Genomic DNA, 57,290 nt, shown 5'->3' on the forward strand with positions numbered 1-57,290 from the left:
CAGTCAGTCCCATTTGGTGGTTATAATGAATCAATTAGTCCTTCCAGAGTTAGTTATGGGATTCCACAAGGTTTTTAAATGGGAACACCTCTGTTTTATGAAACATATTCCTCCCGTGCAGCATAATCAGAAAAAGTGATATTGATTTTCAATTCTTCGCAGATAATATTCTGTTTTACATGTTCATCAGATGTAAAGAAACCATCAAACTGCAAAGATTGTAGTCATGCTTAGAAGATATAAGTGCAAAACTGATGAAAACCATTCTTCTCTTGAACTAAAACAAGAGAGAAGTTCTCATTACTGGTCCTAAAAATATCAAGAATTCTCTGGCTCTATGGAGTTCCATTAGTGACAATTTGAATAAGATTACATTGACTCTTATTCAACCGTAAAATACACTTTTGACCAAAAAATATACTCTAATTAACACGATAACCAGCTCTCTCAAGTAGTCAACTGTCCCCTCCATAATTTTTCAAAAACAGAAAGGATGCTGTTGCTGAGTGATGTTAAGAAACAAATGCAGGTGGCAGCTGCACCTCAAATGTATTGCCGTCCTAGCAGATCAATAAAACTAAAAAAATACTTTTTAGTTTTCAAGAAGACTTCACAATTTTCCCCATATTGACCTATCCTCATCGATAAATTGATATCTTGGAGTTAATTAGGTCATAAAGTCCAATAAAGTCCCAAAACCTGATCATTCTCTATCAACACAAGTCTCACACATTCTCCTCCTGTAACAAAGGTTTACTTGATTTTCTCAGGATTTCTTGGAAACTGGAGCTACCAGGCTAGAAAAAAAGTATAATACATTGCTGTGTTTTACTATTTTATTTGAAATGTAACATTTTGGTGATGCACCTACATATATTTTGTTTGCTGTTTTGCTGTTTCAAGCAAAACAGCAAACACATTTTGGACACTGATAATTTACATGGATAGACTTAACTTTTCCTGCTTCCTCTGCAAGTTTACTTCAGTTTTAGTTTAGACAACACAACATAAGTCTAAATGTTGAGGTGTTTAAAGTTATACCTTTTATTTGGCTGAGGAATAGGATTTGATATTATTAAAAAAATCAACTTTGCAGAATAAATACAGCGCATACTGTAGTTATGTGTATGATTTGACCATCTTCAAATATCTGGGTAATATTGAAACTTTACAGCTCTGATGCGGCCTCAGCTGCTGTGTGTTAAATCTGTCACATGCAGACTGCATTGAGAATTACATTTCTAGAGCTTAGCCCAAAGAGAGAATCACAATATGGGGGATTTCAGTCAAACAAAAGCCAGAACCAAAAAGCTGGAGGCTATCCAAAAACAAGCTGTTGACACGCTGACAACCAAAGTGAATCACAATCTGTGAATTGTTTACTGTTATAAAAAGCCAATGGAGGACGTCTGTTGCACAGAACCATGGCAGGTGTGGAAGTGCTCCCACAGTTTTAGAGTTGTGTTAAAAATGATGCTTCTGAAATGTTAAAATACATCCAATGAATGCACAGCAGATCTAACAAATGCTAGAAAGAATATGTGTGTTACTGTATCCTCTAGAAAGAGAGATCCTAAAACATGAGCAGAATTAAACATGCATGCAAAATGTTGGTAAAAGAAACGTTAAAAATAAAAAAAAGTGGGATTTTTTTAAAATTAGTTTTTTAAATTTTTTTTATTTGCATCTCTTCAGTTCAACCCATTCGTATGCTTGGAAGATCACTCCAAGTTTCATGAGCGCCCGCTCGTCAAACAAATGCAGGTGGCAGCTGCACCTCAAAGCAAACAGCTGAAGTGCATTGTGGGGTACAGTGTTTAAAAAAAGCTGACAGGTCCAATCATTGTTATGAATCACAATGCTGCAGGTCATTTGTGGGTTATAAATGCAGCCGGGAGCCCACGACTGCTGCTACAGCGTGAACAAAATTAGCCAACACAATGGTGAAGGTATGGCTCCTCGTTTTGTTTGGTGTCTTTTTTATTTTTTATGTTTCTGTAAATTACTTCACCGAACTCAGAAAAGTGGAGGCAGATCTTTGCCATTTGTGCCTAACTTGATCCGACGCTTCTTGCATTCCTGACAGATCATTTTCTACGAGGACAGAAACTTTCAGGGCCGCTCCTATGAGTGCAGCAGCGAGTGCTCGGACCTGCACTCCCACTTCAGCCGCTGCAACTCCATCAGGGTGGACAGTGGAGCTTGGATGGTCTACGAGAAAAACAACTACATGGGCTACCAGTACTTTCTGACAAAGGGCGACTATCCAGACTACCAGCGCTGGATGGGATTCAATGACTGCGTTCGATCCTGCCGCGTGATTACCATGGTAAGACCCCCTCCAGGTACAATCCAAATTTCACAGCAGAAGCAACTGATAAGTGCAATCTCTCCTGCAGCACCAAGGGTCTCATAAGATGATGATCTACGAGCGCCCAGACTTCGGACGGACGATGATGGAGCTGACTGATGACTGCCCCTCTCTCTACGAACGCTTCCATTTTAACGATGTGCACTCCTGCAACGCGACGGATGGCCACTGGCTCTTCTACGAGCATCCTCACTACCGGGGGCGCCAGTACCTGCTGCTCCAGGGTCAGTACAGGAGGTTTCATGAGTGGGGAAGCTTGAGCCCCAGGGTGGGATCAATCAGACGTATCACAATGTGAGAATATGCAAAGTGTTTTGTATGTAAGATACTACAAATAAAGTCAATTAAACCATTCGAATGCTTTCTGATTACTTGAAGAGACTCCCCAAGGATGACATTTGGGTACAATGACCTTTACACACAGTTTAAGCCAAGCATGTTTATTAGGAACAGATGGAAGAACAAGGATCTTAGTTAAAGTCGGTGATTCGCCTGAGAGAGCCGATCCTTGGGCTGGCGCCACCCCAGTCGCTGTACCTGCGGTACTCGCCGGGTCTCAGATAGTAGGTCCTCCCCCTGTAGTTGGGTTGGTCGTACAGCAGCCAGTGGCCGTCGACCACGTTGCACGAGTTAATGTCGGACATCCGTAGACGGTCCTGGACGTTGGGGCAGTCGTCGCTGATCTCCTGCATCTGGCCGCCCATGTCCGGACGCTCGTACAGCCTGATCTTGTAGGAGCCACGGTGCTGCAACGGGAGGATTTATGAGTCTTATGCAGGTTACAGGGGTGGATCTTAAGCCTTTTTTCCACTTATTTCTTACCGTGGGGATCATGCGGCAAGAGCGGATGCAGTCATTGATGCCAATCAGGCGCTGGTTGTCGGAGTACTCCCCCCTACGCAGGAAGTACTGGTGGCCCAGGTAGTGGGGTCTGTCGTACACCATGAAGCAGCCACTCTCCACTCGGATGGAGTTGCAACGGTTGAAGTAAGGGTGCAGGTCGGCACAGTCGCTCATGCACTCATGATGGCGACCCTGGAAATTCCTGTCCTCGTAGAATATGATCTGCAAAAGTCATATTTCTCTAAATATACATAAATAAACCAAAGAAAGATTTTATTTTTTTTTAGCAGCACGTAATAAACTTACCTTTCCCATTGCTGTTTTAGTGGAGGCCAGACTGATGCTCAATAGATGTTCTCTGCGCCGTTGTCCTTTTATATAAAGTAGCCGTGTGATGGCACAGCATAAAGTATTGTCATCCAAATCGGTTTTTACAACACAAATCTGGTTATGTATAGCGATGAACGGCGGCGCGATGATGGCTTATTGTTGTTCACTTTCCACATGTTCATCACTATTGATAGACGGTTATCCGAAGGCCACCACTCCCAGTATCAGCAGAATAAAAAACAGCACAGTGATTTACATTCTTGTTTTTCCTGTAGCTTCACACTTGCACAGATCCTAAAATCCATATAAAGAACGACAAATATCAGGTTTTGGTCTTTTTGGGAAGATGCATTGTTCTAATTAGGTTAAGGATACTTTTTATATGACAACTTTACTGTTCATTGCCTTTAAAAAAAGTGATTTTAGTTTGATTTTAGAAAGCTTAACCCTGCTGATTGTTGACCAACTCCAATTAATCCTTGTTAATAAGAGATGCATAATGACTCTGACATCACAGTGTCTCTCTGGATGAAAACAAAAATGTTTAGAAAGCAGATTAAAGAAGGACTGAAATCGCATTTGGCAAACGTAAAATGACGTCCAACATTTGGATTAGCATGTTTGGGTATCTGTTGCAGACACTTGGCGCAACACTAGTTAAGTGTTAACGATCCATTTCTGAATTTCGTTAGATTTTTGTGTGGCAAGTTAGAGCAGATGCTCCATGTACAGATTTTATAGTCCTCGACACAATTACATGGACATAAGTAAATATTCTGAACAGCTGACTGGAATAAAATGTCTCCATTGTAAAGGCCCTAACCAGAATATTTTGATCGGATTCAGCTTGACTGGAATGAAACTGTAATCTGAATGACAAGGATGGTTCATGCCGATTGACAGGCAAGAAAACACTTGTTCTAGTCATGTGATGATTGTGGGCATGATTGTAGCCTCTGCGGCATTTTTCCACCTTCAGCGGCCAGGTGATATGGTGGGAAGCAAACCTGGTGTGTTGAAGATGCAACCTTTTTATTAGAAATATTAAGAGAGCTGAAAACGTGTCAACCGAAATGTTTAGTAATGTTTTTGTACAAAGCAGCGTAAAAGATTCCCAGAAAAAGCCCAGCTGTTTTATAAACCTCCAACTAATGTCACGAGACTTGGCCTTTTTGTTATTGTAATTTGCAGGCAGGAGGTGTTTTTGCCCTGGTGCCAAGGTCTTTTATCCATTCATTCAGATAAAACCCTGATTCATCAGGGCCGGCGGCCCTACTGGCAGATTACCGACCCCGCTATCACACACTCAAACACCTCCACTCCAATGGTTGGAGCTCTTCATTTCAATCGGTCCGAGTATTCAGTCGAGATCACCAAGTCACAGAACACGCCTGGACTTCGTGGAACATAAAGCAAAAATGTTTATTTGCATTGGAAACTACAAACGCATTGAACCACAACAATGTTACAACAACTTGTCTGATAATATAGGGCATTACAAAGCAAAGTACGTAGATCTCAAATATACGCTGTACATCACCTTTACAATATTAAAACTATATATTTATCAACTGGATTGTTGTTTAGGAGGTTTACAATGTGCTTTTTGACTAAATAGAAAACATTGGGTTTCACCCATAAAGCATATAGGAAAGTACAATAAGATACAAAGCAATGCAATGAAAGCAATTGGCACACACTAGTTGCAGTACCCACTAATCACACCTGAAGTGGATTTAAAGTTAAATTCTCTCAATACAGGAATTGTTTTTTTGGTTGAGTCCTCTGAGAAGAAGTGACTTTTTACAGCATTTTGAACTTCAAAATAAGGGGAAAAAAAATATATATATTTTTTTTTAAAAGTCTGAAAGTAAAAAAATAAAAAATAAACACTACCAGGGGAAAAACAAGGCACATTTACAAAAGCACCTCCTTCGTCTTTAACAATGCTAAAACTATCGTGACAAAGAAATGAAGCTTCAATCAGTTTCTAAAACGACCCGTCTGCATGCTGAGCTCCGATCCGCTCCAAACATGGAATTTCTCATTTCTCTTTTTAAAATGTGTCAGCTGGGATTTCTTCGCAGGACAAATCCAGGAGGCTCCACACGTGACAAACCAGAACCTGCACCAAGCTGCTCAGTGGAAAAGCACTGATCAGTTCCTGTGTGCTGCAAAGTGGTTCTCGGCACAATTCGTCCACTGAAACGTTAAAAGCATACAATGCGGGAGCAACTGTAGTGCTTTTGTGGACAAACTGTGCAACGACAACCTGCTAAATATCTACTTCAACATGCATCAGTCGGCCATGGTACAAAATAAGCCCGTTGCCTTTATGACTGGACTCAATAATCGACATCTGTCAAAGGGGAAAGTGCAATAAAAGCCAGGCAGACGGACGCAGTGCCTTCAACAGGGTTCCTACATGTTCTAGGACGATTTTCTATCATTTTCAAGGCTCTAGTAGAGTTATCAGTACATGATGGATGGATGTGTGGTCAGACTGATACATGGATAGATAATTGAACAAACTAACAGGTGGATGGATAAATGAACAGACTAACAAATGGTTGGAGGAACGCACAACAGATATTGTTTTGGACAAACTGATGGGAGAAATTGGATAATGGATGAATGAATCTATCACTTCTTTGTCCCTCTTTATTTTAAAGCTATCAGACAAACCAAAGTGGTTGATTGAAGCACCTTTTTTTTTTTTTTTTTCAGAAATCCAAATATTTATAATGCAGCAATTGGGACTGGTAGTTCTAGTTCTGGAAAACAGTTCCATCAAATTCTTTGTAAGACTATGTGGGAACCCTGCTTAAAGAACCAGTAGGTGAGGCAGTCCCTGAAAGGGTCAAAGCTGACAAAACGCCCTAATATTGCAGCTCCGAGACCCTCAAACACAACCACTACACGGCAAACAGCAACGGTGAAGCATTTAGCCTCTATATTCAGGCACAGATCCAAGAGAAAAAACTTTAACTGTGGATTTTAACATAGATGTTTCCGCTCTGACGCGAAACAGAAAGGCACCATGATGACACACTGCCGCAGCAGCTTTTTTCACATGAAATATCATTAGATCCGTCCACCAGTAACATGAATTGTGTAAATGTGACATCGAAGATAGCTGCGCTGTTTGCAAAAATCGTTAAGAGAACCCATTTTGAGACCCCAGCAGGTTCTCAAAGCCTTGCTGTGAACTATGTGCTTCAGCGCAAAGATGTTAAAATTGTAATCCTAATGCGTAAATTAAAAGCAAGTGTCGCAGAGTTTCACTGCGTTGCTGTGGAGCAGATATGACCGTGTGCTAATTCATGGAGAAGTAGTAGGAACTGTCGGCGGAGAGTGTGGCACGTTCTGCTTGGGGAGACGTCGGCCGGTTAGCCTACACGAGGGGCGTGGAAGGGAAACGCGGCGGCGTCCGGCGACTCTGTGGGCTCGGGCAGATGGTAGTAGTCCTTGGGGTGCGTGTAGCGGCGGTGCCTCGGCTTCAGATGGACACGCGAACGGGGGAACAGCTGACTCTACGGAGGGACAAGAAAGCAGAAAATGCCTCAGTAAGACAAACGCCACCAAGCTCCTGGGTGGACGGACGCTAAATCCACCAACTGTAAGGTGAGATTTGATTCTGTTTATCCCAACAGAATGACTGATTTACTGGTACCCTTGGTAAAAGGCGACAATAAATTCATCTTCTACTACAGGCACTTTATGTCACACTGAAACATTGATCAAAATCCAACTAGGGCTGCAAATTATTAGGGGAAGATAAAACTATGCTACTACAGGAGTTTTTGGGTAGAAGATATTTACAAAAAATATATGTTTTTTGTACAGTTTTGACTTAATGACTGCTCTAATTATGTAGTTTTTTCAGCAAATAGCCTTTTCTGAGTCTGTAAACTCCTGTTAATTAATCGATTACTAAATTAGTTGACGATCATTTCAATGATTGATTCATCACAATTAATTCGATTAATAGTCTCAGTTCGAAATCCAACCAGTGGGGAGAATTTTACCTCTCTGGGGTCATGCTGCAGAGCAATCGGTGTCATTCCTGAGTAAAAATGTGGCGCCGTCGACTCTAAAAACTGCAAACAAAGAGACACATATTTATTATATAATCTGAATCTACATTAACTGATTGTAATCTTGTCATTTCTTCGTGAATTTTAGGTACCTCTGGGGTATTGCCTTCCATGGCGGGCCCAGGAGGCAGGTAAGAGCTTCCATCCAGGGCCTGGTAGGGATATTCTGGCTGCTGTGAGTACATCGCTGCGCTGAAATGGGTTGGCACCTGGACACAAACAACACAGGGTTGATAAGTGGGGGAATTTACCTAAACAGCCGAGCGATGATTTGTTTCACAAACCTGAGCGATGTTCCATTGATACTGGTTTGCGATGTCCTGTGAAAAGACAGACAATATAAAATAGCTGCTATCTTGACGAATTCATTGACTCTGAAGGTAAAAGTGCTCTTGCTACCTGGTAGTGAGGATACACAGGTGGCTGCTGGGGGTGAACAGGCTGATGGGACTGAGGAATCATCAGCTGAGGGTGAGGCTGCAAGAAACCAGTTCCCATGAACTTCTCCACACTTTACGCTGCATTCGGCGGGATTTCAGGTGAAATGGTCGGATCCTTACCGACCAGTGGTGAGCCAAAGGGTTCATGCTGGGGCAGTGAAAGTAGGCCACGCCCTTGTGGTAGGTGTACGGATGTCCTGTGGATGTGGTCAGATAAAACGTCCCGCAGGACATCTGAGGGTCAAGGTTGGCCATGCGGGCGTTCTTAGCTGAGAAAAAAACCCCCACAACAACGACGAAAAAAGAAAGAAAGAAAAAAAAAAAAAAAAAAAAAAAAAAGAAAGAAAATCCATCTAAACGGAAAGTTTGAAAAGAAAACCAGCTGGCTGAAATTCAGCTTACCTTTTCCTGAAGAGTGGTTCTTTTTAACGGCCTGGCCAATGCAGAGCTTCTTCTCCTTAAAGGAGATTTCAGTCGCCTTTTGATTTAAGACAACGAGGTTAAACCCGGATGGATGAGACGGATGCAGATGCGTCATGACACTTACATTACTGAGGATTCTCAACACGTCGTCTTGGTTTTCAAACGTAACAAACCCGTATCTGTTCAAACAAACAAGAGATTTATAAGGCATGTTTAAAACGGTAGGGAGTAGAGAGGAAAAGGGAAGAAAGGACAGAAGTAACCTTTTTGAGATTCCTGAGCGGTCTATTATTATCTTCACGTCTTTCACTGCGCCGTATTGCGAGAAGATCTGATGCAGGTCGCCTTCGTTGACCTCAAAACAAACAGGTACATTTATTTTAACAGGACTGGACTGATCTCCGCCCCACAGCGGTGCGCTTCTAAAGAAATCTCACCCTGTGGTCGATTCCCCCAACGAAAATCCGGTTGGGAATGATGGTGCCAGGAATTGGGGGGTGGTGGGTAAGGCTCTCCAGAGGGTTCTCTTGATTTAAGACATCAGAAGACGAAGAGCTGCTGTCATTAAGCGACGAAGGGCAGGATGTGAGCTTTAAGAAGCAAAGCAATGTTAGAGAAGCAACAGAATTCCAAAGTGTATCATCATGCTCAATGAATTTCACAAAATAAACAGTGATGAGGGGGAAAAAAATGGGAGATCTCAACAACTTAGAACTAGGCTTGTCGCAATAAACGATAAATCAATTAATCACACGATAAATTAAACCTATCGACCTCATTTTAATTATCGGCTTTATCATCTCTTTCTGTCTTTTTTTCTTTCTGTTGATGACACTGAATGAAAAAAGGCTCAACTCCGGTGCTCTTCCTTAGTGTAATGTCCAGCGCACACTCCACGAGTTGTTGGCGGACTGTCGGCCCATTTTCAAAACCTGACAGAAATCCTAGGTACAAGGGTTCGATTGGGTTCGTCATGCCGTGTGGTGTCCAGCCACAAGGGCACAAAATAATGGCTACAAGTCCAGTTAACTAATTTTAAAACCAGGCATTAATCAATGCTTTACTAGAATCTACCTGTGATGCATGTGGCTAGAGTCAGCGTAAAGTCCTGACTGAATGAAAATCATTAGAACCTATTTATGTCACTTTAATGAAGAACAGCTGAAAACCTAACGGGCTGCTGTAGCAATTTGGCTCCAGTTCCTCCCCTTGTCATTTCTATATTCTTTGAACGAAATGCTGAATAAATATTAATGTTGTCCTAAGGGAAAAATAGGGGCAAAAAAATCGTGTAGTATGAACTACTGCATTAGGTAGTCGGATGTGCCCATCTTCTCTTATTTAAATCTCGTGATTACTGAGGGGCAATATAGTATACAGACTTCATATCTGCACTCTTTTGGTTGAATGCAGTATTTATTTCCACTTTGGCTTTATGTTGTTTAGTTTTTATTCAAGTACGTTTTTTGTTAATAGAGACTGAGAATCCATTTTATTTTTGTTTTTTGTTGTTTTGTTTATTTAGTTTATTAGTTCCAGTGTTATGTGCTCTTTTGAAAATAAAGTGTATATCTATGGCAGGAAATAGCATGCATTATTACATCATTTCCATTAAATCAGTGTCAAAAGGTCTCGAAACAATATTATCGTGTATCGCAAAATTTTTTTAGACAAGTAATCACTCGGCAAAATTTGTTATCGTGACAGGCCTACTTAGAACAGCATTTTTAAATAAACTTTTTACACTTTAAGATGAAAATATCAACAGCTTTCATCATATTCAGCTTTTGATGCAGGGTAAACAACACTGAAGTTAACATCTGATTTGAAGCTGGGGTTTTAATTTAGGCTGATTTCACAATTTTTAGACATAAATCTAAATGAATCCATTACTAGTAGTTCTAATGTCATTAGTTATTAAAAGCCATTGTGGAAAGTCCAAAGACCCACATGCGGCTCCGGGGCCAGAGGTTGGAGACCCCTGTTCTATTTCTATTAACAATTATTTAAAAGACAGTTGGTTGTTTGTAAATGTTTTATTACGAAACATTTTTCACTGCAATTTTACCACAAAAATACATTTTACATTTTGCCAGCTGCGAACATGGCCGTTCTTAAGCATAAATTCATTATCTTTATAATATATTTTCCATTTCCTCTGTTTAATTTGCACCGTCGCACCCGAGCTTGGTCAAGAGACCATACTTCAAAAGCCTACAATTTATTTAATTTGGTGAAAAATGTATCCAACTATGTCTTGTACTCTAATGTTATGGCGATACCGTATTGACAGCAAAGTTAAAACAGAAGAAAGTCCCTATTGAAAATAGTCAACGTCAAAAACGTTAGAACTGTTAGCATCGCCGGCTAGCTGAACGACTAGCAACGTCGTAAAGACAGTTTTACTCACCGTGTTTTGATTCTCCACCTCCATAGCCACATTCATCCGAATAATTTTTGCCTCTTAAAGATGTATTCGGACTATAATCCGAGTTTAAACATGGCCCGCAAAAGTTCTGCAGCTCTGCTTCTTTGGTCACCTCCAACGGTGTGAGTCAGCCGGAGACCCCCGAGCAAACCTCAGTCGGACTGTGATCATGGAACTTTAAGGTAACCAAGGAGACGAAACTTTATTATTATCATTGGCCAAGTCGTTGTTAACGTTTCCTGAAAACACAAAACTGCAAAGTCTCCGTGTTGAAACGAACAATAAGAGCAAGTCCAAAGAAAGTTCAAGAGGTTCTCGTCAATGTTCTAGATAATATTTAAAGAACTTCGAAGGAACCTTCCATGAAGTTGGTTTACTAAAGTGTATAGTAAAATGTATAAGGTACCACCAGGGAACATTTGTAGAATATTTCCTTTCAGTTTTCAACACAAACTAACTAACCTTAAGAGAAAAGTTTCCTAAGAGTCATTATTAAGACTATATTGCAAAAGTTGCAGTTGAACTCCAGCTTAGCCGAACATTTAGGGGTTATTTTTCAGATAATTTGGCGCTCTACGAGCCTGACTCAGAGTCTAAGATACCTATACACAGGTTATGCATAATGTCATCACATTTTAGTCCAGATGATAGGGTGGAAATGTAAGTAGCCTAAACAGCTAAAAATAAAGATAATGCCCCAATTCTGAAAATAAAATAAAAATACAATGACTAATTAAACTGCATGTTTTCAAACGTAATGCAGTTTTTCATTATTCCCACACGGGGGCGGCATTTCCACAATAATTTAAACTTCTTTGTTTCCTTGTGTTTTCCAATAAATATCTGACCCTCTGTCCTTTAGAAAAGACCTGGTAATGATTATAGTTGTATTTTATAAAAGTAATAGTTTAACAAATGTTTTCTGATCTTGAAATAATCATCCTGGATGTGATAAACTTGTCAGTGATTTCTGACGCCTCCACCTTTCCCTTCTCCTCCCTCAGCCACAACAAAGTGACTATACAAAGACATCAAAGTGTCTTCATCTGAAAGGAAATTACATTATTTTACTGAGTAGTAGCAGTCATTAATTAACCACAAGCAGAAGGAACACATTCCTTCCAATAAACCTGCACGTTTTATGTCTTTGTTTCTTCTTTTATTGAGTTTGGAGCATTTTCCAGCTTTACAGTAGCATTTCCCACCACTGCCGCCCCCGTCTGACTAATTTGGGCCCCACCTCTGCTTGTCAGTCATCTCCAGTTTTTCTTTTCTTCCTAATGCACAGTGAATGTGTTGGAGCAAAACGAGAAGGGTGTGTTTGATAATTGCATCCATTTACGCCCTTTTGTCTTTCTCGAGGATCATGAGGTCCAAGTGCGGCTCGCACGCTGATCGGCGCAGAAAACGGAGGGGTCAGCAATCAGCTCAGATGTTCGTGTCCCTTTGAGAAAATGTCCAATTCGCCTCGGTTGGTCAGTCAGTCAGACAGTCATGGAGACAGAGGTTGATGAAAAATGAACCATAACAGAAGGGTTCAACTCCAGCTCTGTAATTAGTCTACAAATCTCTGATTTCCCCTCCTTCATCTACAGGCTATTTATAGCCGCTGCATTCCTTATGGAGAATGAAATGATCTCTTTGAGACAGTACAATGCCAGAAATAACAGGTTTGGACAAACATTTGCTGAGGCGTGGTGGGCCTGGCTGACCATTGCTGAGTTCCACTGTGGTTTGAGTCTACTGTTTTTTCCCCCTCATCCATTTATTCATCTGTTATTCCAAACGGCAGTGGGTTTGCTGGAGGAGGTGCAGGGGGCCGGTGGCGAGTAATGTTATGGTTCAACAAAGGAGCTCGACTGAAATGGCTTTGGAGCGCGGCGCGTGCCTCGCAAGGCAGGCGGAAAATAAAAAGGCTCACCTTCAAGCCAACTCTCAGGTAGCTAGATGCAAGGCCCCGAAGTCGCTCTGTGTGCTTTTTTTTTTTTTTTTTTTGTTTTGTTTTGTTGTGTTTTGTTTGTGTTACAATCACACGGCCCCGCTGGGAAATGTGATCGGCTAAGACATGTGGCTTCGAGTGTGAATGCGTGCAGTCGCACTCGAATCACTGTACGCGCGCATCTTTGCATGCCTGTGTTTAGACTATCAGGAAAGGAAGGATTTACTGTCAACAGTGTTGTCAAATTTAGTGCGTCGGGCAAAAACAAGGTCCATAAGTTACGTGTTTCGGATCCAAAATGTTCTCATTTGGGAAACAAATAAATGGGAAGCAGCGATTTAGTGTTTAATTACTCATATTTTCCCGTTCGTGGAAACACTTTGCAGGTTTTTACATTCGCGTTTGTTTCGATTTTCAGTAATCCACCTCACAACAGCCATAAATGGGTTTGTTTCACTTATCATCTGGAAGGCTTCTTTAGTCTTATCTTAAAGAATTCGTCAAAAAGGATCAGCTGTCTTCTCGCTATGAACTTGGTAATGCTTGTGTGACGTACAGGCATAAATTCAAACATCTCACAGTTCAGGTTAGCTTGCACTGAGTGATGTTCACTCTGTAAACCCCCAACATAATCATGAAATCAATATTTTGTATCAGAATCAGCTTCCCCCCCCCCCCCCTCTAGGTTTGTGGTCATAAACAAGGAGTTTGTCTTCAAAATGTGAATATATGCAAAAGGACAAAATATACACAATTTTTTTTTCTTTTTAGTGAATGTGTTGATATACTGTGTTTATGCAAAAGGAGGAAGACAAAGTGCATCGTATCGATCTACATTCTTCTGTGGTTGCCCCGCTGATGAGGATCAGAGGACATTTAATCATGAATAAAAGTGGAAATCTTCCAAACGTCGACCCCTTTCTGCTGGAAAATGGAAATAAAATGGTGTTTTTAGTTTCACACACCCCTAAATTCAATAATTTCCTTCAAAATTCCATAATTGATAAGGTGTGTTACAGCCAATAAAGACATATTATGTACAGCTTGAATGACGTGGAGTAAACTGTACTTTACTTAGGGTCTAAAAGTCTAACAACTTTTATCAGTGAGCCTACTAAACTGTAAAGATGCATAACTCATTCTTTAGGCCTCTGTTAATCATAAAGGTATACGAGTTCTCACATACCAAATTCTGAACAATTTGAAGATAAAACAAGTGTTAAAGCAAAAAAAAAAAATCATAATAGACTTTATAATCACTCCATAAAGTGCCCTAAATACACATGTTTTCCTGACACTGAATCACATTAGCACAAGGAAAACGTCCCTTTTATGGCTTTCTCCAGTGGTTGTTTGTTCTTTTGTGAAAATGCCTCACCACAATGGTGTTGCATTCCACAGCAACACCCGATGATTTCTCTAAATGTAGACATATTATTTAGGGTTTTATATGCCGGGGCCCCGGCTATAGTTAGTGGGTGTGCACACACTGACCTATAATAAAGTAAACATAGTCGACTGAAGTTCTGGCCGGTGAATTCTCAGCAAAGACACGGTTTTGTGTTCTTACTCTTAATGCCTTTATTGGAGGTAAAACTTGTTCTGATTTAGGGAAGAAAAATATTAATTTAAGTTTTAGGGGGGGAAAAACAAAGACTGCAATCTCTCTAACCCTGGTTGTTAGGGGTTATTTACTGAAGAAGGGACTGAGAAAGTGAAAGTTTTATGTTCAAAATGAGATATTCCTTAAAATATAAGGAAATTATGTTTGATAAGGATAGTTCTGTTCTGGAGACTATTCTAAAACTTCTGGAGATTATTATGCAAAGGAGTCTCTGTAAAAGAAAAGATATTACGGACATCTCTCAGTCTTTGTCAGACTCCTACACAACTTCACCTTCAATCAGAGGATTCCTCAGGTACGATGTAACACAGACCGCTACAGGAGGTCATTTCTGTTGACAGGAATGACAACAACTCTTTGAAGAAACTTACAACTTTTATTTTTTTACCTCAACGGAATTTTTTAAAAGGGAATTTATCAGTCAGGCACTTCACAAATCCGGCCTTTGACGAAAGCGAGCCGTAGGATGTGCTGCTTGCAATTTCTCGCGTATGGACGAAGGCTCCCTCTTCATCAGATGAATTAAGGGTTGAGGTTCGGTGGTGGTAGCGTGATGCTATGTGGACACGATTTGCTCAGCAGGGACGGTGAAGATGGCTGGAGCTGAACATAGAGCGATCCTGGAAGAAAAGCTGATGGAGGCTGCAAGTTTTGAGGCTCAAACCAATGAAAGTCCAATAAATAATAAAGTTACAGTCATACTTTTGCAGGGCATTGTCTGTTGCAATTGCAACCCTGCGGACTTTATGCTTTCTTTGTGTTTGTGAAAAGACAGAAACTTGAGTTTTTATATGAGCAAAGTAATACTCAAGCCAGTATTTCATTTTTTTTTTTCAATCTCATTGCTAAACTCTGGCCCAAAAAGCAATCTAGGATCAAATCAGACAATTGCCAATTGCAGCCGTGCTTATTTACCAGATTCTGCTCCATGTTTGGTTTTAAATAAAACATGGTTCATCGGGGAGTGTGACAAAGACAGAGGGGATGACAAGTTGAGTCATTCCGCAGTCTTTTGGATGCGGGGCTCATGAATTATTCGGCAGGAAGGTAACACTAATTTTGCATTAGATTCACGGCCCAGTGCACCTGCAGATTTTCAACCCCAACACACACACACACACACACACACACACACACGCATACACACACGCAGGTCTGCCTCTCCTGACACCCTGTTGTTTTGTGTATAGTGAATGTAGGTCAGGAATGCGTGTGTTAGCGCGCTTGTGTGTATTTACTGTAAGGAATGCAGCAGACACACATTGTTCCACGAGAATCCCCCCGACACGTCTCCCAATATAAACCCGCACAAACACACTACAGCGGTAGGTCAGTTTAATATTTCATTTGGCTGATGGACGGCTACCACTGGCTCCGTGAGCCAAACATCATTACGACACACTAAGTGACTTAACTCTAATTAGAGCTGAAAATCACATTAAATCTGCTCTGTGATACAGAAAGCAGCATTTTTATTCCCGCTACCGATGCAAAGCCTCCTTACATCCGTTTCGCCGGAGCAAAAAATAATTAGAGAACAAGAAGGAACTGAATGTGGAAAGCAAACAAGCAGCACAGATGAACCGGACAATCTTATGCTCAAATGAATCACTAAAACGGTCTTTAAAGTTCAGATGGGCAGTTGCCCAGGGCGGTTTTAGAAAGGGGGCGGTACAGGAGCAGCATGTACAACTGTAATTTATTATTCTAATATATGGGTTTAATTTATAAATATTGAGAGCTCTGATTTCTTTGAAAAAAAATTTATTTGCAGCATTTCTGGGAAAAAATAAACATTTTGTCATTATACATACCAATTTAAGATACAAATATCCAGAGCTTCTCATATTATTATTTTCTATTACATTTTTAAGATGCTGAAAATGGCAAAAGCAAAAAAAATTAAGCACTGATTCTTGGAAACATAAATAATAAAAGTGTATTTACAAAGATTTACATCGTCACTAACTTCCCTTCCCCCCCGTTCGCCTGCACAGTACCGTGCTTCACCTGTGGTGGGAGTCAGAGATGTCCTTGTTTTCTCCTCCCTCCGTCTCTTCACCCCTCGCTGTGTTCGAGCTGAACAGATGCCAGTGCTGGGTAAAGTCTTCTCCAGAGGGACTGCCAGCAGCATATTGGTTTATAATTAATGAAATTAGGGCTGCTGTCTGTTGAGGAGGCTCCGGTCCCAGCGTAGGACAGGCTGCTGCTGCTGCTGCTGCCTACCAGGAAGAGAGGCAACTTTAGAGAGAGAAACTTGGATTTCACACACATTAATCCACGGGAAGAACATTGGATTTTATGAAATACAGTCAGGATCTCATTGAAAACTGGGCTTTATTCTCTATGTGGTAGAATTCTGGTCTTTGTGTTTTCTTTGGAAATCTTTAATCTAGTCTTCATGTTTACCTTTTGGAGAAAAGTTTCATTGCACTATTTGCAGCCTGCTTTTGATGAACTTTGATGTCAAGACTATTAAATGCCAACTATAGACCCCATGATGACATGTTAGGTTTTTTAGAGTTGTAGGCCCGACTATAACCACCATCTATGAGATTGCCTTTCTATCCACATCAAACACGGATGCTTTGAATAAACAATTTGGTTCATTTTGGGTGAACTATTTCACCGTTTTACATACATTAAATGGCATTAATCAGCAGTTTGCGGATTGTGAAAGCGCCGTTATAAACAGACACGTATGTGAAACACGCTTGGGAAAATCTGAAGAATTTTGAAGTATTTTCACTGTTATTAATTTTACACTTTAGGTTTAATTATCAAACAGGTCAGACGGACTCTCTTGGTGCAGCAACGGAGCCTTAAAGCATCCACTAACCTCGTAATGCCACGATTTCTGTTGTTTTGTTTTTTAATACAGGGGGTTTCTGCTTACACAAAAGGGTGACGCATAACCCCGTGTGAGGTGACTGTGTGAAATAAATGTTCCCACAAAACAGACACACACACACACACACACACACTCCCCTAATCAGGACCCACTAACCTTGTTTTGTTCACGTTAAGGCTCTTTTGCTAATCGAATTAAAGCTGCTCAATAAAACCCCTCCTGCTGTGTCCTGATGGAGTCGAACCGTCGGTTCTTCTGAACCTGAATAATGCAGCTTCAGCTTTATGTGAACCGAGGGTTTGGATTCTTTGTATTTCCGCGGTTCCTTTGTTTGCGTTTATAGCTTTCTTTTTGCCAATCTTTATCATCGGATGTTTTTGCAGTTTTTCACCTTTTATCCCTTGTGTTTACAAATGGGGTCCAACCGACTCCACACCCATATCACTGGTATCAGTTGCCTCAGTCCTCACACGCACAAGGGTTAAGGTGCGACAAGATGCTTTATTAAACTGACAGGTGACGATTGCCAACAGGAACCCTGATTGCTAACAGGGTGCAGCTGGGAGGGAAGGGCAGACAGGCACACTGAGGGAAAGTTACAAATGAAAACCGGCAGCTGATCTGCAGTTCAAAGAAATGGCAAATAAGGGAAAGGAGCAATCAAACAGAACAAAATCCAATATGCAAAAAGAACAAAATGCAAAAGAACAAGAATGCATACCATTCTTTATTAGAAACATGGACAAATTTTTACATTTAAATCACAGTTGTCATCTCTGTGTTTTCGGTCCTGCTGAGACTCTGTGTTTTAGATTATTTAGTCGATTTATTTCAGACTACAGCATCAGAGTGAGACATTATTACCATTTCTGTTTAACCTGCAGAAAACGAAGATTTCCTCCTTCTCTTAAAGACTTGATTCCAGGCCTCCTTTTCTCCCCTCCTCTGGACTTTGGACATCCAGTTGGTAGTGCATCTTGTTTGTCTCAAAACTCCACTGTTATGACATTTGTGCTCCATCATATTATAAACAGGCAGAGTGGGTGCTGGCAATGCCAAACCACTAATGGTTGTAATTGTTAGCAGTTGTTTAGGCAGCTTGGGCTAAACACTATGCGTGTATTTCTATGAATATGCTCCTAAGTATATCTTTGTGTTCGCTCTCATTTACGGAGACATAAAGCTCCTTTCTGTGAGGTTTTAACTTTTAAAGCAAGTTTTTGTAGCTCCTTTTTTTTTTTGTTGCATATTTAAGTATTTAAGATCAGTCAGATTTTAATCTTCAGCAAAAAAGACAACAGAGAAAAAATAAAAACGGTTTATGAATGTTTATGTTAATTACCAAAAAAATGAAAAATCAAATCCAAACAAATCTGGTTCTGTGTGGAAACATAATCCCGAATCAGCCGTGATTTAACAACAGAATCTGAATATCCTGAAGGAAAACATCCAAGCATCAGTTTGTGACATTAAGCTGAGGCACATTTAGGGCATCCAAAGGCAGAGTTGGGTAGAAAAGTTACATTTTACTTGAGTAACTTTTTAAAAAAAAAAAAAAAACAACCTTTTATACTTTTAGGAGTAGCTTTACCATGCCATACTTTATGCTACTACTACTTGAGTAAACTTTCTGGATACTCTACCCACTGTGAGTAACTTCGTTAAGGAAGAACAAACATGTTTTAAGCAAAAATGCATGCAAACTTTAATATTGCTCAAGTTATATTAAAGTTTGTATAATGATCTGAAACATTTAAATGCAATACCAGGAGGAATTTATTATTTAAAGAAAAAGAAAATATGGTAAAATCTAGGTAGAGTGTGACAAAAGGCCATTCTGGAGAGTCATTTAACCAAAAAGGTAAAACTTAGGTCAATTAATGTGCATCGTATTACAATACAAAGTAGGAATGACATCAGCATGTATCTAGGAAATCCTTGCTGCCATGAAGAGAGGTCAGTTTAAGTTTTTATTTGAGAAAATTGGACGGGTTCAGGTGCAGGAAACCGGGCAGCTGAAGGGAATAAACAGAACTTTATAAACAATCCCTAATATGCTGCACATGCAGGAAGTCCAGGTAATGCAAAACAGAGTTGTGAGTGATAAACAGAAAAAAAAAAAATGCAACCTGGAGGCTTCAGACAAGGATACGAAACATGGCGTAAAATCTGCAAACCCTAAAAGGGGAGCAAAGTTATTAAAATCAAAGCAGACAAAAATAGAGAAACCATTCAGAAGGTGAAAGTTGTCTGAGGAAAATCGATGTACTTATATTTTTCCCTGACTGGATTTTCTTCCCATCCATTCGAGATCTTCAGTCTGCCAGAATCGACGCTTCTTGAGGAGGAAACAAAAAAAAAAATAAATAAAAAAGGATGCATTTTTCCACTTTTAAGCAAAAAGAGCAGCACACACACAGAGAGCACAGGGGGGGTAGGAGGGAAGTACAAGTTTTCCTGGAAGCTACTTTCTACCCTCCTCAAGTGCGTCGAAATAAACTTCAAACACTCTCGGCTGCTTGTTGTGTTCGGTGTGAGGGAAGACATGCAGTAAAGCATGCTAATCTGTCGGCCCGTGTGGCGCTGTGGGGTAACAGCCGGTGCCAATCCAACCCAGTAACGGTCCAGCAGGCCGCAGTGGGAGCCAGCGGAGAAGGAGGGGAGGAGCGTGAAATCCCAAACACCTGGTAGCTTTTTCTGTACAAGAATCCGCAGCTGGTGCCGGGAGCCCGCAACCATTTGCCCAGCTGTGGTTCTTCGACAACTAGACTGGTTTACAATGAGGCAACACCAGTACTTACTCCGTCTGAGTTTGTTTAGAGGACCAAAAAAAAAAAAAAAAAAATCAGCTGAGGTCCAATCAGTGTCAATAACAGGCTAAATTATGTGAAACTGAACGAATAAATGTAACACAACTGGCTTTTGTTCGACTTCATGCGGTGAGAAAAACATGTCAAGTTATCAGCTGCAATGATTTTGAAGTCAGCCAAGTTGGCAGCTAGCATGTCTGTAAACTTGGCCATTTGCAATTTGCCACAAATATCAAAGATGTGGAAGAAGATGCTGAGCTTTTTGCCCTGTGTGCGAAAAGGTGCCATTTTACATTAAGTGTTTATCTACTGGAGGGAAGATAATGACTACTCATAACTCAACCGACTGACTGACATGGGTCTTCCTTAAAAAAAAAATGTTTTCTAAAGTCTTTTAAACTCCACAATATTCAGCTTTCAAGATAAGTTCACTTAGCAATAAATTTCATCAATATTTGGCTGATGACAAAGAGCTTTGTTCCTGCACCCGTTTCCTGTTTTCCAACCAACTGTGACAATAGTATTAATCAGCAGTCGTATAAAGCAGTTTGTTTTACTCCTTTTCTGTATTTTTTTATTTTATTCTATTTTTTTCGGAATGTGTTGGAGTTAAAAGGGAATTTTGCTGCTTAGAAACCACAACAGACGAACCACTTCTGAAGATTATCATCAACACCCTTTAAGATTTAAAGGAGAGGGTTACTGAAGAAAAGAGAAAAAAAAAGCCACTTCGTAGAGCTTGTGAACATATATTTGGATGTCTGAGCTTAAAAATGAAAAGAAAAAAACAACACCCCGTAACCATGTCGTTTTGTTTTTCTGTCCTCCCAGGATGGAAAGCATTTCTGTGACTGAGCATAAATTTGTTCCTCAGTGAAGAGCAAAGAATGGCATTTTATTTCATTCCAGCTTTTTAACCTCAAATCTTGACATTTTTCTGACCTCGTGGGGAGGAATTTCAAACTTTTGTCCCTTCCTTTTCTTATTTTAACCCACTTTAGACAAAATGAGTTAATACTGACAGGTAATTTGCAGCACCCTAAACACCTATTTACTGCGAAATCCTGAAAATCTTTCATTTGAATATATCAAATCAATACAGGGGGAGTCACTGATTTTCCAGAATCACTGTGCTAAAATTAATAACAGTACTGTTGGTATAAACGTTTTGTATAACGGATCCTTGTACGGAGCTAAATTGAGAGCATAAAGTTTGTTCAAAAGGGGAAAAAATTTTAACTGAAAAATTATTTTGAAACTGAAAAAGAAACCTTGAATCTGAAAAGTAGTTTTGAAATTTTTTTAAGTTTCAAAATTTTATTTTCCCTATTTCAAATTTTTATTTTCAGCTTCAGTTTATTTTTTCAGTTTCAAATATTTTTTTTTTTAGTTTCAAAATAATTTTTCAGTTACAAGTTTTTTGTTCAGTTTCACTTTTTTTCCCCCCTTTTGAACAAACTTTAAAAACTTTAAAAACACAGAATATACTGTAATATGCATTAATACAACAGCGAGCTGCAAACTACAGCAGAAGCTAATGTATAAAATGTACAATGTTCCTTTTCGCGGCTTCCAGGGGATCAACCAATCAACGCCGAGGAAAATAAATGGTGCTCCAGAATTGGCTGTTTTGTGAACACCTGCTAAAACGTATTTCAAATGTATTTCAGCTTCCCAAGCTGCATTTTCTTTCAAATATTTTAGAATATTGTACAATATGTACAAAAAAACATCAGCAAATTTTCCACAAATAATTCAGAGTCACATTTCACAGGAAAATTCTCAGTCTGCCTTGTTTAACATAAAATGTATCAATAGCTCTGATTGTCCTGAACACACACGTCTCACTTGGGTGCCATGTTCTCTTGTACCTTTAAAATTTCGAGGCGCGACAAAAAGAAACGACAGGCTGAGTCATGTTATATATATTTTTTTTTCATTTCTGTCCAATCTGATCAAATTGAAAAAGTCCATGAGAAAATAATAATAAAAAAGTCCTCACAACGGTTTATTTTAAAGTCATTGTCAAGATTACAGGCGCAGGATTAACCAACAGCTATAAAAGATTTATTCATCTTTGTGCTTTTCCTTTTAATGCTCACATTTTTCCCAGGCGTGTAAATAAATGAGGGTGATGCATTTCCTCACCAAACCATCCAGCAGGAACCTTCTCAGCGAACTCAAATCAATACTAGGTGGATTTAACATGTTAAATGTTCTCTTGGCTGCTGCAAACAAGATCATTTCTATGAAAACTTGCCGATTAGTTTTAGAGAAAACCCAGACGTAACCAAAAATGAGTCCATTTGTTGTACTGAAATGAGGAGCTAGCTCCATAATTTGACGTGAAATCCATTTGGTGGCAAGTTTTTGTGTTTTCCACAAATGTAGCCTTTTATTACTCGAAATGGGACATTAAATTATCCGATTCCAGACTGTTAGAAGCTAAAGCCGTATTAATTTGGAATTTTCTTTTTCATTTTCCCCTTAAAGGGATTTGCTTTGAGTGTCTTTTTGTGGGTGTAAAAATGTTACTGGCTCAAAGTAACGCTATTTAGTGGCGCACATCAAAACCCGCCGCTCTGCCAATAATGCGGCAGAGCTGCTATAATTAAATGTTTGTTTTTCAAGGAGATGTGATGTGGTTGTTTGCTGACTCGTTTCATCTTTGGTTGTTTTCAGGGTGTGTTTTACCATCTGTGTGTGTGTGTGTGTGTGTGTGTGTGTGTGTGTGTGTGTGTGTCAAAGTTGTCAGGGCTTTGTGTTGCCATGTTCGGCCGATGGCAGAGAGAACAAGTCAGTGCTGTTCAGCCTCACTTTGCCTCCAAACGCTCTCTAAAATTTCCTGAAAAAGTCATTGCCGTTTCCAAATTTGTTCTTTCCCTGCTGAAACCTTTCAGGTCAAACAAATAAACAAAAAAAAAAAAAAAAACAATAATACTACACAGTCTCAACTGTCTTTGAATTTCTTTAGCTCAGGAAAAGATGTACCACTTGAAAACTTTAACCTCAAGTGATTTTTTCCCCCCATTCCAAGGGTCTGGGATTAATCAGGACTCATAAAACTGAACAAAACAAATTTTGGTTATCAGTTAATTCATGACTCAAGAAAGAAGTATGGAGAGTAGTGAGACCTCTGAGAAGGTCCATAATGCACCTCTGCATCGATTTTATCAGACAATAGATGCACACATGCATCTCTTTGGACTGTGAGACAAAGATTTACATGTCTGGTAAATCTATTTCTGTGGTGGCATGGCTGTAAATCATTGTTTTTAAACCCAACACAACAATTGGACTTGTTCTATTTGGTTCTTTTTCAGAACATTCAATCCAGGAAGTGCTTTTATTTTGAAGAACCTACAGCATTTTCTAACCTAACAGTGAGAGGTTTGGGTCATTGAGTCAGATTCACTCATTATTAGACCCTAAACAGAATTTATTCTGAAGTTCATTAAAACAAATGACTGCATCTACATCTTAACATTTCCGTCTCATTTTTTGCAACGTTTCCTTTGTTTCGTTTCGAGTCTTATTTAAGGGGTTTCTTGAGCTTTGCTGAGCTTCAGCGGCCACAACCACATGTTAACATGTCTGTTATGGTCGTGCATCACAGTAAATGTCGCAAATTTGCCACAATCCAGTGGAAATAATCCCTAAAAGCGCGTCACCCAGAGCCGCGTGAACACGTTTTTAATAGGGTTGTCGCAGAAAAACGGCTGAAAAATCTCGAGCGAAAGCCAAGAAACAACAATTTGCCGAGCTGTTGCCCCGTAAAGACTCACTATACCTGCTCACTGTGTTCAGTCGACGCGAGATTAACTCAGAAAACCTCCTCAAACATCACGCGCGAGCACTCCGAGCCATGTGTTGCGTTCAATGGTGTGTAAAGTGCTGCCACTGCGAGTATTAGCCTGTTTATCAGAGTGTATATTAACGTGCTGCAGTGCAGGAGCTGAGGGAACTGTGTGTGTGTGTGTGTGTGTGAACACTTTAGCAGGGGATCACAGGTGTGGCTGCGAGCTCCACGGAGAGCCTCCTTTCCCATATAACCTGAACACCCCCCAACTAGGGCATTCTGGGTGATATCAGCCCATAGAGCACCTGCGTCCCTGTCCCACAGCTCTCTCTCTCTCTCTCACACACACACACACACACCTCTAATGGCCATGTATCAGCTCGCCATACGGCTCTAATAGCCAGCTGTGTGAGCAGGAAAGCGGTGGAGCGTACCGGCACTCACTGATGAGTTAACTGATCTCAGATTAGTTTTCATCACACTAAAAAACAGCCGATGAACACAAGGAAAAAAACGACATGAAAGCACAAATATTTCACGCGACGTTTACATGACACGGAGCTCATGGACTTTTACCCTTTAAAACTCCCCATTTACTGTTCTCATTTCCTTCCCACATGATTTAAAAAGAAAAATCTTAAAAGTATACAACACATTTGTATTTTAAATCCAATATCACTGGAAGTCTGTGCATAAAAGTCGAAGTGGTGTGAAGGCTATAGCTAATCTATTGTTCCTTAATCTGCTCTGAAGACAGAGCTACAGATTACAGAGGACCTCACACACCAACCTCCTGGCTCTCCAGCACCAGTGTGAAGAAGTAAAGCAGCATGTTCAAATTGTTAGCAGGTGTTCTGGCAAGTCAAGAAGACAAGAAGCTGCACACAGTTAGCAGGACTCATAAATTAATCCCTTCCTAATGATTCCCAGATCCGATAATTCAGCACAGACATCCACATAGCTGAAGATTTACTCCTGTTGTGATTCACAGGTATGATAGAGAGATAAAGTAGAAGTTAAATTAATCTCACTTATTGGTCATAGTACAACCTTTAAATAAAAAAAAAAAAGAAATGGAACCTTTTGATACTCCGTTTTATGCAAAAAAAAAAATATATATATATAGGTTATGGGAGATTAAACATGGCTGAAAAATCCACCCAATGGCAGTGAACACTTTAGTGTAGATTTGGTTTGTGTGCGGTCAGAGACCACACATTCTTCAGATTTACTAGTCATTTTACAGTTTGTGAGCCTTAAGTTATGGTTTGCAACACGATCAAGAGCAGAATGAACATTTATATGCAGAACTATTATTTAAAAAAAAAACATTTAAATGATCAGATACTAAAATTCTATTGAGGAAAAAAAGCTCAAATTATGGGTTCTACATGAACATTTAATATTAAGTTTAAACCATTTGGCTTTTTAATGGTGAAATTTAATTGAAAAAAAGGAAACCAAAACTTGTCTTAGAGTGATGTTGTGAAACTGTTTTATTATCAACAGAGGCTTATGTGACAGTTTCACAAACAGATCAGTCAAAGTGTCTTTGTACAATAAAGGAACATCTCAGTGGATATCATCGTTGAAAATATCAGAGTTTTGCACTCTAAAAATGAACATATTTCAAGTGATTTTTTTTTTCTTTTGTTAATTTTGATGATTATGGTTTGCAACTGATGAAAACCCAATATTCAGTTCTTTGAAAAACGTGACCAATCAGAAAACATTTTAATGCATAAAGAATACTTGCCAACCTGCCACAAATAGCCAAAAAAAAAAAAACAAAAAACAAAAAAAAACAAAACAGGTTCCGTCATCTTTTGCAGCCAACCCTGAGAGCTGTACCCAAAGCTATTAAGTTAAGTGGAAGAAAAAAAAATTAGGGATAATTTTGAATCACTTCATTCTTTCCTTTTTAAACAACTGGCAGCTTGGATAGGCACATGATGGTTGACTTTCTATGGCTCTTTTTAAAAGAAAGAAAAGAAAGAAATTTAAAAAAAGGACCAATATGCAGCGTACCATCAATGCTACGCCGCATTGATGCAGTTGTTCATGCAAAAGTAGTCCTGACCAAGAACTGCATGGACGTTCTGGTCAGTATGTTCATATTTCTGTATTTAAATCATTTGGCAGTTTTATGCAGAACTCACATTTTGGGTTTTCACTCACTTTCAACCACTCAAAATTAAATGAAATAAATGCTTAAAATATAAATCACCCTGTGTGTGAAGATTCTGGAATGCAATTTGCAATTAAATTACTGAAATAAATTAACTGAGGATATTTAATCTTATTGAGATGCACCCGTACAAAGGACATGGGTTATGGAATGATTCAAATTATATATATATCTGACTTTTTATATATATTTAAAAAGTCAGCTGAAGTTTGGGGCTGACGTTTTTCCCTGCTTACTGATACAAAACATTAAACTGAAAAGTTGTCAGATTTACTAGTCCAACATAACCTGAGTAAGTGGTAGAAATGATGTGAAATCATGCATACAACAACATATATGCATCATTTTATATTAATCTATAAATTACTGGATTAAAAATGGGTGGTGACAGAAACTAAATAGTTAGAAATGCAAAATAAATGGTAGAAAGGATTTACTTTGGCTGGTTTAGCAGCAGTTTAGACAACTGTTGGAGCAAATTGGCTGAAAACAATGGCGTTTCATATTTAGATATCTAACTAAAACATCAAACTTAATGAGTCAATGCCTTCCATAAGAACTTTCTGGTATTTCAATTACATTTTTGATGATTTTCAATTAACTTGGGGTAAAGAAAAAAGTGAAAATCCTCTGCAGGCCACGTCCAACCTCAAAAGTTCTCATAATACCTTCAGGTCACGTTTCAATTAGTCCTTGGATAAATATTTGTCCACAGTTGTTCAGATATTAACGAGCTCTGATCAGCAGCTCTGGTAAAGGTGATAGTGATGATGATGATGATAGTGATGATGGGTGGTTCTTCACAGGCTCTTGGGGCTCGATGGCGTCCTTTGCTGCCGTTATCTCTGCTGCTCGGCAGAGTGGGGGCTGTCCACGCTGCTGTAGGGAGACAGAGAGGAAGTTGGTGGTCCTGAGGTTTTCTCATCGTCCCCCTCTTCCTTCTCCGCCTCCATCTCCGCCTCGCCGTCGTTCACGTCCCGCTCTGTTCTGAACATCTCCACTGAAGCCCTGCCGTCCTCACTGAGCTCCTCAGAAGGAGACAGGGCCTCCTCCTCTCTGCTCTCGGCAGCGCAGATGCCTCCTTCACTCGGGCTGGAGCTCTCCCGGTCGTCCTCGCCGGAGACGGGCTCTCGGGTCTGGCTGTGATGTTTCACGTTGTAGCGCTGGTTCTGGAAGAACTTGACGATGGTGTGCTTGGGCAGGTCTAGCTGGGCTGACAGGGTGTGAATGGCCTCCTGGTCCGGGTAGAGACCCACGTCGCCGATGAAACTCTGCAGGATCCCCAAGGCCTCCAAGGAGATCTTCGTCCGAGATCTGGACTTCTTCGCTCCGCCTCCCAGGCCAGGACTCAAACCTCGCTGCGGCATGTCCTCTGGGCCCTGCAACGATGGCATCAGGGCGACGGGCTGAGGCTCTTCATGGACAGGCGATGGAGTGGTTAGAGGAGGAAGAGGATGTCTGTGGAAAGGCTGCAGAAGAGAGAAATAAGAACTAGCTGTCAAAGAAACACGTTTTTTTGGATAAAACGTTTTCCTGTTAGGTTGAGGAACCACGATAAATCGAAATGGATTTACTTTGCAAAACTGAAACACTTCACGGGTTACATGATTGACAACCTAATGTCACAACCAGCAAAGACGATGAAGACAGGAAGTAGTACAAGGATTTTTTTTTTTTTTTTTCCAGACAACATGCAGCTGGTTCCACCAGAACTCGCAGCATGGCTCAGTTCATAAAAAGTTGTGTCATTTGAATATGTCTATTTGGCTTTTCTGTAAACCCTGAAACCACCATATTGAAATTCGAGCATTTCAGAATTTCAAACAACTTTATGAACCCACGGCTCCTCAGTCTGCAGTCAGGTTCTCCAGAGTCCTGCTCATAACCCGACCATTTGAATCAGGTGTGTTGAAGCAGAGACTCATGTCGAAGTTGAAGGACATCGGCCCCTGAGGATTTAGGGAAAGTGATCTCCCTTTGTCTTCAAGATGCTGCTTGATTATGTTCAGATTAAATTACACAGAGGTGGACTCGATTTACTGAAGATGTTATCTGGTCCATTGGATAAAAACCTCAATAATATCAAAATTTGCTGTTTCTACTCTGACTCCTGATACATCTCTTTTCAGTTGTTCTCATGGAATCTTTTTAAAGATTTATCATCCAGTGAAGCTTAATAAGCTCAAACTTTTCCTCCGCTAATAAATGAGCAGCTTGAGTTGTCTGCCTCTGCTGAGTCAAAGGAAACAAAAACAAGAGGAAGTGTGATTGACCAGCCTCCATCAACCTCTGACATGCACACTAAGCTCCCAAATTCACAAACAGGCAGACTACTACAGCCTATTAACAGGGTGGGGTGGCCTGCACACCCAAACACAGGAATCCAACACCATAAATCTGTGGTCCATCAAAATTAAAGGACCTAAATAAAGATAATGGCAATTCCTTTTTTCTCAGCTTCAATAATTACAGGCTGTGTTCTGAATAATATTGAGGTTAGAGCCAGACTGGAGAGCGTTTTGGTTTCGGGGAGAGGGTGGGATGGAGGAGTGTTTAGCAGGAAATGTGTGGGCCGGTCATTTACCACTTCTATTTTCAATGAGTTATGGGACAAACATGACAGAGAGGAGGGTGGCAGAGAGAAGCAGGTGGTGGGATCAGGCAGACATGTTTTCTGTACAGAACCGACTGATTTTAACAGTGAAGCTATTTTTTTATTTATTTATTTTTAAAGTTTGCACAACCGAAAGCATTTTTCTGGCTTGTATTAGTCAAACTGAATCCGGTTTACCTGCTGATCAGGGATGTGCAGGACGGTGTGGAGTCTGTCGCTGTGCTGCTGCCTGGACTCTTCCTCGTAGACCTGGTCTCTGTCGACCTGCGGTAAGGCCAAGAACCGTCGGATAGTGCACAGGTTCTCCCACAGAGTGCGGTTCTCGGGGCTCGGACTCTCCTTCCACCTGAGCAGCTCACACAGCCAACCCTAGAACAAGCAGAAAGAGGAGAATCTATTCATTTAACCTTGGAATATAAAAAAAATTAATAAATCGCCGCTCGCTTTCTGAGGCTGCTAGGTAACGGTGCTGTGCTTGTCAGATGCGACTTGTTGGGAAGTTTTTGAAGCAATTCATTTTCTAGACACCAAAAACAGAAACAGAAGCATTTTCGTGACAGCTTAATATTACAAAACCAAATAAAATTGTTGCTTGCCAAGTTTTTCTGTAAAGCATCTAAAATCAGCAGCTCCTCTGAGTTTATGGGCTTTTTCACACTTTAATAAATCATAGGTTAGTGTCAAGCTGCCAACCATGTTTGTGCTTCCTCACATTACACTCCTGAAATATCAGATATTAAAACAAAACCCACTTGCTTTTTAATTAATATAATTTTCCTTTTGTTCTGAAATGGCATATTTATGAAGTGAGCTGGACCTGCAGAGATGAAACGTTTGTGAAACCTCTAACTGCTTTGGTACTAAAAGTTGTGGCGAGTTCTGGTGGCAGTTAAATTTGGTCCTGACCACAAATTGAGACAAAAATTAATATTTTTTTATAGTTTCTAATTGGGTAATTTACCACTATAGTCCTAAAAAACAAAAATAGATTTCTAAGCTCCTCCGAGCGACTGATACTGTTCTCTCCAACTAATCAGAATGAATACAAAGAGTGGCTAAAAAGAGCAAAATTAAAGTGAATAATGGATGTATTTTTTGTAGTCATTAATTTTTTATGAAGAACACATAGAATCTTTTTAGTTAGATCGAAGTGTTGTGGAGCCAAATATCCCTAAAACACAAAACATGAAATGGATAAAAGACATTTAAAGAGATAAAAACACAGTTAAAGTTTACACGAGGAATACATTTTGCATTTTTCCAGGTTAAATAAGGACAAGGACTCTCTGGCCTGCAGCAGCCATAAGACGATCTCCTTGGACTTCAGGTGTTTGGATCGTCCAGTCAGCTATAGCTTAGTAAGCAGTGAGTTCCTATTGGCAACAGGTCTGATAACAAGTACCTCTGATATCATCAGATTTACTTAGGAACTTCTTATTCTGAGGTTGAGAGTCAGAGCAGATGTGTAAACATGATGGACGTGAGTCACCTGAAATGTCTCCATCATCAGATCTGAGGCACAGAAACAGAAGGAAGTGGATAAAATTGTTTTCAGCTCATTTTGGCGCGCTGGTGCTAAAATATTTAACTCCAAAAGAACGTCATGTTTTATGTCCAGTGGTTTCTATGGTAGTGAGACTCACAATGCCTCACAGTTAGGAAGAAATTCTCTTTTTCAATGCTTTAGCTTTGCCAGATAGGTTGTGTTTTTGGACACGCTTTGAGCGTCAGGCGTGTGGTTTACATTCAAAGTCTATGAGGAGGCGCGTCGAGGGCCCGTTGCGGTTCGTTTCAAGCGTCTAGTGTGGCGTGATTTGAACTGTATGGAGTGTGTTGAGCATTTAACATGTCGAGTGCATCAGACGGTCCTAACCAGACATGCCTGATGTTCAAAACGCGATTGGTGTAAACGTACACGCATCAAACTTGACGCGACAGACGCGTTTTTGACTCGCGTAATGCGTTTGGTGTGAACGCACCATCAGACTCAGCAGTAAGTGCTTCTGTAAGTTCCATAGTGCATAGTGACATTTTAGCATTTTTGGAAACCTCTTTTAGCATCTTACTGCCTGGTTTCAGGATAAACCTGCTTCAGACTTCCTCCATTTGTAGGCAACTTTCTGTACCAAGACAGAAAAGCCGTTAACACACCCATAAGCTGCTTCCTGAAGACCTCAGACATATTTTGGATATTATAATGTTCATTTTCACTTCAGTCAGGAGAATCTGGAGAGAATCTAAACACTATTAGAGACCAAGCTAGAATGAATGTACGGGTGTTCCGATTAATTCCTTACGAGAAAAAATATTAAATTGTATACACCATTTTTTATTCTGTATTGCTTCGTGACATGAGGTAATTTCAGTTCAACAAAACTTGTGGTCCATGTCAGCTTGTTAGCACTCTCCCAACACCTTACAAGACAACGGCAAATGCTATTCCCAAGGTAAAGGTTAGAAGAGAAGCAGAATCCGAGTCGAGTGTTGAGAATGTGCGAAGATTGCTTCCTCTGACCCAGAATCTGTCACCAACTGTATAACAAGCAGCTTTCATCCTATGAATTAATGCTACTAAACCAATCATCCATCCGTGTCTTGCTTCCTTTACGGCCTCATCCTTCAACTCTCAGGCATTTTTTTTTTTAGATGTTTTGTTCAGATTCTTTCTGCAGCTATGAAAATATGTCTGTTCCGCACAGAGAATCGGCAGAGATTTGTTATTTTCACTCTGAACCCTCCTGATGTTGTCTCCGTCTCCAGTGCAAGACTGCGCTTTGATCTTGATCGCCCGCATTGTTTATCGGAGGATGCAGTCATGATGGTATGCCACAGCGGGTAATCAGATACCCCACACGCCCACACACACACCTCATCAGCTCCTTCAAACATGATCAACTCAGCTAGTGTTTCTGTGTGTCTGTGTACAGGATTGTATAACAGAAGTTTAATGTGTGTAAACATGTTTAAGTTGAATCAGAGAAGCCTCGGATTTTTTAAGCTTTGAATATTTTTGGGTTCATGTTTTGTTGTTTTTTTTGTTTTTATCTGGAGATTCTGTGGCAGCAGGAAACCATTCATACAGGTTTAGACTTGAGTTTTTGTAGATAGTCTGGTGTTTGTGCGTGTTTGGATTATCACAGTAACATCAAGGGGTGTGGAGGCGTCTTTTGTTGGAACTGACCTGACTCTTATTAGCAGCGACCTTAGCGAACAGAGCCTGGGAGACCTTCGCCCGCTTCATCTCCTGCTGGATCTCCTCGTAGATCCCTGATGTGATGTTGGCGAGCGAGTCGAGCTTCAGCTGCAGCTCCGGACCAGAGATGGTGCATTTAGTCTGGGAAGGAATAGAAAATTTAAAAAAAGATAAAAATAAATAAATAAATAAAGCCACGTAAAAAGAGTCGTACACGTACAGTTTTAAATGATTAAAATATGATCATATTTTGTCAAATTTGTATGTTTTAAACTTAATATTGATGAAAAAATTAATAGTTATATTTGAAATAATTTGCCAGTGGAAAAAAACCATCTTAACTTATAATATTTGAAAAAATATCTTCTACTGGTTGATTATTTTACTTATAACTAGTACATTTTCAACAGTGTTAAGGAATTTACTTAAAACAAGCTCCTATTTTTTGCTCCCAAATAACTTCTAAGTTAGTTTTTGGTCTAACTTACACATAGACCAAAACCTACCAAGTTAGTTTTGAAATAAGACAAAGCTAACTTACAAGTTATTCAATATTTTAAAATATTAAAATTTGCTGTTGCAATGTAATATAATGTGATACATGTTGAGTTAACGTAACTTTAGCTAGAAGAAAAAAAATTCTTCACAGACTTTAGTGTGTGTGCGTGTGTGTGTGTACCTGTGTGTGTCTGATTGTGCTGCTGCTGCTGCTGCTGCTGCTGGAGATGTGGGTGGTGGCGTGGTTGGTGCTGGTGCTCCGCTCTCTCTCCTCCTGGTAGATGCGGTCTCGCTCGGCCTCTGGCAGGTTGAGGAAGTTTTGCATGGCCTTGAGGTTGACAAGCAGAGACTGCGAGGCCGAGCGAGGGTCCTCCTCCTTCCGAAGGATCTCCGACAGCAACCCCTGCAGGAGGATCCAGCTTCATTTTATAAAATTGTTTTCCTTGCGACAGATTTAAATCTAGAACAGCAACTCTTACCTGCGTGCGGTTGAAAGCAACGCGGGCAAACACGGCTTGAGAAACGCTCGCTCTTTTCAGTTCGTTCCTGACTTGCTGATAGATGTCAGAGGAGACTTCAGCACCCGAGCAGCTCAGGCCGGGGTCAGCAGCGGGCCCAGACACCTTACAGGTCCGCGAGATGGGCGGGTGGTTGAGGAACTGCTGGTTGACTCCCTGAGGGTGCTGGTGGGCGAGCAGGCGGCTGACCGCCAGCTGCTGATTGATGAGGTGAGCCATGGCGAGCTGCTGGCGAACGAGCTGTGGGGAGAGCTGGGGGGACAGGAGTCCGCCGTGACCCAGCAGAGTTGAGGCCTGCGGACGGAGGGGGGGTCTCGGGTGGTTCGGGCCGGCAGGATGAGGCAGACTGTGAGGCTGAGGGGGGGAATGAGCGTCACCCAGCGAGCTCTTGATGGGAAGGGCTCCCGGAGCGCCCAGCGTGGCCAAATGACCGGGAGACGGCAGCAGAGGTGGAGGACGGTGGTTGAGGATGCTCAGGTCCAAATCCCTCTCCACTGTAGAAACACACAGTAAAAATCACACTCCATTCCAAAGAAGGAAAAAAAAAATGGTTGAACTTGTGAATACTGAATATGGACAAAGTACGTACAAATACCTTTTATGTCCGACTTTTCCAGTGATGGCCACATCTTCTCGTTGTATTCACCTGGGGGGCCATGACAGAACAGCAAATCTTTAAATCAAATCCACAACAACTGCTCTCAACCAGATTGATTGATTTTCTAAGTTGCAGCAGCTGAGAAACATGCAATGAACCCAATTTAAAAAAAAAGTGTCACATTCTACAGATTTTTATTCAAATACTTGCACATTTTAATACAGCTTTACAAATGCACGAAAAGATACAAGTAATTCAATTCCTTTTTTTAAATAAGAGAAATATATTATTGCCTAAAATGCTAAAATTTAGTAAATCTGAAATAAAGCTAAAGCTACACATTAGCCAAAATTTAGGTTACAGACAAGGAGATTTTTATGTTAAATGTGAAATGTACATATTGTTTGTACAGTTTTGACTTTTTATATACATTTATATTTTAAATGGTCATTTTCTGCATTTATTGTCACATTTTCTATAATTTGGCAACTTAAAAACTTGATACATCTTGGCAGGGCATCAGATTTTCCCTTTATGTGTGTGACTCTTGGTGTTTGCTGGTTTAGAGAGACTGCGTGTGTGTGTTTGGGGGGGGAGGCACTGCTGTTTTCCATTAGGAGTTAAGAGCATTTAGTTTTGTCATGTGTATTAAGGGTGACGTTAATGTGAACCATGTGTGACAGTTCCTTCCTAATGAGAGCCGTCGCTGACGGACGTCTCATGCAGCACAGCCGGCACGTAAAGGCCGAGGTAAATATTCATATGCATACAGGGGGTGGACAGGGGAGTGTGAAAACATCAGGAGAATGAAGGCACTTGGGCAGGTGAGTTATTAGCTTAAGACATGACAAGCGGTAAGTGTCGGTTTTAGAGTGTCTGAGTGTCTTTAGGAGGTTTCATTAAGTAAAAAAAAGCTGTATAAACACTGCTGGTGGCTGAGGTGCAGGGGAGGCAGACTGTCAAAGTTTCTAACGTGACGGTAGGGAGACAGCTTTTGAGGGAACAAACACGACAAATGAGAGAACAAACATATTAAAAAAAAAAAAACACACACACAAAAGAAACTAGTGCCAAAATAAAGGATTAATCTGGTGTGGAGTTGTTTGGCGTTAACGTTTGAAGCCGTTTTGTGGATTTGGATTTAGAGCATTTTGTAATCATTTAAGTAGAAGTTTGACTATCTTTGCAAATCGCTTAAGGAATGTCATTATTATCAAAGATAGTGAATCTGCCAATCAAGATAGTATACAGGCATGCTGAAGATGACTTGCTGGAACTCAAACTGAGCCGCAGAATGAGGTGGAAAATGGATTTTGAATGCTTGTCGATGGAAGACGGGGTGGTCTGAGCATGTCAACGCTGATGATTTACTGGGATTTTCACATTCAGCCGTTTTCCTGCTTTCCTGAGAATGGACTCAGTTTGGGGCAGCAGCGTGGAGAACAACATCTTGTTGATGTCAGAGCACACCACATGTGGCTGTCAAGAAGATCAGGAGCTAAAAGGTCAAGAAAAGTCCTCAAAATCTGATATTATGGTTCAGACTTTTGACTAAAACTTTTGTATAAACCAAATAGATCTATACCAAACGTATATAGGGTCATCTTGCTTAAATTCATAGGTTTATTTAAATAAAAAATAAAATAAAAAAATTTAAGCTCACCCAATTGGAAAAAAAACGTTTTATAGAAGAACTCTTACAATTAGTTGTGCACTACATGAGGTCATCTGCAACATCGGGTAACCATAAACAATTTAGTTTTACTGAAACTGATGAAACATAAAAGAACCATTTTCTCTTGAGACAGCTTTTAGTAAAAAACATCTTACAACTGTAATTGAGACAGGAATTCAAATGGCATTAAGCACTGCAGCTAATTACTAACTGATCTGGTAAATCTTTGCATGCTGTTGACTGTGACAGATGCCAAACATTTCCAACATCGTTGTGTGGTGATGAAAAATGGGGATTTGCCTCATAGGGAGCAGAAACCTCAGAGGCTAACGTAGTGCTTTAAAGCCCAAAGGAAACCTGCTTCTGACATTCGTCTGCCTCCTGAAAGTGATGAAATTTATTTTATTAACCATGTAAAGTCAGAGTATGGGTTTAAAGTTACCTTTGAAGCGTTTGTATCTCTTGTACCAGCGCCCAAACTCGTGGCATTTGGAGGTGGAGACGGTTGCGTAGTAGGAACTGTTCACAATCGCTGAGATCATACTCTTAGGGGAAAAAAATAAACAAACCAACAGGAAAACACATTAGCTTGAGGTCATTGGTTAATGAAGCTGACTGCAGTGCTTTGTGTTCAGATAATTTCAGCCATTCTGTCAAGTTGCATCCAGAAACGTCAAGGTATGAAGTTGAGACAAGCGAACAAAAAGTAAAGCATAAAATTTTGCAAATAAAAACATGAAGTGTGCGCTATGCATTTGCATTCAACCTTAATAAAATGTTGTTGACAAAATTAACTTACAAATGCATTTTAAGCAAGCTACAGGAGTTTGTTTTAAGTAAATAATTCATTAATATTGACTTCTTGTTTATTTCAAGTGTACAAGCTTTGAATGTTTTACAGTCTTGCTCCATCCATCATCTGAAATGGAAAGATTACGGCACAAATGTGGAGCTTCGACTAAACTGAGAGACCAGACAAGAAGAGCACAAGTCATGACAAACAGTTGTCTTTCATGAAAGAGGGGCAAAAAGAAAGCAATAAAAAGTGCCTTTTGCCACAAACCACGTACGGGGCACGGCAAATGCATGGAAGAAAATCCTCGGTCTGAAATTTTACTTTCTGGCCTATGAGCACATCATACTCGACACACCTTTCCAAAACTAAAACATGGCGGTGTCAGCATCATGCTTTGGGGGCGACTGCTTTCATTAGCAGGCAAGCTATCAGAGTTGGCTTCGAGACGAATGGAGAAGAACATAGAGCGACCCTGGAGGAAAACCTGACAGAGGCTGCAAAACATTCAGGGTTTTCTGCAGGACAACTAATCGTACTGGTTTAGATCAGATTCATCTGTTAGAATGGACCAGTCAAAGTTTTAAGCCAGGGGTGTCCAAAGTGCATCCCAGAGGGCCATTTGCGGCAACACAAAGTATTTGTCTTTTTACGAGTAAGCTTTTTTGCCTCGTCTTTAATTTCATAGTAAATAGGACCACATTTATCCAGAGACTTTTACTCAAGAAAGAAAAAGACTTTGATGCACCCAAATCTGCATTTAATTAGGTTAACTTTGTTTGAAAACAATTGCTGTATTTAACAAAGAGCAACCAAAACCCTGTTATTTCTGAGAATAGACTGTTCCTGTTTTTGTTTCCTTAAAAAAAAAAAAAAAATAGAGCCCTCCAAAAAAATGTGCAAACTGGATATTTTCCTTCGAAGGTAAACGTCAAAAAAACCTTTAGGTTTCGGTTCTACCTGATGTATCCGTCCCTTTTCCACCAAAAACAGGCAAATTAAACAGCTCATTGATGAGAATGTAAAAAAATCTTTTCTTTGGCCCTTAAATAGTTTTGACTTGACGATTTTGTCCCACATGACAAAAGTTTTGGATACCACCATCTTAAATTGAAGCCAACTAAGGATGAGTGATTAATCTTAAAAAAAAAAATCTGGTGTTCAACGATGTTCTCCATCCAGTCCGAGTGAGTTTGATCAATTTTGCACCTTTCAGTTTCTCCATCTGCAAACCTGACGGAGTCGTATCTTTAAAGTACCGCCTCAGCAGGGCAGAATATGAATTAAACTCTTGGACCATTTTCTTTCCTCTTTACAATCAAGCAACAATTGTTTGCACTTCTGTCACACGAAATCGCTGCAAACAATCAAGTTTGCGGTTGTAAAGGGACAAAACGTGAATACATTCCCACGAAAGCGAATCTGTTTTACAGTTCTTTACAGGACGTCACTCTGCAGTGCTCCAAAACTCATCTTTGCCACCACTTCACCTGCGTATTTCTGCTGGGAGTGATGGTATTTTGGGACTCGCTGCTGATTTATTAACACTGAACTGCCCTCCCTTCCTAATATAACCTGTGGTCACCTCCGCAGAGCAGCGGACGCACAAACTCAACATGGGAAATGCCGAAGATGAAAACTCACATGAGTCAGGCTGCGAATGTACACCACCCACACGCTTCCCCTAATCACTAATTACATCATGACTAAGTCTTGTGTATAAATCACAAGTCAAAATGACACACTGGAGGCTAATGACTGCAGGGTGTGTGTGAGCAGCAGGATAATTGAGGTGTGCGTGCTTGCATCCTTTCCCATGGGATGGTATCGATATTTTGCGCGTGTGACTGAGTCAGATTACATACTGCACTAAGTGTGTGGTGAACTGATGATGAAACATGTGTTTAGAGAAAATACTTAGCAGCGTCTTGGCTATCTCTGCTCGCACATTTGTGCGAATCGAAACCTAACTCCACTGCCTCGGAATGCAATATCCGAACTGATTTTTTTTTATTTGTTTCTTGCACCCGTCTAGAGTGTAGTGTGGTCTTGCAGCAGATACCTGGGAGAGGGGACACTCCTTAGCCAAAATACTCTGGTTGGTTTCTCTGAGGAGCTCTTTGAGCGCGTTTCTCACTGTGGCGTGAGTCCACTGCTCCGATGGCAGCTCCTCCAGCCGAGAAAAGCTGCAACGAAAATATTCATTTGGAGCTGACGCGGAAAAAATATTTCACATTCACACAGTTCCTAAATTAGTAAAAAAGGCTGGAGACTTAATTGGTGAATCACAAAATGGGGCTCAGGATATTTGTGTTGAAGTAACTGGGAGAGATCTTGTTCCTAAATTTTACTTTTTATTCATAAAACCAAATTAAAACTTGTCCTATTCTCGACCAAGAATTTAGACAAGTACCACAAATTACTATAATGATTGAGTTCATCTTCGTTTTGGTCAAGTTTTAAAAGTTATGGCAAAACCGTCTCACCTTTTCTAATATGTTTAGGAATTGAACATACAGTCAACATAACGTTTTAAAATTATTTAAACTTTTCCTATTTTTAGGTTGGTATAAGTCAAATATGAAATTATTTTTTAAAAGATTTGAGAGGACTTTATTATTAAAATTATTTTCTCCAATCCAAACTAGGTGGAAATTCAACATTAAGGCATACAACTATAGATGTTTACCTTAACTAATATTTTTAGTTTGAAATTGCAGAGAAACTTCACACTTTACAGTCGACAACAAGCTTCTAGATTTCTGTTTGATTTTTAAAGGGCTAAGGGCCAGGGAAACCTAGCCCAATGTTGCCTACTGATCCACATATCATTAACATGTTTCAATCATGTAAATCATGTATTTTCCACTTTGGTCATTCCTGATCTTTAAAATAACTCCTTTCCTTTTGGGAGAAACAATTTAGGCTGTTTGTGTGGAGGCACCATCAGTCTGAGGGGCCGTTTTTTTCCCTGATAGCTGAAGTTGAAACTTTAACCCAGTTTCCCTGCAGTGAGCTGACCTGTGCAGGAGAATCCGCAGCGTAACCATGTGGTAAACATCCAGCAACATGTCCGCCACTGTTGCTTCTGGAGCGTCCGTCAGGTAGTGGATGGGCATCGGCTTCCATCGTCCCACTTTAATAATGCCTACAAGAAAACACAAGTGGAGCTCAAGTCTCAAAAAAAATCTCCTTTAGTCGGAACGTGCTTGTCCTGGCCTGGCGTCGTCCAAACGCTTACCTGGCCTCAGACCGACCCTCGACTGGAAGTGCAAATGTAAACAAACCTAATCACATTAGGATCTCCAGAAATCAAACACAGACTGCGTAGCCTTGTATGGCCTTGTTTGCGTGTGCATGGATGCTTCTTTTAATTGCAAGGAGGAAAACAGAAACAAAAATACTGTCTATTTGGACTCTAGTTGATTAATCAGAGGAGAAATATGAAATCAGCACAAAGATCAAGGGGTGAATCAAACCTGGAATGTGAGCAGGTTTCATCTGTCTGCACCATATCTGCTTCTCATTACTGGCAATGAGAAGCGCCTGGAAATCCGTCTTTGTGCAGGCAAGGTGCAGCAACAGGTAGGGGAAGGGCAGTGTTGGATTGTACTACGCTCAAACCCAAGGGTGGGCGATTTGGATTTATCACAATTTTATCACAATATTTTGTGGTATAATTGCGAGACCAATAAAAGTGACAAGAATGATTTGTTAAGACTATTTTTGGTAACTGTATGACCAAATACAGCAAATAAATACTGCTCTTTAAAAATAAACATTTGTAATACTCTCCTTTAGGACAAGTCAAATAAAATGCAATTCATCACCAACTTGCATTTAATCAAATACATATTTTGATTTGATATTTTTTAATACTTTCCTTGAAAAAAAAAGTAATAAAACGAACAATCCTGACAATACGGGTAGCTTTAATTTTTAAACATTAACAGGAATTTATCGTGACAATGATGAATGGACATCTTCAGGTAGTTTTGGTTTCTCTTGGAGCTGCTCATTCAGCGGCTCACTGAGCCTCCAGTGGGAATGTTGGGCAGCTTTACGTAAAAGTTCAGGACAAATAGTTTCCTTTGTGGTCATTACTCATTAGAAATAAGGGTCTTAAGTGAGATTTATTTTGGTTTTATTACCTTTATTTGTCACCTCAGCTTATATAAAAACCAGAAGCGGCTATAAATCCCCTTATGACCCCCCCAAAAAAGAAATGGCTTCTTTTGTGCAGCTACAGGAAAATCCCAGTGAGAATCTGTTAGGAGTTTAAAAATAATCATCCAGTCAGAACCCTGCAAGATGCGATTCAATCACAGAAGAAAATAGAAGAGACTCTGTATAATTTTGGTTGCAACCACACTGGGGGAAAAAATGCGAGACTCCAGCCAAAAATTATTTATTTGAAAAGAAAAGGCTTATTTTTCAGAACAAAACCTAGCTATTTAGGAGAGGTGAAGGACAGTGGGGGAGGGGGGATGGGTCGCAGGGCGTTGGCCACTTGGTTAGAGTGGCCTGTGTTTACGGGACACCAGGAATGTCAAACTGCTGTATTTTATGTGTGTGTGCCCTGTGCACGTGTCTGTAGGCTTTTCCTTATCACAAATTGAACACCATCAGGTTGGATCTCAGACTGATTGGGGGAGAAATAAATAATAAAAAAAAATTTAAAAAAGTGGTGTTTGTCTGACATAAGGTTATTGTTGGGGTTAGCCATTATGATGCCGAGTGGGCAGACCCGACTGAATTGCTAGAGGAGATAAGCAAAGAGAAAGCAGACAGGTTTTATCTATAAAATACCTTCCCTGCATGTTTCATGTCGTCTGATAAAGCCAGCACATCTGGGAAACAGTCGCATTTTAACTCAGCCGCTTTCGTTAATAATTACTCATCAGCAACAACACAGTGGTAGGAAAAACTGTTTTCCTTTCAAGTGGATAAACTGAGCAGACGGCCACTTAATGTCTGGCATGTTGGTGGTAAAACTTCATATGCTGCCAAAGTACAGGCAGCTAAAAACAGTAGGGCCAAACTTATAAGGGAGAAAAGCTGTAATTTTTTAAAATAAAGCATCATGATGGCTGGACACTCCTGCTACATTTAATTTAAGTGAGGATGACTGAAAACATCAGTAAAATTTTATTTTTCATTATTTGTTACTTTGTAAAAAGCCAGAAATGACCTGCAATGGAGTTTATTTAAACTTTGGGGTTGCTTTCTTAAGAAAAAAAAAACTCATAACATTTTATTGGAACAGGTGCTAAAAATGGTCCTAATGACTAGTTTTAGTACATCTTTTAGTACAAGCTTTAAAAAAATTTTTTAAAAAAATAAAAAATTAAAACCATTTGTAACTTCTATTGACTTACCTCGAGCCTGCGCCGCTGAGTTGTGCGAGTATCCGAGGGCAACGAGAGCCGTTTCCACCAGCTGTGTGAAGAGCACATCTTTACGGATCAGCACAAACTCGGCGTGACGATCGCTGCGGCTGTCGCAGTCGCCGGCTGTGTCTGCGTGCTCCACCACGCAGTAGATGGGGATCATCAAACCTGCCGTGAGAAGAGGCAGGTGAACACACCTTTCACAAATAGGAAATTAACACGTTTTAAAGGAAATATTGCATTTTCTCCCACATTCTAAGTCTTTAATTCAAACGTTTAAAGAGCCAAATGTAAGATTCCAGGGACACAAATTGACCTGAATTTCTCCTTTGTGGGACAATAAAGCCATTTCTATTCTAGTGTTTGCAGCAGACTTGAAAAAGGTAAGATAAAACACTTTGTCCTGCCTTAAATCCTCAGATTTGATCACGTTGCAAGCACAGATTTCAATTTTCAGTGACAGATTCATAGAAAGAAAAAGTGTTTAAAAATAATTTTCCAACAAAGAAAAATCTGAAACGTTCAGATCCATAATACCAGAAAGCCTCATCAAAAGAAGTTCAAGCCAGAATAGATCAAATTTAAGCTTTTTTTTTTTGCCAACGGACAAAACGCTGAGGGGTTGGAAAACCAACACTGCACATCACCCTGAACACACCATCTCTACAATGAAACATGGTAGTGGCAGAATCATGCTTTTTATGGACACTTTCTTATTCTGTAATTTAGCCCTGACTGTACTTTGTTTTTTTTTTTGCTTTTGTGAATCTAGTAATTTTACTGCTGACTCACCTGAATTGACCCGTTGAGGGACAATAAAGGTTATTTCTATTCTGTGAAATTCCTGCGAAGCCGGTCAGAGAAGATGGGTTGACCTTTAAACAGGACAAACAAAACTAAACCCACAACCACAGGGGGTTAGAGCAAGGCATCTTCATGAGCATGAATGGCCTAGTCAAATCCAGACCTACATTTTAGATTTTAGATTTAAATACTGAAGCTCTGCATCATCTTGAGCCATGTTTGAACAAAGAAACAGCTGAAAATGTCTAAGTATCTAAAGCAAGGCTATAAAATAGTTGCATTTTTCAAATTTATCACAACCTTCACCAGTATTGCATCTTTTCCTAACATAATCCAGCAGTATATGTAGAGGAAGAGGTTCTGGCTCACTTATCCTCTACAAGAAAACAGATTATTTTAAGTTCACTTGTGACTCGTATTTCTCCGGAAGTCATCACTAATGTCGCCCTTTCTGTGTTTGTGTCGTTTGCTCAGTACAGTCCATGTTTCTGGAGGAAGCCAGCTTGGTGGTCTTTTTGTACAACCGGGGAGACGACTGTGTGAATGCATTTTGTCGTAACGTTGCACAACTGCATTTATGCTTCAACCACATATTAAAACCCACATGGGATAAAACTCGCTTCCAGAACCACTATTAAAGCACTTCATCCAGGACTCAGGAGCAGCGCCACAACTCCAGCGGTACAACCGGTTTCAGAGTGCGTTGGGCCGGACTTGGGTTTTTTCTTTTTCCTTTTTTTTTTTTTTTGGGCAAGCACTAAGAGCGCCGAAGAGCTGTGCAGCAGTTCACACCCATCCAGTCCACCAGTCTGTCCCACAGGAGCTGTTAATTAGCAAGCAATCAATCCTTCTCCTGACGAGAACGGGACACATCAGCCGGAGCCAAAGCCGCAGCAGCACCAGGCACGCCATCGGCCAATAACCAGACCGCTCGGTGGAAGGGTGGAGGGAGGCGGCGGCAGAACACGTCCGTGTGTGAACAGATAGTTTGTGTAATGATGCATGATCATGTTCTCTAGATTAGGGCTTTATGTGTGTATTCTGGTCAATTTTCTGCCCTGGTAAATAAAAAATAAATGAATAAAAAAAAGTGCTTTTTTTCTGTATATTTGACTTTTACATCAGTATCATCACTTTTACCTGACAGAGTCAGAAATAAGAGTTTCTAGATAATAATTTCTAGTCAAACATTTACAGCATTTAATTTTGCTTTTGTTTCAAACTTTGTTCAAAAACATGAGTTTCTTTTCTCTGACAACACTAAATATGAAACCTTGCCTGATTCAATCAGTGAAATGTGTTTCCTTTCTTACTTTTAAAAGGAAATACACAGTCACTCCTTTATAAACTTTTCTAATTTGGACATAGTGTAGCAAATGCAGATGTAGTTCTCCGGTCATTTTTCCAGTCCTCATGCCAAACAGGCCTGTCACGGTAACTAACTTTGCTGGACGATAAATTGTTTCAGAAATTATTGCAATAAAATAATATTATTTTTGAGATAATTTTTAACAATTGTGATAATATTAATGGTCTGTTATTACAAGTATACCCACTCAAAGATCAAAACAACTTTAGTTTCCAAAGAACATTTAAAAACAATAATTTAAGGAGATTATGAAGTTTTAGAATTGCAATAAACAACACTATTTTGAGACTATTTTAAGCTAATATTATATTAATGGCTTATTAATGCAAGTATAGAGACAAAAAAACCTTTAAATTCTAAAAAGAACAACAATACCTTACTGGGACTGGAAAACATTTGAAATGTTCAAAATAAAAACAACTGAAACTAAGTAAATTAGATTATGAAGTTTCAGTAACCAAAATTGCACTTAAAAATTAAAAAAAAGTGTTTAGATGGGGAAAACAGGCAAAAGTGGCATTTAGTTCAAACTAACTGGGTCATACTGGGTGTCAAACATTTGAGGCATTTCTCAAAACGCTTTTCATCGATATTAAAAGGTGAGCATCTCTCTTAACAGCAGCTGTTGATTATTGCACTAATATTAATTTATCATGTGGTTCATTGATTTGTTGCTTATGCTCAAGTACAAGAGAATTTCACATCTAAAAATATTATATTTAGATGTTCGTGCCGGTCTCTGTGTGGAATCCTTGCCACCTTACCTCCCAGCGGTCTCAGTGGTGTGCTGCCGTTCTGCTGGATCTGCGGGTTAGCCGGGCTGCCGTTCACCTCCAGGCGGCTCATCTTGCACTGTGGGGGTCCGCTGCAGGCCGGGCTCTCGGGTTTTGCCCCCCTCTCCTCCGGGCTGGCTCGGTCAGGAAGGTCCGGGCTCTCCGGCCCCCCTCCCATTCCTCCGCACTGCTCCATCCCAGGATAACTTTTGAAAGGAGCGCCCAGCACGGTGTAGGACGCTGGTGGAGAAAGGGGAAGATCTACGGTCGTAACTCGAGAAAAGGCCCGATAATTACAGCCATTGTATGAGGGACAGTCTTAAAACTTAAACACCAGCGTGATTTAATAGCATATGCAGAACCGTCACTTGTGACATGAGACTGCTCATACGTTTACTCACAGACGATATATAATCTTACTCTGCTTCTTCTTTTTTTTTTTTTTTTTAGTCAATACAACCAACCAATATCTTAGTTATTTACAGAAAAAGGAGGCATGGACGGCCACAGCAGACTAAATACAGAACTGTTTATTATCCTCTGTTTAGACACAGGAGTACACAACAGGCTACCATGAAAGACGTGAAGGCGTTTAAGGCGTGGACGGAATATTATAACAATGCACTGTAGTTACAAATAAATACAACTGAGCTCAAGGAGTCATTTTAAGTCTCTGTATTTGATCTTCACATTTCTGGAAGGATTTCTTTTAGCTTCAACCTGCACACAGTATCGCCGAAGTCCAAGTTTCTAATCCTGCTGATAGAAATCAAATCCATAAAGCTGTTTCTTTTTTTACCCAAAAGTATTTGTATATGAATTTTTAATGCAATAATCTTTGTTGAAAGTATCAGTTTATTGAAATCTAAGACCTGAGTTGAACAATTTTTCCCTCCTCCATTGTTTCTAAACAACTACTCATCAAAACATGCCTTTCTTTGCTTTTCTTTACTTTCTAGAAAACTCAAATTGTTGGAACTCGGGCATAAGATTTAAACTTTTTCCTGTAAAAGTATAAAATACAAGATACTTTAAAAGGTGGATTTACAACTTATGATCATCTGGAATAATTAATGAGATCTAAATCTGACTTCAGGACCTGAAAATAACGCTGCTTTCTGCTCTGACCGACTTAATTTCTGTTAAAAGAAACATTAAACAATGATGTTTAAATCAGATGCAGAAGTGGCTAAATGAGCCGCATTTGCAAAATGAGTTATAAATCGCTTTTAATAGTTTGAGAGCTCCCAAAAAAGTATTTAAAGATGTAATCAAATGGCGTATGAAGCTGTATGAAATGAAATTTTAATGTAGCATGTTGCAAGTCCGTGTAATGTGAATGGAAAATACTGGCCAACATTTACTGTTATTCATTGCAGAGACACAAACCTTTACAAAACATCCAATTTTTGTAAAGTTTTAACTACAAAACTGCAGTATTTCTCTGACCTTTACTACTTTTTAGATGGCAAAGAAGCCGCACTTGTTGCTGCACACTGCCAGATAGCTGGCTGAAAAGAAAGGGGATACTACCCATTCTGGTCACTTGCAGTTGTCATGCAGTGATGCAGAAACTAAAGGAACGCAACTCATCACTCATTGTTATAAAGCAACTTTAAAACTACAGCAGGCATCCGGCTAGCTAACAAACCAGAAAGCCCAACTAGCCGGCTAATAACAGTTTGTTAAACTTGCATTTCTCTACAAAGAGCAGAAAAGTAAAACAAATTCTGCCCAAAACGCACATTTACCAAAATATGATTACTTTTAGTGGTGCTTGTTGTTTCTTCAGTTTTTGCAGCAACAAAAGATAAATGTCTGGATGTAAATTTTATTTTTGCAATAATAGGAACAATTTTAGATCATATCTTCTTTTGCTGAACCTGATATAAGACCGTGACAGTCTTATACCTGAACTGTCTAGAATTGACAGAAGTCAGATTTTCTACATTTCTTTAACAATCAAAATAAAAATAAAAAACCCAAAAGAAACAAAGGGCCAACAACAAACTAAACGCTTCTTTCCCTTTTTTTTTTTTGTGCTGTTTTGCTTCCACAAATGACAGCAATTTTGAGTCTGGGCTCAAAACTCACACAAAGTTAATACTAGCCAGACTCAGCAGGAGTTGCTGAAGAGAGGACCAGGGAGTCAATCCTCAATCATTACATTGAAATAAACGTATTTAAAGCTCTCCGTTCTGAATCAAATACATGTTTTTTGATTCATTGCTCCCAAATGCCTAAATATAGTCAAATGATCATTTTACAGTTGAGTTTTACACTTTAGTTGCACGTTGTAGTCAAGTGTGTGGCCAAAATGTCCTCCCTCTTATGTTTCTCCACAACAGATGTTGCATCACCGAGAGGCCGATCTCCTCCCATCAGAGTCCCTCTGGGTGCAGCTGTCCATCCCACGCTGCCTTTTCTAATTCACCCATCAATCCTTTATCTTGATTTAATGAACCCTTCCACCAAAAGCCTAAAAAAAAAAAAAAAACATCTAAAATCTTCTCCAGTCAACTCATCGCCCCCCCCTCCTCACCCACCCTTTACTTTTTCTCAGTAAATGCCCTCAAATATGCATTTTAGTACAGCACAGGAAAGGTTTGATGCAGCTCAGACATACAAAGTGCTCCCTCAGCTTGAGTTTCATCTGCTTCTAATAAACACGTTTTTGGAATATTTGGGGTAATGGATTATAATCGCCCCCGACCCCCCTCCCATCCCTTCAGCCCCCCCACCTCTCCCCTGCTTCATATTTCCTCCTCTAACGAGAGCAATTATCAAGCCATTAATGAGGGAGACATAAAATGTGGGAACAGAAAAAAAAAAGAAGGATGGCTGTGGTGTTTGAAGAACACACAAGGAAAGCTATTGCATGAGGAATAAATATGCAACTTGAATTAAAAGGAGTGTCGTAAAAAATTTTAAGAGGTCAGAAAAAAAAAAAAGAAAAATAGCCTTCTTCTTTGGAAACGTCTGACACAATGATGGAAGTACTGCTGAATAAGATGGTATGGAATCCATCAATGACACGCATTAGAATAATACAGAATTTTTTGCCACTCTTTTTTTTTTTTTGTCTGGGTGAAAATGTTCTGGAAATTTCTAAAAAAATGCTGTAAGCTTGAGTCATTCGTGAGGGGACCCAAAAACATGCAGAGCAAGGCGAACTACGAGAGCCTATATCAAAAAGAAAAGAAACACTAAAGGACCATTTCACATTTTATTTTTCTTACATTTTCAACTTAATTACTATCTATTTAAATGTTAATTGAATAAACACTCAGAATGAAAGCCTTGATTTAAGTTTTGGGCGGCCTAAAACGCACATAAAACCCACTTCAAGCAACATATTAGGTGGGTGTACAGCTCAAGAGACCACACACTCCCAGCACAGACTGTGTTCACTTTACTAGCGCACATGGAGGACAAATGTCATGCACTCGGTAGCCGCTGATTGACAAAGCGCACATAAAAGTTGATTTATTAAGACAGGGGTTTAATGCAAAGTGTGTGTAGCAGAGGTTTAAGGGTCTTTCCGGGGGTCTGGGTCTGATGAAATCTCTCCTGAGTGAGTTCAGATGATTTAAAAGGGATTTTAATTGGATAGCAGGTTAATTAAACCTGGTAGGAAAGTTTTCAGAGAATTCAAACAAACAAGTTGGTAAAATAGCCAAGACAGAAATTTCTAGAATTGGAATCAGTTATTAGATGAGATTAGTGAACTAGAAAATTTTTATTGCTCTCCTGTGGATCAATTATAATTACACACACCAAGCATATATCTACTTTAAATGAAAATAATATCAATATGCTGACTGCATCCACGTGAATTTATGAAAAAGAGAATAGGATATAGCCGATATGGTGAAACAAATATCAAAACACTTCAAAATTCAGCATTTCTCCCCCTAATAAGCTACTTTAACTTATTTGGAATGACTGACCAAATTCTTATATTTCACTTATATATCATAGTCTACTCATATTCTTATTTTAAATGACGTATTTCAAATGCCACAGTTCATCCTTTTTTGTTCTAGCAAAAAAAAAAAAAAAAAAAAAAAAAAGGTCATTTTGGGTGATTCAACCGTGAACGTTTCAAAGCAAAGCTATAAAAACATCTTAGCTTTTAAATGCTAGCTTTTTGACATTTTTATTTTATATATGTTTGAGAATTTTAAGCAATTTTAAGCACTTTTAAGCGATAAGCTTCATTAGTCTCATTGTTACTTTACCTTGAAAAATTAATCAAAACAAATTACCAGTTTTTCCATAAATATCAAATTCCCTTGAAATAATCTGTATTTTTAGAGAAAAAGTCAATGATAACAGCTAATTTAAGGCAAATTAATATTTTTACTACGCTTCCTAAATGTTCATGTGCTTGTATAAAATCCGGCATACATAAATGCTTATCATCACTCACTGTATGGTCGTCGTCAGTCCAGAGGCAGCGCCAAATAAAAACAGAGCTCGGTGTGCTACAAAAACACACAGCTGCGGCTAATAAAATCAAGCTAATAATGGCTCCGTTTGATCCAGGTGTGCCAAGTGGAGCACTGAAATCACAATGTAATCCTAATGTGAGAGGGGAAAAAACAACAAAACGACTAATTATTAATGCTTAGACGAATGCTTAATCAGACATATTAATAATTTTATTAGCTGCAGCTGCGTTTAACCAATTGTAGGATTAAACGGGGGAGCGGTTAATGGGTAAGTGATTGTTGACATTAAAAAAGTTACATATTCAGGTTTCTAGAAGTTAAATTGCACATTTTTAAGTAAATTTGAGTAAAAACAATTTATCTTGTTATAAAATATTCTTCACTCGAGTCAAGTTTTGGACAAAATGTTATTTATTGCCATACTGGCCCCCTTTTTTTCCTTTAAAACTAGGACTATTTAGGTTTTGAAGTATTGCTCTGTCTGTACCCCCCTCTGTTTTATGCTAAGCTTTATTAAGCATATTTTCAGAATAAACACAGCATCTAACTTTTATATTTTCTTAAATTTTGAAAATGTGTCAACCAGAAGCAGACAGTAGGTATTGTATAGTAACCAACCATTTAAGTGTTAATAAGATAATAAAAACTGATTACAAAAATACAATATGTATTTTTTCTGTTTTGAAATCTAGAACATCTAAAAAAAACATGATGCATTTGCCTGCAGCTGCCAAATGATAACAAATGTCTGTCAAAACACCTAACAGGTTCAATCCATATGCAGTTACATAGAAAGAAACAGAATATTGCCATAAAGTAAGTGGAATAATTCTTATTTTGCAGGCTTTTCTAAAAGTTCACATATGTGCTTCATAAAAAAAAAAACAAGAAAAAAACAAGCACATTTCTCAATTCCACGCCTGATAGAAAAGTTTCCAGCAAAGACTCACTCACTTTTTAGGAAGTCACTGTGCACGCCGGGCGACAAACTCCATCCATTTGTGAAAACGAGTGAATCCAGCCTGAAAACAAAATGTGAATTTCCCAACGTTTCCCCCTTTTTCTTGACAGAACGCAGAGCAGGAGATGCACAGAGGAGGAGTGACAAGGGCAGACTGCTGCTGCCGACGGGGTAAGGAGATGTAAAATGACACATGTAGAGAAAGGAGGGAGGGAGCAAGTGGAGGGAGGGAAATCCTGAGGCAAAACAACATGTATGAACAACTGCATCTTTTTTCCTTCCAAACAAGAAAAACAACAACATTCCTTTAAGTAAAAAAAAAAAAAAAAGCACCAAGTAAATGTTTAGCTTGAGATCTTGTAGGAATTCGAAGCGCTTCTTTATTATTTCAAACCATAAATGAGTAATGTGATGACAGATTTAGAAAAGCTTATTAATGTCCCAGATGCTGTGATGGCAGGAGAACAGGAGGAAGGGGGGAGAGAATATGATGGAAGGTGATTAATATGTGAACGTCACACCTTGATACTGTATAATTAGAAGTGGGTGCATCTGACTGAACATCCATAATTTTCAAGAAAATACTGAAGTTTTGACCATTTTTTAGAAGTTTTATCTCGGCTTCTCAGACGGAGTACTTTGTCCCCTCTGCTGGTGAAATGGGAAACCATAAAACATACTTTAATTTCCTTGACACCACTTTTGTTGGATACAGGCTGAAATGTTCATATTTCTGTTTCCTTAATACAATATTTCCCACAATCCTTTGTGCAGTCAGCTCCTCTTAATTTCGGACATTTTTTTGTAATGTATTCTTTTGTACTCATTAACATACACCTATATGTACATCTAAAAAAAACAACAAAAAAAACAACTAGAATATCGTGAAAAATAATTTTTCTCACTCATTTTGGAAAGCGGAGATGAAGATGACGTCAAAACATCCTTAGCTTTCCAAATGCCTCAGCAGAACCACAAGCTCCACGCCACGCCGCATTGATGCAGTGAGCCCCAACCAAGTACAGAATGAATATATTTTTCAGAAACCTGATATTTCCGCTTAAAACATCCCTTTTTTTGATCTTACGCAATATTTCCATAAGAGACACAGGTTAACACAGGAGTGCTGAGTCAGGAGGATTTTCTTTTGGAAAGGGACGACATTCAGAGAAACACAAATATAATGACAGTAATGGTTCTGTCAATTGCGCTCCCTATAATAGAAACAAAAGTAAACAGTAAAGCGCATGACCAGCAGTACTTTCTATGTCAAAAAAATAAAGAGTGCAGAAGAGAAGCAGCTAAACACTGAGTCAGGAGTACCTTTTTGTTTAAAAGATCACCTCATTTTTCATTTTTCTCTTGATTTCTTTTATAAAGGACTAGTATTTAGTTTTATGATCTATTTTAGTAGGTACATTTCAATTGTCTCATGAGTTGTTATTAGTCTGTCCGCATATTGTGTGGTTTTTTTTTTTTTTTTTTAGGGGAATGACTTCACAGCATCCACGTTGTTACTCATTTGCAGGAAGTATGTGGCAGCTGGCCCAGCATGACTGGGAACAGAGGGGGAAAAAAATAACATGACTGGTCAGAGGTTAAAATGCCTCAGCTAATAAATCTTCAAAAATATATATATATTCTTCTCTTTTTAAGGAGGGCAACAAAAATTAGGCCATCCTGATCAGGATTTCCCAAACATGCGCGGTCTGTTCATCGCTGGCTTGTCCAAATCACAGGCCTGCTGCTAACCAACAGCGTGGTCAGCACTTTTTGATTTATTTAAGATGGAGGAATCGTCACCTATCATTACCACTCAGCCCGTCTGCCTCCTCTGTGGTTTTCGGCGCTGCCAACACCCCACCTGTGCAGAATCATCTTAAACGTGTTTGACATTCCACCGCAAGTCACTCAGCATCATGTAGGCTCAGCAGTGGCTTCCCAAGGCTTGAATGAAAGCAAGCCAGGGTCTTAACCTGCTTCAGCAGAGACTCATGTTGTTCATCATCAGGCTCTCCTGATTGTGTTTATGTTACCTAACTTACACACTGCCTATGAACTTAGGAGCAAGCACTTAAAACGATCAGAAACGTCAACTTCCAGTACTGATTTGCTCGTTTTTGTATCTTTATAACTCTAATTGACATTAAACATTTAAAGTCAGGAAATAACAAATTTAGATGAACTTTTATTTCATTTTATTTTGTGTGTGTGTGTGTGTGTGCTCACTAAGGACATGTGGGTCTGGTTGCATTATAGTGTCAGAGTAAATCGTTTTCACATGTTGTTGAAGCTAGTCTTAAGTAAAAAGATGTGTTAGAGATAAGGAAATAGCATTGTGTACACAGAGTGGGGGGTAAATTAGTTGTGAACCTTAATTTTCAAACTTGGTCCTGATACTAAGAAAAATACTTGATAATCAATAACATTTTCAATACCACAAGATTATTTTCCAAAGGAAAAAAATGCAATGCTAGAAAAATAAAATCATTACAGCTACAAAATAATGTTATTGTCTTATAGTTAGTGCCAGAGGTAGGAGGCAAGTCAGCAACCACATAGATAAAAAGAAATTTATATATATTTATTGTATTATGTTTAACATAGACATATAGGGTTAATATCCCAGATGGAAGTATGCATCTTAATTACAGTAGCACAATTAATTGGGGAAATTGCTTTTTTTTTTCTTTTTTTGCTGAAGACATTGAAGAAACTTTATGCAATGCTGTATGTAGCTGGTGAATGGAAAGTTAGGTGGCAGGAAAAAGTATGGGACAAAAACGTACAGTGGCAACAGAGATGGCAGATCAGAAGCATCTTACCTGAGGTTAAGGTGGAAAAGGCTCAGACGATTTCTCAGTGGTTCAAAACGCTCTTTTCGGATTTCATTTCACTTAAAAAATGTAAATCCCAGTGATGATGGATCAGTGCATTGATCCACTGTAGTTCATCATTCCACACGTACAGAAGCAAATACACACAGACTGTACCGTATTATTATTTAAATAACTGCGGGAGAAACAACAAGACACAATAAACTAGATGTGCATACGCAGCTGTTATAACCTCAAATCTTTTTTTTTTTTTACTCAAAAATAGAGAGATTTCCTGTTTGCTGGTACAGCTCTAACAAAAATAGTTATCATTTCTTCCTTAACAAATGTTCATCCAGCAGGAAACCCACACAGGACCCCAGACTGGAGTAGATGGTAGAAATAGAAATGCTGCCTCACTGTGGTGACTCCGTGGTAACAACGTTGAACCAATGAGGGTGCTGCGTTTCCAAGCTTGGATTCACAACTTGCCAGAACTGCAACTTCTGATTTCTTTTTATTATTAAAAATTTCTTCATATTTTTATATTTCCAAAAATACAATTTATTAAGTTAAAAACAGAAATTATATAAATATGTGTTACAGCATATTTTGATAGTTAAAAGTGGGTTGTTTCTCATTGATGTGATTGTGTTGCACTTGCCTGACTTGATTTAAAGCAGTCCAACTGTTAATTTGTTCCTCTCTTTTCTTAATCTAAGCATAAATTTAAACAGGAAAATCATCGTTAGAGGCGTCTGTTGATGTTACGGTTTAGTCAGAGCGCAGGCAGCTGACAAGTTGATTTTTTTTTTCTTCCCTCCCACTACATGAGAAACCCAAGACAACAGAGAACCTCTTTTTGTTTGAAATTGTGTACAATCATCAAAGAGTGTGAGGTTTCCAGTGGTCAGTGGTTGAACTCTTTTTTTTTTTTTTTTTTTTTTCGCAGAGTAATTCCTCATCTTCACTCTGGGGGGCGGGTGAAGAAACACGAGCAGCAGTGGAACCATGGAGTCATATTTTGGATCTGGTTCCCATGACAAAGCACTTGTCTCAATTACAGAGGGCTCAGATGGCATAAAAGAGGCCAAAATAAGACTTTTCATAAACACAAGCGAATATACATCAAAGGAGACCACAAACAACAATCCTCGTGTGACCCTGCATCTTCAGAACTTAAAAAAACACTTCAGTTTGAGGGATTAAATATCTGATTAGAGTACTGCAGCATTTCAATGCGTAGTTGTGTGAGTGTGTGCACACTTAACATGCAAATCTTGATATTTTGCCTCTTAAGTCCTCCAGGTCTTTACCAGATTTATGAGTTTTTGTTTGAAAACTTTATTTTCTTCTGGTTAAGCCATTGGAACGTAGGGAATATAAATAATTTTGGTAGTTCGAACTAACTGAAAACAAAAAACAAAAGTCTAGAGTGACACAATTTGTCATGGGAATAAGGAACAAAATTGTTTTCTTTCTCCTAGTCAGCGTATTTAAACTGCTGGTTTCAACTTTTTTGAAGCCTGTATACGTCGTTTCGACCGTCTGAGGATTTTAAAACAATAACTAAAAAAAGCTAAACTCAAACTTAAGCACCTAATTCTGGTTTTAAATGCAGTTCACATTCAGACTCTTTTTGCTGCAAGGCAACAGTGTCACCAACTGCGCCACCAGGCAGCTGTAGCTACACCATTCTGGACAAAAATAGTTAAAATAAATCATTAAAAGCCCAAACTTAACAAAGACGAGCATCTGTAAAGTTAATAATTCAAACCTGAGGATGGGAACAACCTTTACTTCCTCCAATTCCCAGAATTCCCTTCATTTGTTTCTAAAACCACTGAAGTGCCAAACACGTGAAGTAAAACTGCTTAGCAAGTTTATTATCAGATTTCATACAGAGTGCTCATGAGAACAGCTTAAAAACATCATATTTACACTGTAACATGGCAAACTTCGGGCAGACTGTTCATGCAGTAAGTCGTGTCGCCTCCATCGGTTCAGATCTGATTTAAAGTCCAGTCACACTGACGGCCGTCCCTCATCGACGAAGCTGAGCTGCACATCATGCAGGTTCAGTATGGGCATCTGGGAGTTTGTTGTTGCCATGCTGGAGGTTTGGAAAAAGGGCTGGATGTGTGAGTGGGATGCTGCTGGGAGGGTCAGGGTCTGCAGCTTGGTGCCTGGTTCTGATAAATCTACCAGGAGGGGAGTGGTGACCGATGGGAGGGAGGGGATGGAGGACGAAAGGCAGGGGTGCGACACAGCGGCGTGCTCATGAGGGGAGCCGTTGAGCGAAGGGGGAGCTGAGCGATGAGAGAGTGGGGGAGCGGCGGGATGGGTCTGCTGGGAGGCCAGGGGAGGGGAGATGGTTAGGGAGCAACGGAGGGGATCAAACTGCCCCTGAAATTCGGCGCCCATGTCCAGCCTGGGTGAGTGGAGGTCCGCCTCGTTTCGTCCATCCGGCGGATCCACCGGAGCCTGTTGGGTGAAAACTGCGGGGCCTGGCGAGTAGCAGCGAGGGGACACGCTGGGGGGCGGAGTCACAGTGCAGGGCATCGGCAGCGTGGACGAGTTGTGGAAGAGAGGCTTGAGGAGGCGGGTCATTTCCTGCAGCTCCTGACTCACAGCTGTTACCTGGCGTGAGAGGACGCACATCTAGGGAAACAGATGAGAGATGGAGGAGAAACACTGCAAGTTGTTGTGCATTTGTGCAAATCACTGGGCAGTTAATGAGGTAAAGGAAGAATACAGGGAAAACAGCAGCCGTATGATGTTTTATTAGGATTTCATTCAAATCTGCATGGCAAAAATCACAAAATCTTATCAAATATTTGATCTAGTTTCTAGTACAAACACCGTTGTACACTTGAAATAAGACAATAAATTAAATCTCCATTTTACCTCATGTTTTAGCTTTTCAATAGTCTCCATGGTGTCACCTCCATCCTGGGCTCCTGGGTACACAAAACAGTGAGTTAAAACCGGAAGCTGTTGGACGTAGATCGACTTATCTGTTGCTTTTTGTAGTCATTTTTTGTGCAAACTGTCACCTGGAGTGGCTGAATCAGGCCTGGGCAGAAAACTCTGCGTCGCACTGGGGGAAAAGTCAAACCTCTGAGCTGAGCTGGTGTGGTTTTCAGTCTCAATCCCGTCCACAAACCTGAGGATTCGTAGCAAAAAAAGATCTGAAGTCATTTCAAACTGAGAGATCCTTGTGAGTGACTGAGAATCTAGCTTGATTAAAAAAACAAAAAACAAAAAAAAAACTATGATGCAGTAAGAAATAAGTTCCACATGGGGGCAGCAGATCATTAAAAATAACGGCACACACTGCATTTAACTAGAATTGAAATGTACCTTATTAACGCAAAAAAGACGCTTAGTCTCCACAGCAGACAAAAACAAAACACTAATTAGATTTAGCACCAGACTTGATAGAGAGTAGAGGGTCGTCATTAGTGCTGTAGAGATGCTGTAATAATAAACCAATCCCACAGAGCTCTATTAAAGTTCTAATTAGAGATATAATTGAGGCACAGCCAGAGACTATCAGCAAACATTTCAATTAAATTTTTTACTCTCGACTTGATTCATGATTTAATCCACTGCCTCTCCTAATGGTAGGACTCAAAACAGCTTCTCCTCAGGGCGGCGAAAGCAACGTCCGTCCCTCTGGGAACAGGAATAGCCTCAGTCAATTTATGCTAATGAGACAGTTTGCAGAAAAAGGTGGCAGTGCTAATGGTAGCGTTGTTATTGTCTGTGCAGGGATTTACAACCAAAGCATATTATGTCTGAGTCCTGGGTGATTCCCGAGAAGCAGCATTTATAGTTGTGCCGAAAATGATTTAATCCCCTACTCAGAATTCATCTAAAAAAGCAGGCATTTTGCAAATAAGACCCAGTTTCAGGAGCAATCAATGGTTTTATTGGCCCCATCATCTGTATTTGGAGTAAAACACCTCAAATACCTGGACTGCTCATTGTAACATTTTGTTGCATGTTAAATATATGGTGATATAATTCTCTAAAACATTCAGAGAAGAGGTCACAGACTAGACAAAGTCACTGAATCTTCCTAGAAATACAGTAGGAAGCATTTCCTGCTAAGAACAGAAGTTACAACACCTCCATTTGGCCAACAGAGGAAGTTAACTTCCACCTGCAGATTTCTGAGGAATCACTTGGTTACAAACTCCTGACTGAATGTTACTGTCTTGAAGGATTTCATGCTTGAACTCCAAGCCGTAAACCACCATAGACCCAAAAAGCACAAGAAAACTCGCCTCCAGTTTACTAACAACTACATCAAAAGGTTTTGAGACCAGAATAAAAACTGAAACTTTTTAAGATGAAGCTTATGCTGAAAAGAACATCGTGCCCATTTGGAGGCATGGTGGTGGCTGAGTGATGATGGGTCTACTCTGGTTCTGCTGGTACTGGAAACTATGCAGCCTTCCAAATGAAGCTGATAAGCTAGTGAAGATACTTCTTATCTATGGGGAGACTGAAACTGGTGGTGGCGGTGCAGAAACCTCTAATTTGTAATAACTTCACACTCACCCTAATGACCTGGGTGGAATCGCTTCAAGTTTGTTTCCTCTACCAGAGGACTGTGAGTTTGAGGATTTTGCTGTTGCTTAGCTGTTCCTTGGATTGTGGTCTAATGGTTAGAGGTTATTCCA

General features: G+C 39.7%; 4 protein-coding genes across 5 annotated transcripts; 1 reads left to right on the top strand and 3 right to left on the bottom strand.

Annotated features, from left to right (window-relative positions):
- Positions 1 to 1,811: 1,811 nt before the first annotated feature.
- LOC106926560 (gamma-crystallin M2-like) lies at positions 1,812 to 2,725 on the top strand. The gene is made up of 3 exons (XM_015001555.2): positions 1,812 to 1,949; positions 2,087 to 2,329; positions 2,400 to 2,725. Exons 1-3 carry the CDS (start codon positions 1,941 to 1,943, stop codon positions 2,667 to 2,669), a joined length of 522 nt encoding a protein of 173 aa, XP_014857041.1. The 5' UTR covers positions 1,812 to 1,940; the 3' UTR covers positions 2,670 to 2,725.
- A 70-nt stretch (positions 2,726 to 2,795) lies between these two features.
- Positions 2,796 to 3,577, bottom strand: LOC106926561 (gamma-crystallin M2-like). Its single transcript, XM_015001556.2, has 3 exons — positions 3,521 to 3,577; positions 3,194 to 3,436; positions 2,796 to 3,117 (listed from the first exon to the last, which is right to left on the bottom strand). The coding sequence occupies exons 1-3, from the start codon at positions 3,527 to 3,529 to the stop codon at positions 2,842 to 2,844; spliced, it is 528 nt and encodes a 175-aa protein (XP_014857042.1). The 5' UTR covers positions 3,530 to 3,577; the 3' UTR covers positions 2,796 to 2,841.
- A 1,370-nt stretch (positions 3,578 to 4,947) lies between these two features.
- On the bottom strand, positions 4,948 to 9,232 carry LOC106926539 (protein boule-like; the record flags this gene model as incomplete). Its single annotated transcript, XM_088008140.1, has 9 exons — positions 4,948 to 7,077; positions 7,573 to 7,644; positions 7,734 to 7,850; positions 7,926 to 7,961; positions 8,041 to 8,118; positions 8,202 to 8,350; positions 8,484 to 8,683; positions 8,768 to 8,859; positions 8,942 to 9,232. Coding segments are annotated over 9 exons (1,179 nt in total), but the record flags the coding sequence as incomplete, so codon positions are not given.
- Positions 9,233 to 25,422: 16,190 nt separating this feature from the next.
- On the bottom strand, positions 25,423 to 50,844 carry LOC106926544 (DNA-binding protein SATB2-like). 2 transcript variants are annotated; one of them, XM_088014040.1, is made up of 12 exons: positions 49,777 to 50,844; positions 44,360 to 44,608; positions 41,411 to 41,590; positions 39,054 to 39,180; positions 38,095 to 38,218; positions 35,682 to 35,784; positions 33,556 to 33,612; positions 32,928 to 33,460; positions 32,630 to 32,851; positions 31,939 to 32,091; positions 28,935 to 29,126; positions 25,423 to 27,612 (listed from the first exon to the last, which is right to left on the bottom strand). In XM_088014040.1, exons 1-12 carry the CDS (start codon positions 50,084 to 50,086, stop codon positions 26,983 to 26,985), a joined length of 2,880 nt encoding a protein of 959 aa, XP_087870166.1. In that variant the 5' UTR covers positions 50,087 to 50,844; the 3' UTR covers positions 25,423 to 26,982. The 2 variants fall into 2 exon arrangements, with proteins under 2 accessions (XP_087870166.1, XP_014857018.2); XM_015001532.2 differs by having other exon boundaries at positions 33,562 to 33,612; positions 49,777 to 50,843.
- Between the last annotated feature and the right edge of the window lie 6,446 nt (positions 50,845 to 57,290).

This window comes from Poecilia mexicana, unplaced genomic scaffold (genome assembly GCF_051168715.1).
Source record: "Poecilia mexicana isolate PSO_F unplaced genomic scaffold, ASM5116871v1 scaffold_2, whole genome shotgun sequence".
NCBI lineage: Eukaryota > Metazoa > Chordata > Actinopteri > Cyprinodontiformes > Poeciliidae > Poecilia > Poecilia mexicana.

Coding starts and splice junctions, on each gene's coding strand:
- LOC106926560 (XM_015001555.2), top strand. Junction 2,330..2,399: donor CCTGCCGCGTGATTACCATG/GTAAGACCCCCT, acceptor TCTCTCCTGCAG/CACCAAGGGTCTCATAAGAT.
- LOC106926561 (XM_015001556.2), bottom strand. Junction 3,118..3,193: donor CTTGCCGCATGATCCCCACG/GTAAGAAATAAG, acceptor CTCCCGTTGCAG/CACCGTGGCTCCTACAAGAT.
- LOC106926544 (XM_088014040.1), bottom strand. CDS start 50,086: ATGTTGTTGTTTTTCTTGTTTGGAAGGAAAAAAGATGCAGTTGTTCAT. Junction 33,613..35,681: donor GAGATACAAACGCTTCAAAG/GTAACTTTAAAC, acceptor ATGGCCCCCCAG/GTGAATACAACGAGAAGATG. Junction 32,092..32,629: donor GCACAATCAGACACACACAG/GTACACACACAC, acceptor ATTCCTTCCCAG/ACTAAATGCACCATCTCTGG.